Source organism: Coptis chinensis, chromosome 8, assembly GCF_015680905.1.
Source record: "Coptis chinensis isolate HL-2020 chromosome 8, ASM1568090v1, whole genome shotgun sequence".
Classification (NCBI taxonomy): domain Eukaryota; kingdom Viridiplantae; phylum Streptophyta; class Magnoliopsida; order Ranunculales; family Ranunculaceae; genus Coptis; species Coptis chinensis.
The window spans coordinates 54,386,985-54,459,073 of record NC_141463.1 but is presented as its reverse complement, the minus strand read 5'-3'; the positions used below and the strand labels follow the sequence as shown (position 1 = coordinate 54,459,073).

Here is a 72,089-nt window from a genome sequence, read left to right as displayed (position 1 = left end):
GGGTAGTTACCGGTTGCCATTGAAGAGCATAAACAATTTCCAAGAGTTAGAGCAAGCGTTCGTGGACCACTTCATACACCAGAAGAAGCGGGTAGTTAATATCACGACTCTATTCAACGTGAGACAGAGATCCGCGGAATCGGTGAGAGACTTCTTATGTATGTTCAAGGCATAGACACTGAAGGTGGAAAACTTGGATGAGAGAACCGCGGTGATTGCGTTCAAAAGAGGGTTGCGCCCGGGGACTAGAGTACACGAGTCCGTGGCAAAAAATGAGATCGCAACGTTACAAGATTTGTACCCCAGGGTGGAGAAATATATAAGATATTAGGATACTATGCAGAAAAAAGTGAAGAGGTCGGGGAAGGCCGTGTTGTCATTGGAAAAAGGTGAGGATCGCAGAAGATATGAAGCAGCAGACAGAGGAGGCAGTGGATATCGAGGATACCCTTCGCGTCCTGAGAGGGGGAGAAGCGAAGTCAGGAAAGAGTATAGGGAGAGGAAACCTTATCAGGAAACGGAACATACACTGCTGAACCGGTTGTTGAGTGAAATACTGTCGTTGATTTAGAGGATGCAAGGTTTTGAAGGGCCGCGAAACAAACTAGAGGAGATACCAGGTAAGCATTATTGTGCTTACCGTCAGATACAGAACCATGAGACGAATAAATGCTACGCGCTTAAGTGGTTAGTGCAAAGGATGATAGGGAAGGGGTTGCTGAAGGAGTTTACCACAAGGAAAGGGAAAGAGGAGTAGGTACTTGATCAGGGGAGGATACTGGGGACGATCAACGTCATTTTCAGCGGGGAGATATTGAGTCACAATGCCCATCGTGATAGGATAAAACGAATGATGAGCATCCAGCAAGTTCATGAAACAGCCGGACATTCATGGCCAGCCCCATGGTCTGCGGCAGAAAGGGGGAGCATAGTGTTTATTAAAGCGGACCTGAAAGCGGTGGACTCCCCGCATGAGGACGCGTTGGTGATCATAGTGGCAATGGGTAACTACATGGTGAAAAGGGTGCTAGTGGATTGTGGTATCACTGTGGATTTGTTGTTCAGGGGGACAATGGAGGAGATGAAGATCGACAAAAAGCAGTTGAGACCATCACATACCAATTTGTACGGATTCAATGAAAGCATGACTGAGCCTTTGGGAGAACTCTTACTCTCGGTGACAACGGGACCAGTGACGGTGTTTTCTTGATTCAAAGTGGTGGACGCCAATTCATAGTACAATGCCATCTTAGGGAGGCGGTGGATTCATGAGATGAAAGCAATACCATCCAATTACTACCAGGTGATCCGATTTCCCACACCGACGGGGATATACGAGGTTCGCGGTGATCAAGTGATGGCAAGGAATAGTCATCAAGGGACAGTGAAGAGATTGATCCGAGGGGATGAGGGAGAGACATCGAATCCTAGGAAGAGGCAGACATAGCAATTACAGTGTGCCTCTGTGGAGGTGGAGGCGGAGGCGACGGAAGCTCCGAAAACTCTTGATGAGATCGAGATAGTGAATTTGGGGGTAGGGGAAGAAGAGAAGTTTACTTCAGTAGGGACCAGTTTACCCAAGGAGTGGAAAAACAAATTGGTACAGTTCTTTTCTGACAACAAGGAAGTCTTTGCTTGGACCATAGAGGATGGATGTCACAGGATTGGATCCAGATTTTGCATGTCATCATTTGCACATGTGGGAAGATGCGAAGCTAGTAAGACAAAGATTGCGAGGTGTGAGACCAAAGTATGCAGAGGGGATCCGCGAGGAGGTAGCAAGGCTGAAAGAAGCAGGAATAATACGGGAAGTGGAGTTCACGGATTGGTTGTCTAACATAGCCGCGGTACCAAAAAAGAATGGCAAGGTGCGTATGTGTGTCAATTTCACAGATGTCAACTCAGAGTGCCCCAAAGACTGCTATCCCATGTCGCGAGTGGACGAGATAGTGGATCGAACGGCGGTGTTTAAAATATTCTCATTCATGGATGCGTCGATGGGGTATAACTAGGTCGCGATGTATGGGCCGGATCAGGAGAAGACGACATTCATAGTGGAAGGGGGTACATATTGTTTTACCAGGATGCCGTTTGGATTGAAGAATGCTGGGGCCACTTTTCAGAGATTGGGAGAGAAAATGTTCGAGAGCAAGCTCCGGAAGGGAATCGAAATATATATAGATGACATGGTGGAGAAGAGTATATTGGAGGAAGAGCACCTAGAAGGCCTTAGGGAGACATTTAGAGTACTGCGAACACACAACTTAAAGCTCAATCCAGAGAAGTGCGCATTCAGAGTAACCACAGGGAAGTTTCTGGGATACATAGTGAACCATCGAGGAATAGAAGACAATCTTGAACAGATACGAGCGCTGGTAGAGATGCCATCGCCGCAGAATGTCAAAAAAGTGCAACGGCTAGCTGGACGAGTCGCGGCATTGAATCGGTTTATTTCTAAGTCGTCAAATAAGTGTAGACCGCTGTATCGACTATTAAGGAGTACGCCGGACTTCGTCTGGACCGCAGAATGTGAGGAAGCGTTTCAAGAGCTGAAAGGTTATCTGGGCAAGGCGCCTTTACTGTAACGACCGGAATCGGGAGAGAAGTTGTTCTTATACTTGGGGGTTACAGAGTACGTGGTAAGCTCAATCTTAGTTCGAGTGGTAGATAAAGTTGAAAAACCGGTATATTTCCAGAGTAAAACCTTGTTGCGTGCGGAGACTCGGTATAGTAGAGTGGAAAAGTACACGTTAGCATTGGTGTTCTCAACATTGAAGTTGAAACCCTACTTTGACGCACATGCGGTAGTGGTGGTGACAAATTTTCCCCTCAAACAGGCACTGAAAACAAAGAAGTCCGGAAGAATGCTAAAATGGGCAGTGATGCTGAGTTCTTATGAAGTTCAGTATCAAATAAGGATTGCGGAGAAAGCACAGGCAGTGGCTGAGTTTTTGGCAGAGTTCCCAGTGGAGGATCCTACATGGGGAGAGGAGATGGTCATGGAACCTGAGTGTGAAGGGGAGCCAGACTTGCTAGATCCATGGGATAGGTGGAATGGATGGGGAGTATTCGCGGACAGTTCGGCCACGAACATGTGTAGTGGAATAGGCGTAATGGTGGTCACTCCCGATAACGACAGGATTGAATTGTCAATGAAATTGGGATTCACGGCAACCAACAATGAAACAGAATACGAGGCGGTGATAGCAGGGTTAGAGATGGCAGCGGATTTAGGGGTGCACAAACTGACGGTATATTCAGATTCAAATTTGGTGGTGTACTAGGTAAATGGAGGGTTTGTTGCTAGATGTGCGCGAATGTCAAGATATTTGGAAGTTGTACATAATAGAGCGGCGAAGTTTGAAAATATCAGATTCATTCATTTGGGTCGCGGGGAGAACAGACACGCCGACGCCTTGGCTTATGTGGCGGCCGCAATGCCAGGGTCAAAAAAGAGAACCATAAGGGTAAGGAGGCTGGAGAAATCGAGTATAGAGAAGGGGGAGGATATATGCCAGATCGCGGAAGGGGCGGAGGGATGGATGAATCCAATCAAGCATTTTCTATCCGGAGGAGAAGTGGTTGACAAGAAAGAAAGGAGGAGATTGGAGCAGACTTTGTGGAGGTACACGATGATAGAAGGGGAGATGTACCGAAAGAATTTTGATGGACCGCTGTTGAGATGCTTGGGACAGGACTTGGCACAGGAGGTACTGGCGAAATTGCATGCGGGAGACTGTGGGAGTCACTCCGCAGGAAGAACTACGACACATCGGTTATTGACGCAAGGATATTTCTGGCCTCACATGAAAAGGGATGCAGTGGAATTTGCGAAGAAGTGTGAAAAGTGTCAGAGGTTTTCTCAGTTAATATTTGCGCCAGCGGAGCTGCTACACAATGTGTCAAGTTCGTGTCCCTTTGCTATGTGGGCTATGGACATTGTGGGACCCTTGCCTATGGCTAGCAGAAAGAGAAGATTCATGCTAGCCGCTACAGATTATTTTACCAAATGGATAGAGGTAGTGGCCTTGCAGCATGTCAAGGAAGAACAAGTGATCAAATTTCTCTGGGAAAACATCATATGCAAGTTTGGATTGCCGCACTCCATCATCACAGACAATGGGACACAGTTTACGAGGTCAAAAGTACAAGGGTTCTTACAGGCTTATAATGTGAAGCAAGGATTCTCAGCCCCTTACAACCCTGAGGGAAATGGATAAGCCGAGTCATTTAACAAGACCATAATGAACAATCTCAAACGGAAGTTAAAAGATAGAAAAGGGGCCTGGGCCGATGAACTGAGTCATGTGCTCTGGGCTTATTAGACCACACCGCGAACCTTAACGAGAGAGACTCCATTCTCGTTGGCTTACGGCATGGAGGCGGTGATCCCATCAGAGATGGTGGCATCCACGACCCGCACTAAGGTTGTGGAGAGGGGATTGAACTGGGGCATATTGTCCAAGGATTTGAACTTGGCTGAGGAAAGGAGGGACGCGGCGCGAGTCATATTATAGGAGTATCACTGGAGCTTACAAAGACAGTACAACAAAAGGTTGAAGCCATGACAATTCCAAGTAGGAGACCTTATACTCCGCAGAGTGACTCCAAGCACCAAGAAAGTAAGTGAAGGAAAGCTGGGACCAAATTGGGAAGGACCTTACACGGTGGTGGATGTTGGAGGGGTGAGCACATACAAGCTACAAAACATGGAAGGGAAGATGATAGAGAGGACTTGGAATGTAAGAATGTTGAAAAAGTTTTATGTTTAAATGTAATACTGGTCCGGAACAAAGGACTAGGGCTATTTGCACATATATAATATAATGACACTTTTGAGAAGTTAACAAGGTGAATCAAACTTAGGGGCAAAGTGTTGCCCCAGCAGCTCCGCCTCGAGAGAGATAGGGGAGAGCCCTTCACGGAGAGGGTCCGAATCAAACATAGACGTGAGCCAAAAGAATTGCCTTAGTACGCTGCCCTAGAGGGAAGAGATAATGGGGAAACAAAAACCAAATGCAAAGGAAATTATCTCAAACTAGTGTGGAGAGAGAAAGGGCATACATATTCTATGAAAGATTAATATTTGGTTACATGAGAACAGGAGTAGCGAAAAATGCGACAAAAGTATGATAAAAGAAAGAAAATATTCATAGTATCAAATACAAAACAGGCAAACATAGAGAATATCATGGACTTTTTTTTTTTGGTAAGCCTGTTTTAAATGAGATCAGTAACTCTTTGATGCTGGCGGGATTCGAGCCCCAGACCTCTGGTATCATCACCCAAAGGTTTTACCGACTTTGCTAGTCGGCACCTGCTAATTAAATTTGTAATATCATGGACTTAACAAGACACAAAGTTCCTTCGAACAAAAACCACGTCCAATGTTTCATAGTGTGTCTGAGGGGCCGCAGAGGTCAGATCTGTGGAAGTAATCATGGTGTCAGGGATGACGACTTCGGTAGTGGCTTCAGGGTGCTCCTCAGCTCCAGGGGATACCTCGGTATTGGCAACATCTTCAGGGTTCTCTTCCCCAGCCACCTCAGTAGGGGTGGGCGGCTTTTCGGGCAGGAGGCAGCCTTCCTTGATAAGTCACTCTTGTTCTTCCTGAAGCTTCCTGGCCACATGCTTGTCGGCCAGAGCTTTTAAGCGGCTTTGGAGGGTGACCATGTCTGCTGTGTGTTGTTCTAAAAGGGTCGTAGTATTGGTCTGATGCTGCAGAGCGAGAGCGTCCAAGGCAGTCTGATGTTGCTGGAGTAGAGTGTTGTGCTGGTGACTTAAGCGTTCATTGACCTTGTCCATGTATGATTGGTGGTTGACTTCTGCAGTCCTCAGTTTGTCCTGGGCTTGGGTTTTGGCTAGATCCGAAGCCTCTAACTCCTGTTGAGGTTTGGCACAGGTGGCTTTCAGACCATTAGGGCCGCCGGACTCTTTCTCTAGAGAATCCACCTTGGCTCGAGCACTGAAGAGAATGCGGATCATGTAAGAGATGTCGAGGCTCACCTGAGAGAAAGAAGTACAACAGATCAAGAATGAGAGAAAGGGGAACAAGGGCAGGGGTAAGCAATGGTACCTTCTTCCAGTTAGTGTATAGCAAAGTACGGTGTAGATCAAAGGTGCTGCCTTCTGCATAAGCCATATCCTTCGGCAAGTGGGAGCCGTAGAAGAGAGAGGAGGCCACAGCGGGGTTATTGAGAGTCGTGTCAGTGACATTTACTTGATGGTTGCACACCTTAAAAGTGGGGGCGAACACGGCAGGGGCATCATCTTTGTCAGCGGGGAGGGCCGTTTCCTTGCCTGGTCAATGGGCAAGTTCAGTTAGGGCCTCAGAGGCAGTGGACTGGACAATGGGAGCGGGTACCTTAGACACATTGGTCCTCGGTCGCTTACTGGGTGGCCCATCGGTCAGATTGCCCACTGCGGTGGGAGAGATCTCCATTAATTCATCATTGTCTTCATCACTGTCAAACAACTTCATCTTGGAAACATTCATATCTGCAGAGGGAGAGATGGGAGGGGTATAATGGTCTTCCCAGGTGAAAATGGACTTGTAGGAGGGAGAATTTTCTAGAGCACTAGGGAAAGGGGCTTCACTAGATGCGAGGGTAGTGTGTGAATGAGAAGAGCTGCGGCGTGAATGACTGTGGGAGGTATGGTGTCTAGAATGTTTCCGGGAAGGAGGCGAAGCTCGGGGTTTTCTTTCCTTTGGGGGAGGAGGATGATAAAAGGGGGCGGAGAAGCCGGCGAAGTTGTGGAGGGATGGGGCCTCTAATAGAGGTGTGCCTGTGGTGGGATGGAGGTTCAGATGGTTAGCTTGAGCTGAACCAAGAGTGCGGAGTCTGTCGAAAACAGGACAAATAGTCTCTGAGTATTGGCGAGATTTTGAATCGGGCTTCCAACCTGCAAGGAAAGACATCCAAGAAGATGTTAATATTGCGCATTAAATGCAAGAGGAAAGGAGGTTGTAGTGAGACTCACCGCTGGATTAAAAGGCAAGGTGGTTAAGTGTCAACCCGGATGGGTGGTCCGCGAGCAAGAAATCTCCAGATACATATAGTGGATAGTGGTGCCAGTGTTTATCAGAAGTGGTGATGCAGAGTACAAATGATTTCTTTTTAGGACGGACACAAAAGGATTGATACCCCACATTGACGTCCTTGGTGCTTGTCAATATGAAGTAGTGGGAGATAATATCGTGGTATGTCAGTTTGGGATTACCGGATCTATTATAGTAGTTCGCGATATACATCAGTCTCCAGAAATTTTCAATGCCTTGGCATGGAGGGATATTGAAGTGGTTACACACAGTAACCACTTCAATATCCAGTACGGTGAGTGGAAGCCGCAGTCTGGCAACAATCTGGCCTACAGAAACTACCAGATACCCTGGCCGAGGGGAACTAGATGCAGGTAGTGGCTGACTGATGGCACGTGCTCTATAATAATATTATAGGGCATCCCATATGCAGCCCTAATCGCATCCAAATTAGGTCTACGATAGCGGGATGGGGGCGGCAAGGGAGAAATGAATCGTCCAGAGGTGGACGGGGCCGCAGCAACAGCCACAGGAGGTGGAGAGGCCACCTCAGTAGATCGGAAAGAGGAGGAGTTCTCGGAAGCCGTTGTCGACATCGAGATGGGAAGATGAATAGATTTGAAGAAAGAAGAAGACACCAATAGTTGTTATGCAAGGGGAAAGATAGAAAAAAGCGAATCGCAAAGATAAAGGGAAGAGAGACCAAGAAAACACACCTAAATCGGAATCCCAGTATATCAAAGCCGGACCAGAGAAAAATACCGACAGAGCAAGCAGGGCGAAGTGAAGGAGAAGAGGAGGAGTTGCTGGTGAGAGAGGTGTGGGTGTTTGGAGAAAAATGAAATGAAGTGAGGAAAAGAAGAGGAACGAGCGGGATTTTAAGAGAGGGAAGGGTAGAAAGGTAAAATCCTGGGGGTGAGGATACCAAAGAGTCGGCAGCCAATCCAACGGATGGATGGCACGTGGAGGCACAGAGTACGAAGGGTCAGTGAAAAGACGCGCGTGATGATTACTCACTGCAATGCACACATATCAATGGAGGGTCAAAAAAGGGGCGGCTGGGTTCCGCAGTAAGGATGGAACGGCTATTCTCAACCCCGGGCCCATATAGGTCTGCAGAATCGAGAAGGGGCTTTTGTAGTGGTAGGGTTAGCGGTATTGAAGATGAAGGGTGGAGCGACCTGATGCAGGTTATGAGAGGGTGAGCCGAGGAGCAGGGGATCGGCATTGGGATGGCCCCGAGGCAAGATATGCTGATAACTGGGGTGCATAGTATCAGTCCGCGATCATGAGGGTACCTGACAGTAACTCTACACGTGAAGGAAGGAGGAGCGAGGGATGGGAGGACAGTTGGACGGCTGCGATGGGAGACTAGGGAGTATAAAAAGAACAATGGGAGAGAGAGAAAATGGGAGGTCTTTTGGCTAAACCAGATAGACTAGAGGGGAAAGGAGGAAAAGGTGAGAGTGGGCCTTAAGAGCTCCAACAAATATTTAATCGGATAACAAAAACTAAATGCAAATGCATCGAACTAACCTCAAAGAATAATTAACAGGAAATCAGAAAACAGGATGCAAATGTGTTGAACTAGCTTTAAAGAATAATTAACAAAAAATCAGAAATTAGATACAAATGCATTAAACTAACCTTAAAGAAGAAATATTAATGGTAAATTGGAAATTTAATGCAACTGCATTGAACAAAACCTCAAAAAAGAACAATTAAATGGACATAGAAAAATAGATGCCAATGCATTGAACTAAACTCACATAATAATTAACAGAAAATCGGAAAATAGATGCAACTACGTACATTGAACTAACTTCAAAGAAGAATAATTAATTAAAAATCGGAAACTAGATGCATCTGCATTGAGCTAACATCAAAGAATAAAATGGGAAATTAGAAATTAGATGAAAATGCATTGAACTAACCTCAAAGAATAATTAACGAAAAATTGATCAGAGAGTGGATGTAATTGCATTGAACTAATTTAAAAAAAAATAATTAACGGGGAATCAAAAACTGGATGAAAATGCATTGAACTAACCTCAAAGAAGACTGATTAACGGGGAATAAAAAACTAGATGCAACTGCATTAAACTAACTTCAAAGAATAATAATTAACGGGAAATAAGAAAGTGGATGAAAATGCATGGAACTAAACTAAAAAATAATTAACTACGGGTAATCGGAAATTGGATGCAACTGCATTGAATTAACTTCAAAGAAGAATTAACGGGAAATTGTAAACTACTACGTTGACCTAACCTCAAAGAATAATTAACAGAGAATTAGAAAACAGGATGCAAGTGCATTGAATTAACTGTACCTCAAAGAAAAAATAATAATGGGAAATTAAAAACTTGATGCAACTACATTGAACTAAACTCAAAAAATAATTAATAGGAAAATGAAAAGTAGATGCAACCGCATTAAACTAACTTAAGAGAAAACTAATTAACTAAAAAACGAAAATTGGGTGCCAGTGCATTGAGCTAACATCAAAGAATAATTAACGGGAAATGAAAAATAAGATGAAAATGCATTGAACTAACCTCAAATAATAATTAACGGAAAATCAGAAAATTGGATGTAACTACATTATTTAACTAATCTCAAAGAATAATAACTAATGGGAAATAGGGAATTGGGTGCAAATGCATTGAACTAACTTCAAAGAAGAATGATTAACAGGAAATTAAAAACTAGATACAACTGCATTGAACTAACCTAAAAAATATATAATTAACGGGAAATTGAAAAGTATAAGAAAATGCATTGAACTAATAAACTCAAAAAATAATTAGCTACATACAAGTAATAAAAAACTGGATGAAACTGCAAACTAACCTCAAAGAATAATTAATGGAAAATTGATATTTGAATGCAACTGCATTGAACTAATATCAAAGAATAATTAACGGGAAATTGGAAACTAAATGGAAATGCAAAAAAGTGACCGCAAATAATAATTAATGGGAAATCGGAAACTGGATGCAACTGTATGGAACTAACCTCAAAGAATGATTAACTGGAAATCAGAAACTGGATGCAACTGCATTGAAATAACCTCAAAGAATAACTAATGGGAAATCGAAAATTGGATACAAATACATATAACTAATCTCAAAGAATAATTAACATGAAATTGGAAAATGGACGCTACTGAATGGAGTTAACCTCAAAGAATAATTAACAGAAAATTGAAAACTGGATGCAAATGCATCGAACTAACCTCAAAGAATATTTAATAGGAAATAAGAAACTAAATGTAAATGCATAGAACTAACCTTAAAGAATAACTAACGAGTAATTGGGAACTAGATGCAAATGCATTGAACTTATAATCTCAAAAAATAATTAACAAGAAATCAGAAATTGAATGCAAATGCATTGAACTAACCTCAAAGAAGAATAATTAATGGAAAATCGGAAATTAAACTGGATGTAACTACGTACATTGAATTAACCTCATCACGAATAACCTTTAATTAATTAAAACTTGGTGTATATTTAAGCAACTACATACATTAAAACATTAATCGCTTTCTCCCTCGTATTGTAACGACACCTATTCGTAGGACAAGTTTTGAAGCTAGTTATAAACGATAACGTTAGATCACTTAAGTAGTAGGGGGATAGATTTTCAAATTGGGAAAGTTCTTGGTTTAGGGACAGGACATGAATTATTCCAAAGAAAAACTTGTTAGCCTCAAAATAAGGGGTAATTTTCTATGTCAGAAAATGAGCCATTATTGGTAAGGTTGACAGTTTTGGACATGACCTGCTAATTCGATAAGAATACAAGAAAAGAGTCTAGAGGACCAATTTCGGGGAAAAACAACTCTAGACACAGTTTTTTATTGGTAACTCACAAGGACAAATTCCAACATAAAATAACCCATGAACCCACGATTTCAATTTTAGTAACCCTCAAGGACAAAATAAGTTGGCTCGACCTTTTTACTTTTTTTCTTTAAAATACCAGTTTTACCCCTCCGTGTTATTATAGATATAAATCATATAAATTTTTATTTATTTTTTAAATACCAATTTTACCCATCTGTGTTATGTTTATAAAGTAGAGAAATTTGGTGATTGTTTGTACCCAAATAGGTGAACATACCTCATACAATATATTGATGTATGAACAATCATACCCCAAATATGTATGAACAATGAGTGTTCACACTCCAATACGTGTTCTTACTAATCATATATTATACTGAGATATGAATAGTGATTGGGCATAACTCATGTTGAAGTATGAACAGTGATTGTGCATAACTCATGTTGAAGTATGAATTGTTCATACGAATAGTGATTATTTATAGCTTATGTTGAGGTATGAACAATGATTGTTTATACCCCAAATAGGTATGAACAATCAATGTTTAATTAATGTTCATACGAACATTGATCGTTCATAGCTCATGTTTGAGGTATGAATAATGATTGTTCATACTCCAATATGTGTTATTACTGATCATACATTATGCTGAGGTATGAACAATGATTGTTCATAGCTCATGTTGAGGCATGAACAATGATTGTGCACAACTCACCTTGAAGTATGAATAGTGATTTTTCATAGCTCATGAATATGTACGAACAATTAATGTTCATACAAACATTGATTGTTCATAACTTATGTTTTGAGGTATGAATAATGTTGATGTATAACCAATGATTGTTCATACCCCAAATAGGTGTTCTTACTGATTATACATTATGTTGAGATACCTCATGTTGAGGTATTCATACCCAATAGGTATGAACAATAATTGTTTATTTGTTCACACAATATACACCGGGTTGTTTCAGTTGGGCGAGGCTGGGCCGTTTATTATTTCGCGTAAAGGGTATACTTGACCTTTCATCTACCCAAGCCATTTTTTATTTCGTGTCAGGGATATATTTGACATTTCATCTTCCTGAGTCGTTTTTTATTTCGCATCAGGAATATACTTGACCTTTCGTCTACCTCGTCCTTGTAAAGTGATTAAAAAAAATGGTGTTGAGAGTTACTTTTTCAGCAGTTTTGTCCTTGAGACTCACTTTCTGATAAGATATGATATGACAATAACGGATTTATGTTTGCCATAATTGACTTCAAGTTAATAAAGGGTTGATCTGCCAAACCCGTTATATAAATGTGTTGGGTTCAAGTTTGAGAAGTTAACCCATACTAGCCTGTAAGTTGTCTTGTCAGGTGGTGTTGGTTTTATCCCTCACATGAGGAGAGAGAAAAGGAGTTCATTATGTGTGGAAATGTTTGAGCGCGACCCGCGCTCAGATTAGCTTTGACCAAGGCGCTCCCCGCGCCATGCCGTGGAAGACTTCCAGTACCTTCAGCGCGACCCACGCCCAAGTCTATTTTCAGAAGAAAATTGGGACCATGAGATTGCAATAAGAGTTAGAGTTTTTGGCAAAACCTAACACTCATAAAACACACGAAAGGCAGCACAAAAGTCAGAGAAAACCCAATCTTGAAAGCTATCAAGATTGAGAGATAACATTTACAGAGATACAACCCTGTAAAGAGATAAGAGTGATCTAGTAAGGTGAGAGACTGAAAGGAGAGATTGTAATCTTCCTTCCCACTTTATAAAGAACTAGCTCTTGTAAAAGTAGGCACCATTGGCCGAACCACGATATATCTTTGGGTTGTGGTATGCGTTTAATCCTGCTTTACATTATTATCTGTTGTTAATAGTTGTTTAGCGAGTTGGGCATGTTAGTATAGGTTGTAGTTGATATTTAGAATTTGTCTAGAGTTGAATTGTGTTCAAACACAAGTTATCTGTGTAATGGGGGAATCAATTGGTATTGGTATAAACTCCAACAAGTGGTATCAGAGCCTTGGTTAGATTAGCCTAAGGTGTTATCCAAATTTTGGTCGGAAGGTGTTTGACAAAACTCCTGAGAGAAGATTTGAGTTTAAATAACTTGTAGAAATAGACCATTCCATGAACACTCGCATGACGAGTCTAAATAGGAAGAACTATACCATTTGAAAAACCAAGATGGAAGACTTGCTTTATTGCAAGGACTTGGCACAACCCATTGAGAATGGAGGAAAAAGACTGAAAACGGTTGCTGCGACTGAGTGGAGCAAGCTTGACAGAAAAATAATTGGGCACATTCAACAATGGATTGACGACAGTGTCTTTCACCATGTATCCCAAGAGACTACAACTTTTGGCTTGTGGAAGAAACTCGAAGACTTTTATGAGAGGAAGTCGGGCGGAAACAAAGTGCTGGTCGTTAAGAAGTTTGCCGACATGAAGTACCAAGAAGGTTCTTCAATGTCTGAGCATCTTAACGAATTACAGAATACCATCAATCAGATGCATTTGATGAAGATTGATTTGGGAGACAAAGTTGAGGCTTTATTTCTATTAGGCTCTCTACCCGAAAGTTGGGAGACATTAGCAGTCTCTCTACACGGAGCAGCTAAGGATGGAATTGTTACCATGGAGATGGATACCACGTCTTTGTTGAATAAAGAGACTAGAAGGAGTTCAAAAGGAAGCTCCTCTCGCTCAGAGATCCTTGTCATAGAGAAATGGGAGAGAGATAGATACAGAAAACCATCTCGTTCTAGAGGTGATGACAGAAGTAAATCTAGGGGTGAAGTTAGAACTCCTAAGGCAGAGAGGCAATGTTACTATTGTGCCTCTAAGGGCCACTTCAGATATGAGTGCAGAACACTGAAGAGGGATGAGAAGAATAACTGCGTACATGAAGACATGGTGTAAAGGAACGGAAACACAGGCAGAGATACTACCGCTGTCACACCCCGAATTTCGACAGAATTGGAAAAACATTATTTGTTCCCGACTCTTCGATCTTCGAGGTGTAACGCACTCTCAACTTCCAAAAACCCATAAACAGTTTAAATATGTGGATAATTAAAAACCAATACAAATTTTAACTTAAACAAAAGTCCTCTTCATTACAAAAATTTACAAATGAAAATACAAATAACTTTGTCTCAACTGAAACTCTATATCACCTCAAAGGAAAACAAAACTTATCTTGAAATGCGACGCTAACGCAAACCACAAGCAGCAACCAACCTTCTTCAACATGAAACTTGTCAAGACTTATCAACTATGTTCATTTAATGAACACACCCGATAAGCAAACATGCAAATTGGGTCAGCATTATAAAAATGCTGGTGTGAGTAGCTCTAAAATACAACATATAATTATACATATACATACACAATCCATATAGCAGTTAGTTCCTCCATCGAGGCGCCTTAACTTCTAACAACTAATACAACATCCTTAAGTACAATAAGTAAGGCAGGTAGTTCCTCCACTGAGGCGCCTTAACTTCCCATTAACCACACAACAAACTATACGCATCATAAATAAGGCATGTAGTTCCTCCATCGAGGCGTCTTAGGTTCTAACTAAACAAATAACCAACCAAACATATTATATCCGTACCGCATTTCATGCTCAATAACAGAGTGGGTCGTCTCTGCCCAAGTAATTAGTTTGACCCACCATTCTGCAAAACCATATACAAACATCTATCTAAAGATACCTCATTAACCAACACATTACCACAATTATATTAATTAAGGCTTTCTTTGTGTGTCCTTAAAATCACGTCGTATCTATGTCTTACCTAGTTTCCCTGGCTACCACAATTGCTTCCCAACGCCGAACATGTACATCCACATGCCTCCCCTTACATAATGAACCACTCCGTGCGTAACTACCCGGCGGGATGCGCGACACTAGGTAACCCCCACACACGAAAGCCATTATGTAAAAATCGCCACTATTCGGCATAAAATATCGCGACGCCTCGCGTTCTATTTTGCGAACGGAATAATCAAGCCACTATTCGGCTACGATTGCCCAACACATGGGTCAATCAACATCTTATATATACACCCTACACAAGGGCCAATCATATCACATACGCCCACACAGGGCAAATCACATGAGTTGTGGTAGTCAGGTTCTAGGATTTTCGTTACGTAATTTATTCAGGTGTCATACATTTATGACTCATAATAACTCCACTATATCACGTGCAGGTCAAATACATTATTGCACCAAGCCAAATATATGTAGAATTATTTCAATACATCTCATAACAGCTTTCATTCTTTCACGTGCCAATATATTATTGCACTAAGCCACAATCCCGTGGGAAAATATCCACACATACTATACTACCTCATAGTAGCATCTCACATATATAATAATGAAGCGTTTATATCCATTTATTTCTCCAAAAATTGCATATAATATATATATCAACGTCAACGTCAAATCTTAATTAGATAATGACAACCAAATTTATACAAGCTTCCACAGCATTTTAGCATTTGATTTGTCCATACAATTTACAACATAAAATGTAGCACAATTAAACAGTTCACAGTCCACAATCAAAGTCCATGAATCTAAGTCCGTATATAATTTAATACTCATAAAAACATATATATCAAATTCTTATTATCAGAATTCCCTTCTAGTTACGTGCCAATATTTATATGCTTTACACACTACTTACGTCAAATCTTAATTAGATAATGACAAACAAGGTTATACAATGTTCGACAATATTTTATTACTACATTTGTTCATATTCTTAAATATATGAAAAACTGGAAAAAGTCAACATTCCACAGTCAAAGGTCAAAGTCAACGGTCAAAGGTCAACGGTCAAAGGTGAAAGTCAACACATCATGGTCGAAGTCAAACTATCATTTCCATGTTCAACAGGTTCAGGGTCATAGCCATGGTTCATGGCTAGGGCAAAGGTGCATGGCTCAAGGGCTCATGACTAAGGTAATGGTTCGGACCCAACTGGCCAAGCCCAAACCTTAAAACCCGGAAGTCTGAACATTTAAAGACCCAATTAGATCTATTTTAAGTTATATGGACCGGCCCCAAAACTAACTTGAAACTGGTCCAAAGAAAAACAATTAGTTTTAGCCCAAACAACTTAACCTAAACTGGGCCCAAACTAAACCAAAACTGGTCCACAACTTAATCTGGAACTAGCCCAACACACTACTAGATTTCGGCCCAAAACAAAACAAAGAGAACTGGCCCAAAACTTAACTTGGTTCGGCCCAAAGAAAACCAATTAGAAAAGGCCCAAACAAAATAAGGTTTTTGGCCCAACCAATTTAATCCAAAACCAGGCCCAAGCCGACCAACAGGTTTTCTTCCTCACTAGCTACCACCACCGGTGACCCAAATTTCCGGCCACCACCATCTCCCATTTCAACCAACCGAAATCACTCCTAAACACAAACCCTACAACTTTACTAAAAGCCAAAAACTCAATTCTTAAATTTAAAATCCTCAACCAAAACTGGATCTGGAATCTTCATGCCGCCATTAACGCCTATCGAAGCTTCCAACAGCCCCTATTCGACCGCCTTCACCCACTCAAACACACCCCCTCACAACCAAACCTTTGGAGTGTAATCAACACCCAAACCGAACCTCCAGGCTCACAACTGTCGACGCCATTAACGTCTCCTTCCAAGCTCCAACAGCCCACCCAATCATCAAATCAACCATCCACCTTCAATACCCTATACCCAACACTTCATAACAAAAGGAGTTTAAAAACTACAACAAAACAAAGAGGTAAAACTATGCAGGATGATTTCTGTCTCCTGGGCTTTATCTGCCATTAACGACCTCTACAAAGCTCCAACAGTTCCCAATTAACAATCCTGACGTCCAACCCTTAATCAACCAAAAGATTTAATATCTAACAGTTTCCAATCGTATACAAACAGTCCAAATCGTATACAGGGCAACTGTTTGTTTTGGCTCGCCGCCATTAACACCTATCGAACTTTAGCAGTTCAACTAAAATCTAAAACATATCGACAGAACTAAAATTATAAAAACTGGTCGGAAACACTCGACAGTAAATTCGTAAATACTAAACAGACGAAAATCATAGTTTTAGTAGTGGTGAGAGATAAACTCTACTCAATTGTCTTAATGACTCCACCGAATCCTCCTAGTCCAAATCGTCCCGCTCCACCCTCCAGCAAACGAGTTTCTAGCTCTGCCTCTATTTTTATTATTTTTTTATTCTCTTCGAAACCCTATTCTCTAGAACAATGTGATTATATACTTGGGTTTGAAACCCAAGCCCAACACAGACTCGGGACCAGAAACCAGGCCCACATATCCAAATCCAATCCAGCAAATTTTAAATAAATAATTAAATTAATAAATAAATAAATAAATAAATACATATTTTAAATACGGGCGTTACAACCGCACTAGTCGACCTAGTGGGAATTGTGTCAGATTGTGGTGTGTGCTGTCTTAGTACTTCTTGTTAGGATACAGAGTGGGTGATAGATACAGGAGCATCCTATCACGTCACACCGCACAGGGGATTCTTCACTACCTACAGCTATAATGAATATGGTGAAGTGAGGATGGGTAACAGTGGCGTCTTGAAGATTATAGGCATTGGAGATGTTCATGTAGAAACCAATGTTGGCTACACCTTGACACTCAAAGATGTAAGACATGTCCCTGATATACGGTTAAGCCTAATTTCGGCTGGGAAATTAGATGACGATGGCTTTGTAAACTCATTTGGTAACGGGGTATGAAAACTGAGCAGAGGTTCCATTGTAGCAGCCAAAGGGAAGAAAACTTGCTCTCTTTACAAAACACAGGCTAGTTTGTATAAAGCAGAAGTGAATGCGGCAGAAGAAGAAGCTTCCTCCGAATTGTGGTACAAGAGACTGTGTCATATGGGCATAAAAGGGATGGAAGTTCTTGCTAAGCAAAAGGCCTTACCAGACATCAAAGGTACACATTTAAATACATGTACTCATTATTTGGTAGGAAAGCAACACAGGGTGTCTTTCCAAAGATTCCCGTCTCACAGTAAGGATAATGCCCTTGAACTAGTGCACACAGACTTATGTGGTCCTATAAAAGTAAAGTCCTATGGGGGAGCTTCATACTTCGTGACCTTCATTGATGATTCATCAAGAAAGATATGGGCTTATAGTCTGAAGACCAAGGATAAAGTAATTGGCGTGTTTGAGAAATTCCACAGCATGGTGGAAAGAGAGACTGGGAAGTTGTTAAAGTGTATTTGCTCAGATAATGGAGGTGAGTACATTGGGCCGTTTGAAGAGTATTGTCAGAGTCATGAGATTCGTCATGAGCAGATCGTTCCCAAGACATTGCAACAGAATGGAATAGCAGAGAGAATGAACTGTACCATTGTAGAGAGGATGAGATGCATGCTGTCTCACTCTAAGCTACCTAGAACCTACTGGGTAGAAGCAATACGTACAGCCGTGCATGTGATCAACCTATCGCCGTCAAAGCCTCTGAATAGTGATTATCCAGAGAGAGTATGGTCAGGCAGAGATGTTGACTATGGATAGTTGAGGGTATTTGGGTGCAGGGCATTTGTGCATATTCCGAAGGATGAGAGATCCAAGCTTGATGATAAAGCCAAGCAATGCATTTTTCTGGGTTATGGAGATGAAAAGTTTGGTTACAAACTCTATGATCCGATTAACAAGAAGGTAATCCGAAGTCGAGATGTTGTGTTCCTGGAAGACCAAACCATAGCAGACTTTGAGGAGGGTGAGAAGCTACATGCTTTCACCAATGATCTTGTTGATTCAGAACTAGAAGTTCCTATTGTGGAACGTGCAGAAGGCATTGAGAATGCAGAGAACCCTGAGTTTGAAGCTTATTATGAGAATCCTATTGCTCATGATAGGATAGAACCTATTGGTATAGAGAATGCATATGAGATGCATGAACCACCACCAGAGCAAGAAGAAGTGCATCCTCCTGAGGCACCAGCAGATGGGGCAAGGAGGTCAAACAGAGAGAGACTAGCTTCAACCAGGTATCCACCACATACGTACGTGCTACTATCAGATGGTAGAGAATCTATGTACTATCAAGAGGCACTTGAAGGTACAGACAAAGAGAAGTGGTTGAAGGCCATGCATGATGAGATGGATTCTTTGCATAAAAATCACACTTATGAGTTAGTTGAGAAACCACGAAGACGAAAAATTCTCAAGAATAAGTGGATATACAAAGTCAAGCATGAGGAGAACAATCCTCACCCAAGGAACAAAGCTCGCCTTATGGTGAAGGGATTCGGTCAAAGGAAAGGGATTGACTTTGATGAGATTTTCTCTCCTGTAGTGAAGATGACTTCTATTCGGGTGGTATTGAGTATGACCGCAAGTATGAACCTAGGGTTGAGCAGCAAGATGTTAAGACATCTTTTCTTTATGGAGACCTTGAAGAAGATGTCTACATGGACCAGCCAGAGGGGTTTAAGGTCAAAGGCAAAGAGCACCTAGTATGCAAGCTGATAAAGAGCTTGTATGGGTTGAAGGAGGCACCGAGGCAGTGGTACATAAAGTTTGATTCCTTTATGGCGAAGCAAGGATACTAGAATTCTGTTTTTGATCAATGTGTGTTTGTTCAGAGATTTTCAGATGGGGATTTCATAGTGCTATTGATGTATGTGGATGATATGTTAATAGTTGGCCTAAACATCAACAAGATATCCAAAATGAAGAAAGACTTGAGTAAGTCTTTTGAGATGAAAGATTTGGGTCAAGCAAAGCAGATACTTGGGATGCGGATCACTTGTGACAGAAAGAGTGGCAAGTTATAGCTTTCTCAAGAAAGTTACATTGAGAAGGTGTTGAAGAGATTCAACATGGATCAAGCGAAGCCAAGCAGTTGTCTACTTGGTGGCCAGTTCCGCATGACCAAAGAGATATGTCCAAAGGGTGAGCATGAGCAGAGTCAGATGGAAAAGATTCCTTATGCATTCGCAGTGGGCAGCTTGATGTACGCAATGGTGTGTACAAGACCAGATATAACTTTTGTCGTGGGCGTTGTAAGCCGTTTTCTGTCAAATCCGGGTAAGGAACATTGGGAAGGTGTTAAGTGGATATTAAGATATCTCAAGGGCACTGCCAAATCGTGTTTGCGCTTTGGTGGAAGCCCTTACTTGAAGGCTACACTGATGTAGACATGGCAGGTGATGTTGACTCGATGAAGTCCACCTTCAATTATCTGGTTACTTTTGTAGGGGGAGCAGTTTCTTGTAAATCAAAATTGCAAAAGTGTGTTGCCCTTTCCACTACAGAAGCCGAGTATATTGCAGCCACTGAGTGTTGCAAAGAGTTGCTATGGATGAAGAGGTTCTTCGACGAACTAGGGCTAAAGCAGAAACAATTTGTAGTTCTATGTGACAGTCAGAGCGCCATCTATTTGAGCAAGAATCCAAGTTTCCATTCTAGATCCAAGCACATACACGTGTGTTATCATTGAATTAGAGAAGTACTCGAAGACAAACATTTGTGTATCGAGAAGATCCATACTGACAAGAACGGGTCGGATATGATGACCAAAGTTTTACCGAAAGGTAAGTTTGATGTTTGTTGTGCTATTGTCGGAATGACAGTACACTCCTCCTGTTGATTTGGAAATTGCATGGAGGAGCCCCCCACCGCATTGGGGGGGATATTGTCGGGCTTTATCCCTCACATGAGGAAAGAGAAAAGGAGTTCATTACGCGGTGGAAATGTTTGCGAGCGCGACCGACCCGCCGATTAGTTTATGACCAAGGCGCAACCCGCGCTCATGTCGTGGAAGACTTCCAATTACGCCGGTCGACCAGCTTCGACTAGGTCTTGCCGAAGCCGCCCAAGTCTATTTTCGAGAAAAAATTGGGACCGTGAGTTTGCAATAAGAGTTAGAGTTTTTGGCAAAACCTAACACCCATAAAACACACGAGAGGCAGCACAAAAGTCAGAGAAAACTCAATCTTGAGAGCTATCAAGATTGAGAGATAACCTTTATAGAGATACAACCCTATAAAGAGATAAGAGTGATCTAGTAAGGTGAGAGACTGAAAGGAGAGATTGTAATCTTCCTTCCCACTTTATAAAGAACTAGCTCTTGTAGAAGTAGACACCATTGGCCGAACCACGGTATATCTTTGTGTTGTGGTATGCGTTTAATCCTGTTTTACATTATTATCTGTTGTTAATAGTTGTTTAGTGAGTTGGGCATGTTAGTATATGTTGTAGTTGATATTTAGAATTTGTCTGGAGTTGAATTGTGTTCAAATACAAATTATTTGTGTAGTGGGGGAATCAATGGTTAGAGCATTAGTCTAATAATTCAGCTCTCAGCAGCTCAATTCTGATATAACTGTATACGTCAGTAAAAACATAGACAATGGCTAAAGCAGCCTTGAATTATTAAAAATAGAAGGTTGATTATAATGGACTAGGGTGAATTCATTAGTCATTATGGGTATATATGGTACACCTTAAATGATAAGTATTTAGCATGGAACTCATGGACGTACTATTTAGCCAATGACAAAGCAAACCAGAACGGGTATTTTTGAGAGCACGTTTGAAAGCATGGTAAATACTTTTGGTTGATTCAAACTTACGTGAAGACTAGCTGTAATGCTGTATGACTCAGATATATTTATATTATTAAGTTGGGTTTCTACTTTCTAGATACATAGGTTTTGGACGTATGTTGTTGGTTCACGCTTCACTGTCACACAAGTCATAATAGACTTCGTGAAGTATACCGTAAAGTACGACTAATGCAGTAGTAGTACGCCAAAAATGATGGTTGAAAGTGAGAAAGTTTGGGGGGAGTGTTGAAAAATAACTAAACACTGTACTGTAAGACTGTAACAAACTTTATTCCTTATTATTATTATTTTTTATATATATTTTTTCACCTGCCATGTCTGTTTTAAGCTGTGAGAAGATAATGAAACCTATTATTTTCCCATTATTATTATAATACATGCAAAAATGGGTTGGTTGAGTTGTTTTGCTGTTCACTTGTGTTTATCTTCTGCACAACCCATGTTCTAAAAAGTAATAAAGTATACAATACACAAGAGAGGGATAGAGAGAGAGAGCTGTAGTTGTTGTTCATAGTTCACACTTCACCAGCAGAAGCACAGATATTTTACTAAGATAATCTATCTTCAAACACCCCTTCGTGTTTTTTTCATGATTTTTATTAGTTATAGTTTTTTTTTTTTGTTCTTAGGGTGTTTGGAGAAGTAAGTGGATATATCTACTTTTGATATGTACATGCTGGAGTTTTTGTGGTAATTAAAGATAAGCCACTTTTTATCTTGAGTGTTTTTTTTGAGGAAAGTTTTTTTTTTTCCCTTCAGTTTCATCAATTTTTACTATCCAGCATTTGGTTTTCTACTGTCAAATGATAAAAAGAAATGATTTTTTGATCATTAGGAGTGATGGGTATTAGCTTATTTCATTTGTAATTGAGTTTTGAGAGCAGATTACAAGATTTGAGTACTTGTTATTATGGATTTAAAGAGGAGAAGAGATTCACCTGAAGAGGAAAGATTCTCTCCGTTTCCAGATGAAGTGTTGGAAAGTGTGTTAGTGTCTTTGAAGTCTAAAAAGGATAGAAGTTCTGTTTCTCTTGTTTGCAAAGATTGGTATAATGCAGAAAGGTGGAGTAGGACTCATGTTTTTATAGGAAATTGTTACTCAGTTTCACCTGAGATTGTTGTTCATAGATTTCCGAATATTCGAAGTGTTACGTTGAAAGGGAAGCCTAGATTCTCAGATTTTAATCTTGTTCCACCTAATTGGGGTGCTGATATTCATCCATGGTTGGTGGTTTTCGCATCGTCGTATCCATTTCTCGAAGAGCTTCGCCTCAAGAGGATGGTTATTAGTGATGAGAGTTTGGAGTTTTTGGCTCAATCTTTCCCAAACTTTAGAGCACTGTCTCTTGTAAGCTGTGAGGGATTTAGTACTGATGGGCTTGCAGCTGTTGCAACTCATTGCAAGTAAGATTGTATACTTATTACTGATTTGCATTTGGTTTCTCATATTAGACTGCAAGTATGACTTTTATATATATGGTCTTTGGTACTTGTCATTCTTTGATTAATTTGAAGTAGGTCTTTAAGGTTTTATAAAAGGCTGGGATTTCTATGTTGTAGCAATGTAGCGTATCTGATAGATAGCATGTGATTGTGCTGATTTAGATGTAATGGTGATAACAAGATTTGGCATTTAATTCATTTGTATTTCTTCTGAATGAAAGATCTAGTTTTCAGTTGAGATCTTTCAACTTGTATTGCTCAAGGAGTCACTTGTTGGATCAATCAAAAGCTTGATTTGTAAATACAGGATGGAATGGTAACTTGAGCTAGTAACTAGTTGAAATCAATAGGTCCTTTTGGAGGTGGTAAAGTTGAGATGCAATCTATCGCTACTTGTTTCAATTTCTTCTAGAGAATATTCCAAATCCCTTATTTAGCAGCCCTCCCCTTCCCTCAATTGAAAAGTATTGAATAGATTGAAGACAGATGCATGAAGCTTGTAAAAGACCCTTAGTTCTATTATCTTAGGCTTCGGTATGCATATTTCCTTGACCTCTCTCTTAGTCAAATTTGTTATAGTTTTTCTTTTTGTTTCTTGTATTTGTAGGATATCTCATCCTTCGTGCAATAGTTTTTCTTAATTAATATAAATTCTCATTTTTACCGATCAGTTTTGTGTGTTAGGTAATGTAGCTAATACATCGAGAACTTACAGAGCCTTTTGTTTCCATTACAGAAACTTGACAGAGCTGGATATACAGGAGAATGGCATTGATGAGCTTGGAGGCACCTGGTTAAGTTGCTTTCCAGAAAACTTCACTTCTTTGGAAGTTCTGAACTTTGCAAATATGCAGAGTGATGTAAGTTTTGATGCTCTTGAGAAACTTGTAGCAAGGTGCAAGTCGCTGAAGGTCTTGAAAGTAAATAAGAATGTCACCTTGGAACAGCTTCAGTGTGTACTTGTGCGAGCTCCTCAACTTACGCACCTTGGAACTGGGTCGTTGTTGCAAGATCTTACTGGTCAGCAGTACGTACAACTTGAAAAAGCATTCAGTAGCCTCAAGAAATTACACACGCTTTCGGGTTTATGGGATGCCAATTTCCTTTGCCTCCATGCGCTATATCGTGCCTGCACCAACCTGACTTTCTTGAATTTGAGTGATGCTGCTCTGCGAAGTGCAGAACTATCTCAGCTTCTTCCAAATTGCCGAAATCTTCGTCGACTTTGGGTAAGATGCTTTTACTGCTTCAATCTAGTAATCTTTTTCATTACAACTTATATTGTTTCATATGTTTTCAACAAAAGTTAAAATCAAGACAGTAAAGGTGGACATCCAGTCTCCCTTGGCTTTGTCATAGACAAGAAAGACAGGAATGTGAACCCATGATTCAACGATGACATCAAAGTAGTTTTTCTGGAAGCACAATTACATTTCCCAGTCCAGATGAACTTCACCTGAATAGTATAGGGGAAAAAAAAGCTAATTGACTCCTGAGGTAGAGGCGGGGAGCATGATATAATGTCCTTGTACAGATCTATAGAACTCCACTCTATAATTTCTAAAAGTCATCTGATCTTTGATTAAAGCATTGACAGTGCAATGAAAATATCTTGTAGTAGGGTTCCATGCGTTAGTGCCTTCAACTAATCTAGTCTTGATTTTTTCTGAAGAGAGGAAGAAAAAGAAGAATAAGAAAAAGGTTTCCTGTGTTTTTATTGCAACACCGGATTAATTAGGTATGCTAATCCAGTCAGTTAATTTTTGGTCAAATCTCCATGGTTGTTGCTAGATAGTGGTCATAACTCTAGACGCATGCCACGTCTTTAAAAGGTGGGAAGACTTTGTGTGTTCAGGTTGCAGTATATGTATAATCTATTGTCAGGTTGGATGTAGTTTTGTTAATGTGGTCATATACAATTAGAAATTTTTAAAGGAATTCCAAATTTCAGGAATAACATTGCACGTTTTTTGTTCAACTAATACATATCCAACATCTCAGTTGACTTCCTATAATTGAATTGTATCTCTTCAATCAAGTACTGTGTGCAGGCAAACCATGTAAGACAACAAAATTGTTTAATTTATTCAGTAATCTTCTTATATTACAGTGAATCATTTGTCTCAGTTTGTCTAGTGTTCCTCTTGTGCTGGTGTTGCTTATGTTTTTCCACCAATCGATCAAGATGATTTCCTGAAGGATATTTGTTAAGAATCAGACTAGAGTATTGGGAGATTAATGAACTTGTTTTTGTTAAGATGTGATGTCATATTGTCAGTTGGTGATTAGTCTGAGTTTCCTAGCGGTTCAAATTTAATGGGCTGATAATTCGATTTTTTTGATTGATGATCTGGTTCAAATTTTATGAGCTGACCAGTTGATTTTTTTCGATTGATGACCCTCACTTAAAATTACTGGTCGTATTTTTGATTGATTACATATTAAGTAGATTCTCAAGTCATTCAGTTTTGCAGTGTCAAAGTGTTGTTTTGTGATATGTCGTACTGGTGTGGCGGTGTCCAGAACCTAACAAGGGAAAGGCAGTTGTATTGGGGGATTAATAATAGACACCAGTCAGCACTAGTATTAAATCATATTAGTTCCCGTTTTTTTTTATCGGTAAAACTCAATTTTATTCATTATAGATCAGAAGGTTACACATTACAAATTGCACCTAGATCTTAGGTAGCAAGTAGCTACTCGATCATACCCAGTCATACACTTAAGTTACAAGGCTCAGTAAGTATTTCTAAAAGGGTAAGCTCAGCTTGAAAATATTGAGATTATAATGGCTTTGGCATTTCAACTAGGCTGCTTCCAATTTAAACACTGCTGGCTTTTTCGATAAAATACTCGTTATATGACATTGTGGGCCAAATGTATCATGCTGAAGATGAACTGAGTTGACTCGATCTGCCCCTTTATTTTTTTATTTTTTTGTTTGGCAAGCCTGTTTTAAATGAGATCAGTAACTCTTTGATGCTGGCGGGGCTCGAGCCCCAGACCTCTGGTATCATCACCCAAAGGTTTTACCGACTTTGCTAGTCGGCACCTGCCTGCCCCTTTATTTAGTGTGCTAATCAGTCCAAATTCAGAACAAGTGGTGGTATACTGTTATAGTCTTATTTGATAATTGATTGCTGTCTCAGACCCAACTAACTTGAAGCCTTTAAGTACAAAACATGTTTCTGCTGTTCTTCAGATGGCACTGTTCTCCAAAGTCCCAAGGTCTTCTCAAACAAAAAGGAAAAATAAGTTGAGTTTCAACACAGAGATGGTAGGAACAAAATACACCATACCCTATTGTCATATACAATAATTAGTGGTTTGAGTCAAAGTGCTACACTGATTAACGAGAGACTGGTTCAGTGAAGTCATTTATATGTGTGCAGCATGCAATTTTTAAACCTATTTTTTGACACAGGTAATAGACACTGTGGAAGACAAAGGGCTTGAGGCTGTTGGTTCTAGCTGTCAGTTGCTTGAGGAGCTCCGCGTCTTCCCAGCAGACCCCTATGATCAATATGTTGCCCTTGGGGGTGGTCGTGGAGTGACCGAGGCAGGATTTATTGCTGTATCTCGTGGCTGCCGTAGCCTTTGCTATGTCCTATACTTCTGCAGGCAGATGAGTAATCTTGCTGTTGCTACAGTGGTGCAAAACTGCCCTGGCTTTACACACTTCCGACTCTGCATTATGAATCCATGCCAGCCTGACTACCTGACAAATGAGCCCATGGATGAGGCATTTGGGGCAGTAGTCAAGACCTGCACCAAACTACAGAGGCTTGCTGTCTCAGGTCTGCTGACGGATTTGACATTTGAGTATATAGGGAAATATGCAAAGAACCTGGAGACCCTCTCAGTTGCATTTGCTGGTAGCAGTGACCGCGGGATGCAATGTGTGCTAGAGGGATGCCCAAAGTTGCGGAAGCTTGAGATAAGGGATTCCCCATTTGGGAATACAGCATTGTTGTCAGGTCTTGAGAGGTACGAGTCAATGAGATCACTGTGGATGTCAGCCTGCAATGTGACAATGAATGGGTGCAGGCGCCTAGCAAAGGAGATGCCAAGGTTGAACGTGGAGGTGATCAAGGACGAAGAAAATGACGGCAGTTATGCAGAGAAGGTTTATGTTTACCGCTCTGTTGCTGGGCCGAGAAGAGATGCCCCACCTTTTGTGCTCACCCTTTGAGAATATTCCAAACTCTAGGTAACTCTCTTTATTTCTCTCCCTGTGGTCTTGTCCCGGTATGAGTTCTGGATTTCATATCACATACAAATATTCTCTTTCATGTCTTCAGTTCCTTTTTTCATTTAAGCAAGCAATTATAAGCCGTCATGTACATTCAGATATGTTGTCACAAATGTATTTCTTTACTTGTTTGTTATGTTTCTTTCCTTTTTCTCCTGGTAGTAGGTTAACATTGCAAATCAGCTTATGACTTCATGAAGATGCCAAAGTATTAGCCTTGCATGCTTTGTTAAACGCTCATACCATTTCAAATGAAGTGGAATATTAGATCACTTAAAACGTTAAGGCAATGTTTGGATTACGGAAATAGGATTCCATGTAAAGTTAGTAGAGAAGGGCCGGAGCAAGGATGGAGAGAAAAGAGGGGGGAGATCACCATCTGAACTAGAAGTTTTAAGAACTGGAAGAAAATGGGGAGATTACTACCCTGATCATGAAGAACTAGTAAACAAATGAAGAAGTGGAGCAATTTCAACAGAGATGGTGATTTCCTTTTGATCTCCGTCTTTTCTTCACTCTTTCACCAACTATTTTCCCTTTTCATTAATTTAATCATATTACCCACTGAATCCTGACTCCACAATCCTAAGACAGCTACAACTTTGGTAGGTAAATTGTTTGATGTGCATACCCGTACTTTGAGGAAGTTGTGGGGCTTAATCGTATGTGGTTATGTCTCCTCTATGCAGATGGAGTTGAAATTGTTTAGTCGTTGTGGTTGAGTCGTTCACTGCCACAACTATGTTTTGATTTGGTCTAAGAATTATTATACTTGAAATATGTTTGGATACATTTGGTGGTTAAGCAAGGGCCCAGAGATATAGACTGAAACAGGGCGCCCAACTAAATGCCAATCAAGAATTTGAGCGATCTGCTCCCAAGGAGTCTTCAGGCTGAAACTGAATCTGTAACCAGTCTGTATCTTACCCAAAACCAAGCTCGATGTCCCAGACCCTTGGTGTTTGAAAAACTTTGAGCTTTGGGACTTTGGGTTGCTTCCCCCGCTGAGTGGCGTGGCAACTTTGAGCATCTGATTAAACTTTAAGCTTTGTTTATGAAGGATAATGTACTAGTATATAGGTGTCCAATATTTTCAAATCAAAAGTTTATTGGGTTAGGAAAAAGGAAACAAGATAGAAGTACTTGTAACCTGAGTCCCTGTCCAATGCCAAGTGTCTGGACTGGATTTAGTGTTCGACACAAGTCTGATGATTGAAAGCAGAATGGACTGAAAATCTGTGTATACATGCCCGAGACCAATTTGGCCTGGCCCTCGAAAGCCGATTATCACCCAGCTGGTCGTGCATTCAGTCTTGTGGACTTTCAGATTATGTGTGGGTGGATTTTAAACTTTGGGGCCTTTTAAGTGAGCACTCAAAGAGTCAAAGATCCGTCGGTTTGTCATATTATTACATATAAAATATGTTTGTATTGTCTTTCTAAATGACCTTTTTTAAAATGACAAACTACTTTTGTTGTTGATAGATGACCTGTATTATGATATGATTTTTATTTTTAATATATATTCTATTACAGCCTTTTCAATTCTACTATTAGGGCAGGAAATGGAGCGGGTTCGGATTGGATTCTCACTCAAAACTCATTATCATATCTGGATCCATCCGGATTCGGGTCGGATTTCGGATATCCATATCCACTAAAAACACACAAAAAAATATTATTTTAATGATTTTCATATATAAATATAAAATATAAATTATTTTTAAGCATCAAAATATGAATCTTATTAAAATAGTTCGGATTTTCAGATATTCGGGTCGGATAATTTAGATTTGGATATGGTCTATTCGGATAAAAATGAATTCGGATTCGGGTTGATCCGTACCATTCCCAGCCCTATCTACTATGTTACCAACTGCTTAGATGCTGAGCCATGCCAGAGAAGGGATAAAAGGACACCTTCAAAGAAATGAAGGATTGTGAAGCATGGAATATTTCTCTTCATTATGTTTCCCTATTTTACACAGCGAAAGTGTGAAGGACAAAAACTCAAGCCTTTACTTCCTCCAATGACAAAATCCTGTTGGCCTCGGCCTCGGGAACCGCAGTACCCCTGAAGAGTAAAATTGCAAGGCTGCCAATGCAGAAGTGGATGAAACTGCCCTGACAATGGGTCACAAATGAACCAAAGTCTGTTCCTACAATACATTGCCACCCTGGTCCATATAACCTGTCAAAATCCTGCATGGTACAAAACCCGCTAAGTAAAAAGTCAGGCGAGTTTTCTTCTTATGTTCTTCCGCAGCAAGAGTGCAATGGCTAGTATACACTTATGTTTGTGTTCAGCGTGTTACCTTCTTAATGAAACAAGCTATGTCAATGGAGTCTGCTACATCAAAGACATCAAGGGCCTGTGCAGCAAGGCCAACTGCATCCTTCTGCATGGTTTGTAGCATGTCTGTCTCGCCGATGACTGCCTTCCCTTCTAACATGACTTGAGTTGGTTCCAAGAGAATTGAGAAGCTGTTCTCAAGAATTGTTGGTGGTACGGTATTAGTAGAATGAAGCCACTGTGCAACTCTAAGTTGTGTGAGGAATATGTGAAGATGCTTCCGGGGTTATATTGAGGCAAGGGCAAGAAGGTGGGTCTCAGTCATTTGTATCTATGACTGTCGAAAGTTGTGGTTACCAAATATCAACTGATGATGTGGAATTGAGCCTTATTAGCTACCTGGTGGAGATGAAACGTCATGGGACTATTTGTATGCACAGGTATGGCACCTATCTTGTCTATCAGGGTGCAATTTAGGTCTATGGCTCTGAACTAGTTTGATCATAAAAAAGGACAAATGACGGGTACCCACTTTATCTCAATGACACATGGTTCATGCGTTGTGGTTGTATTTTTGCGCCTGCCACATTTTGGCCAGCCCTCGTTGTAAGGTGGACGATGAAATGTCGTATTGTGCATGTAATTGTGTCTTTTACTGTGATGGTCTTATCATTTGGTTTAGAGGGAAGGACCAGCCCACGTTTGCTAACCATGTAACGTAACCAACTCGTCAACTGCCAGACTGGGATTATGTGGTGTAGAAAATTGAAACCCACCCCAATCGTCTTTTTTTATTTGAACGAAGTATGAGTGACTTCCATAAGTTTGATTTGAATAATTTAGCTAACAAAAGTGGGAGCTCTACCAGAGCAGGCCCACAAATTTTAAAAGTGTGGACGTGTGGACGGTGTGGTCCTACTAGTGGTCTTTCTGTATTGCCCTATGAATCCAGCAAGTTCTTTAGCATCGAGGAATCGTTGTAAGAGTGTTTTTTTTGTTAAGAGTTGGCTGGTGCTTCATCCAGTGTTATTTTCTTTCTATTGCAAGTACAAGTTTATGCATGCATAATCTTATCATATTCAACGACTTATCATGTAAGAAAGAAAGTACTCCTACTGCATCATTTTCGTACCCCAAGAAAAGCTTGAGGCAAGGAGACACCATCTCTCCACACACACACAACAAATAAAACTTGTTTGTTTCATGGAGAAATGTAGATTTGTCATCAAGAAGCAATCTGTGTGGAAAGAATTTTATTTGTGAATAAAACTTAGAAGCCCTGCGGTAGGCCACTTCAAATAGGAAGTTTGGGCTCCCGATTTTGAGCTGGCCAGTGGACTCTTCTGGCTCACAGCACAAGTGTAGAAATAAAACATTTTCGCTCTCTTCTTTCTCTCATCGCCTTACTAGAAATACAAAAAAAAAAAAAAAAAAAAATTAGGAGTTTAATTTTCAGGGAGCGACTATAGAGGACAAATGGGCCCAAAGAGAAACTCTAGAGGACATGTTATTTTTATAATCACTCACAAGGACCGGGTGGATGAAAGTTCAAGTTTACCCTTGACGCGAAATAAGAACGGCTCGGGTAGATGAAATGTCAAGTATACCCCTGAAGAAAAAAAATAAACGGCCTGACCCAACTGAAATAACCCGGTTATAAACAATCATTGTTCATACCTATCCATGTATGAACAATAGTTATGAACATTGATTGTTCATACCCCAAATTATGAACATTAGCTATGAACAATGAGTGTTCATACCTATTTGAGCTATGATTAAGCATTGTTCATATCTATCCATATATGAACATTGATCTAGTTATGAACATTGATTATTCATATCTACCCACAACATTAGTTATGAATATGCTATGAAAAACATTGATTTGTTCATATCTACCCATACTGAACATTAGTTATGAACAAAACATATATTAACAATAAATGTTCACACTCAAAACAGATATGAACATTGATTGTTCATACCTTCTTCCGTGTTCATACAAAAAAAAAAACATAAACCCAAAACAGATGTGAACATTGATTGTTCATACTCAAAACATATATGAACAATAAATGTTCATACCCAAAACAGACATGAACATTGTGAACATTGATTGTTCATGCCCAAAACATATATGAGCAATAAATGTTCATACCTAAAACATATATGAACATTGATTGTTCAAACCTATTTAAAAAAACCATGAACCCAAAACAGATATGAATATTGATTGTTCATACCCAAAACATATATGAACATTGATTGTTCATACCCAAAACAGATATGAAAAATACGTGTTCATACCAACAAAGAAACATGAACCCAAAGTAGATATAAACAATAAATGTTTATTTTCAAAATAGATATGAACAATACATATTCATACTTAAAGTAGGTATGAATAATACGTGTTTAACAGTAAAAAATGAACAATCATTGTTTGATTAACATTAAAAATTTAGAGGATCTTGGTGGAATCGAACCACCATCACCTTTTGATATCACTTTTACCCAAATTTGAATAAGTTATTCACATTAGCTATGAACATTGATTGTTCATACCCCCAATTATGAATATTAGCTATGGACAATGAGTGTTCATACCTATTGGAGCTATAAACACTATTTTGTTTGATAATTAGTCTGGTGCCGCCATCTCTAGCTTTGTTTGATAATTAGCCATTGATATTATCGTATAAAAAAGGTTATTCTTCGCAAGGAGGTGTTATTATCATCTAAAAAGGGTCTGGTTGGTTGGAGAAGAAGGAGTTTTGGCCTTTTGGGTTTTCTCTCTCGTAGTTTTGTTTTATTCATATAAAGGTAAAAGGGGAAATAAAATAAAAAATTAAAAACCGGGCCAACTTATTTTGTCCTTAAGGGTTATCAAAGACCATCCTACCTATATTAATATCCGTTTCTCCCAAGATGCTCATAGTGAGCCACATCAACAAAGTTTTTAAAATAGTCCCTATTTGAAAAATAATTATTTGCCTTCTTACCAAACTAACCCTGAATTTGGCCTGCTCTCTAATTTAATATAAATTAAAATTGTCCTTTCATGTGTTATGCTAAAACAAAAAACAAAGCTACGCATTATTTCATTATTTCAAATGTACGCATGGGATAAAAAAAAACAAATTCTAAAAAATAATATATTAGTTAATTGATATGTATTAGTTATTGGATATGGATATGGATATGGATATGGATATGGATATGTATTAGTTAATAGATATGGATATGGATTACTTATTGGATATGGATATGTTAAACTTCCAAGTGCTTCCCTTAAATATAAGCCCAAACATGATGGGTTTAAGAATAACAGGCCCGGCCACAGGTCGGGCTGCATGGCTATTTAATACTGAGTAGTGGAGAATGCTCCCAGTGACCCACGTTAGCCCCCTTTTTTTTTTCCTATGAGACACACATCAGATTTTACAATAATTCGGAAAAAAAAAAAAAAAAATCTTTTTGCCCTGTTTTTTGCCCTATTTTTTTTGGCGATTTCTATTGTTCGTATCCAAAATAGATAAAAAACAAAAACCCTCTTTCCATACTCTCTTTTAATCTTTTCTTCTTCGATCTTCTTCAATGGACTCTCTAAACACTCCTCCGCCTCCTCTTCGAGTTCTAAATTTTACAATTTTAACCTACACATATAAAACCCCACACAATTTTCTCCCCACTCATTATCTTCTCCTCTTTTTTTTCCTTCCAAAAAAAAAAAAGCCCCAGCCACCATGGCCGAAACTCCACCTCCCCCCCAACCCACACCATCTCCCCAATCCGAAACTGTCAGTGTGAAAAACGTGTTTCCATCGAAACCGTAACCGATCTCCCCGATATAATATGCTTCGAATGTAAAAACGGTTTTGTTGAATTAATTCCAGTACCACCTCCATCTCCACCTCCACCATCAACAAATCCAGTACCTTCTTTCAGTAGCCAATTTCTTCAAATCCTTTGTTTAATTGCTGAGGCAGCCCGTGATGACGAAAACCCACCTCCCCCTCCTCCTAAACTAAATGGGTGGGGTACTAATAATAATAATGATGATTGATAATGAGGATGAGGAAGGTGATGAGATTGACTTTGGGAATACCGAAGGTGGGGGAGATCCATCTGAGATTGGTAATGAAAATGAAAATGAAGAAGAAGAAGAGGAAGAAGAAGAAGAAGAAGAGGACAATATACGTAGGAGACGTAGTCGCGATCTTCTTCGACTATGGATCAGGGATTTTGCCACACGGGCTACGAGTGGGCGTAATTGGATACTCGATTGGTCAGAGATCTTGATGGGATTAGAAGACCATATGATGCAGTTTCGTGTCGAGATACCTGAATGGGATGGGTATGTTGGAAATCGAGGATTATGTGGATCTTTGGATATGAGCGATTCTTTGTAGAATTTAAGTGAGCTTGATGGAGCTAGAAAAGGAGCTCCACCCGCGCCCAAGTCGGCGGATTTAAGGCGTTAAAGAATGTGGTGATTGCATTTGAGGAAGAGGGGTTGATGTGTGCTATATGTAAAGAAGGTGTGCCAGTTGGGGAGAAGGCGAAGAAAATGCCGTGTGGGCATGGGTATCATGGAGATTGTATTGATACTTGGTTGGGATCGAGGAATACTTGCCCTGTTTGTAGGTTTGAGTTGCCTCACGATGATCCGAGTATGAAGAGCAAAAGGAAGAAGAGGTCATCGAGTAGTTCTTCTGCAGTTGGTGGGTCTTTGAATTCTTGAAGAAATAACTCAGTTTTCCAATTATTTGGAAATGTGTGGTAAGTTTCAGACTTTGTTATTGATTATATAAAAAAAATGTTCCTGTGGAAAATGTGGAACATCTGTTCGACTTCGAATTTCCTTTGAATGTAAATAATTTTAGTTCTCTTCATCTACACCACCTCATTTTTCAGAAGGTGTAGTAGTTATAGGCTTGATAGGAAAAAACGAAGAAGAAGTAACTCAATTAACGAACAGAGTCCTTGATGATAATGTATTTGGGTCAGGGGAATTAGATAAATGGTTTAGTATTGAGGAAGGAGATGGGGTGAAGGATTGGTTTAAGTTTAGGAAAATTAGTTATTTTTATGAAGAAGAAAAAGGATTAGTCTTTTTACTATTTGTGCCTATGTGGAATTTGTGTATGGATGAGGAGGAGGAGAAGTTGGATTTAGTTGTGGATGAATGAGTGTGGGGATTTACAAGGCATGCTTCTTATGTTCTCTGTAAGTTATTTATTTATTTAATTAATTGTTCTTTAGTTTTTTATACATGGAATATAATTGGAAATGTTTGTCAATTTGGTTTTGATGCAATACATTGAAATATGTAGGCTCGGAAAAATATATTGTACAATTAATATGATGATTGAGAGAGTGAGACTACGCCTAGGATCGAGAGAGTGAGAGTATGAGTAAAACTTGAATCCTTCGCAATTAGAGGTCGTTGTTTGTTACTGCTTATATATGGTTTTTTGTGGTGTATGATGAGATAGATAGATGCCTAGACGAAGTTATGCAAAGTTTATAGTTGAAGTATGAGGGTTTATAGGCACTTTGGAGTCTGGACGATTCATACGTGATTATTTATATTCTATAAAGTAGATAATGAGCCCTTGCTAATTACTTCAAAATTTTGGAGTAAATATTTTCTGAGATGAGAAAAGTTTCTTGCATGCAGGTACAAAAAATGTTCACATGAATTAAGTCTGTACATTTTATATTATTATCTTTTTTTTCAATTACATGTTTAATTGCTATTTTGTAAATTCGGTCAAGGTAAGCAATATTTGTTACAGTTGAAAGTTGAAACTAGAAAAAAAATCAGTTGAAAGTAGAAAGCTACTAAAATATGTAAAGTCTTGGCTCATTTTAGAAACAGATATGATAAAGAGGATTATGCAAGATAGATTTAAGGCCAAAATACAGATGGTAAGTTAGAAAATGTTCCACCCCGGCCTACAGTAAAGATTTTCTCATCATAATTTTGTGGAAGCATGTATGTGGCCATACTCTCCCTCCATGTTGCAGGACATGAATGAATACTTAAATAATATATATAAGTGATGTACGAACCAACTGGAATAGCATAGACCTACGCTGAGTATGTACTTTTTAGTCACTCTTTTGTTGGGTTCCAAAACTAAAATGATATGTTGATGTCTGAAGTCTGGATAATGATAGGCTGCTTCATCTATTTTTGTCATGCTTTCTAACAATGACCTCCTTTTATTTTGCAGTGTCCTTTGTGAAGATGAAAAACAAGCGGTTGCTGTGAAGAGTCAATTGCAACAGCTTGCCAGACCTATGTACAGCAACTTGCCTGTCCATGGTGCTCTTATTGTGTCAACCATCCTTAGTAGTCTGGACTTAAAGAGCCTGTGGCTGAAGGAAGTAGAGGGAGAGGTTTTGACATGTCTGTAAGTACCCAACCAACACGTATTTTATTTTTTTTCTTGAATTTATATTGTTTTTTTTTATTCATTTTTGGGTTTAGACTATTTTATGAATGATTTTTATTTGTTAATGGACATTTTATTCATGTTTTGTTGAATTTGAGTGATTTTATTGTAGGAATGCAAGTGTTTTATTTATTAATTTAAGTTGAATTATTTATTCCATATGCTGAAACAACGGAATTACATATGCCGAAACGACTGAATTAAGGAGACTCTTGGAATCTCTAACCAAGAGCTATGAAGAAGGTAAACCGATTGATATAAGTGGCCTGGTTATGACAATGACTAACAATATTATCTGCAGAATTGTCATGAGCACAAGATGTTCAGATAGTTGTGATGAGGCTAAGGAGATTAAGAAATTCGTTAAAGAGACTTTGAAGCTAGGAGGACTACTGAGTGTAGGAGACGTGTTGGGTCCTTTATCGAAGTTTGATTTGTTCGGACATGGGAAGAAGCTAAAGGTGGTGATGGGATTGTTTGATAAGCTGCTGGAAGGGATCATGAGGGAACATGAAGAGAAGAGATGTCATGATAAAAGAGGAGGGGATCTGATGGATGTTTTACTAGAAATTCTGAGAGATGAGAATTCGAGGTCAAATTGACTAGAAACGACATCAAGTCTTTCATCCTTGCGAGTGATCTTTTGTGTTTCCATTTCACCAAGTAGTGGGTTTTTGCAGAAAAGACACTACTGCTGCATCTTCTTCTTGTATGTAGTCTTTGTCGTATACATACCGAAGTCCCCGAACCAATGGCTAGAAGCAAATCGCTTAATTTTTTTTAAGATGAGACCATTACATGGCTATAGTGAGTTTTTCTATATTCCGCGCAGACCAATACTAGAAAATAAATCGACCCGAGATAGCCCGTTAAACCTTGAAGTTTATTGGCACCTTCACTAAAAACAGAATCAAATGGATGAGACATGAAAGACAAACACTAGGACTAGCATCATTCATAACTTAGCAGTTTTTGTTGAATTGCCACCCTATTTTGTTACGTTTTTCACTATTACGACTTGAACATCCTTACATTCGAATCTAATTGGCTATTAGTCGATTACTATATCCTTTTCGGGAGCTTCTCGAAGTAGAAGTCTGGGACTTCGACTTCTACTTCAATCCAATGGGCATTGGCAGAACTTATAAATCATCCAAACAAATTCAAGAAACTTCGAGAGGAAATTGATGTAGTCGTCCGGGAAAAGTAGGCTTCTTCAAGAATCTGATGTAACGGCTCTCCCTTACTTGCAAGCGGTTGTAAAAGAAACACTAAGGTTACACCCTCCGGCACCCTTTATAATGGACGGCGGTGTGATGAGGACTGCAACATTAAAAAGGCTTCAACATAAGGAAGGGTACTAGGACAATTATTATGTGTTTCTTTGTTATAACGTGCCTATGAGCCAATTTCTTGAGAACAAAATGTCCAAATCCTTCGGACCCGGCAACTCTGTGGAAATGGATCCTAGAAGCTATCTCTCCTTCGATAGCCACTATTATCAAGCTCTTACACAAAAACGGGGCCTCTTTCGGTCGAAGACACTTCTTACCAACATTGGTTCGGCCAAGCTAGCTAGACAACTCTGAGAATGGCAATGCATTCATGGTACGGTTTGCCAAATCCATGTTGAAGATGGGAGCAATAGAAGTACTCACTTTGGAAATGTAGGGGAAATAAGGAAGAAATGTCGTGTAGTAAACCCAAAAAAATATCGGATAAACTGATATGTCGTATTTCTTTGTGCAACCAAAAAGTGTAGAATGTAATATATGTCGTGCTTGACCTACACGTTTATACCGAAAGGTTCTCAAATGAAAGTTTAGGGCATAAGCGAAGGAGATAAAAGGACAGGGTTTTCATTAACTAGGGTGATTAATATCTCAGTAATTTCTATTATGATGTTAGTTGGTTAGGTTCACTCTTAAATAGAAAGTGAAACTGATGATGAATTTCAAGATGAGATGAAGCTTAGGAACTCTAAAACTTCTGAAATTGGAGCAAAAGATATTCACAACTGATTTGCCGAACTCAATACTTAACGCCCCAAAACTATCTAAACGTTGTCTTGCAGCACCTATATTTTATCCACAACAACTGATGGGGCTGAGCTTTATACTTGCACCCCATAATTATCTAGACATTATCTTGCAGCACCTATGTCATCAGAGAGGCTTATTTTGCAGTGAAATCTTAACACGAGCTAGCACAAAAATGAACAGAGCTATTATATAGGATCTAGGAATAGGATCCTGTTTTATCTTGATGAAACTAGGAATTTGATTTTGTTTCACACTCTTTATTCAAATAAGTAGATAACCTAATAAATTACTACAAATGTTAAGATTAAATTAAATACACACAAATTAAATAACGTTATCTTACTTGCATAGAAATTCAACTCAAATGTCCAAGGATAAATTTAAGAAGTCTTATACAATTAAAACTCTAAAGCTAACTCAGTTCTTACACAATTACAAATCCTATACAATTAAAAGTTTAAAGGTAACACAACACTAACAAAAGCTGTAAGCAAACTATTTTTCTGCCGCTCAAGATCCTTTTTAGGTGTCACATATCTTACGGTAAACAAATTGCCTCAGTAAGTAGTAAACTCCCCAACGCCCCTTAGCACCTCCAAGAGTTTTAACACCCTAAGCACGGTTGTCAATATAAATAATTCCCCAAACACCTGCAACTTAATCATAGCATTGATTATATCCTAAGGCTTCCAATATAATATTTATACTAACACCATAAACCCCATCAGCAAGAAGGGCACTGGAAGCCAACCCAAACGTAAAACAAACCAGCATCAAAATCGACAAAGCAACATAACAAGCAATCACTCTCGGCGTAACAAAGTAATCTACTGGGTCAGTACCAAGAACTCTCAATGTATCAGTCTGCTCCAAAACCTACATTGTTCCCAACTCCGATGCAAATGCACTTCCTATCGCCAAAAGGAGTCTTTGTCCAAGAAGACAATTTCTAAATCATTATCAGCTGCAGTGAATAAGAGCAACAGCTATAAGAAGAGCTAAAGCTTTAGCCAAAGAGAGGAAGAGTTGTTCAACTTCCACTATTTGAGGCTGCCCCTGAGTTTCTTAATAAACTCTTAGACTTGAAAGGAGGAATAAGATCTACTAAATTTAGAAGATATATACAGACATACAACTCCATGTTTCAATTTACTTCTGCGGGAGGGAAGATAGATAAGACTATCAATGATGGAGGAGGTCCTTGTGTTTTCAGAATTAGTGGGCAAAATCATCATAAAATTGGGTCTCTTCTTCCATTCGAAAATAAGCCTCCTCAATTTGCCCAGTTATATGTATACGATACTCAAAATGAATTGAAGAATAGGATGCAAATATTCAATGAATATAATGAACTTCTTGATCCTGCAATTGTTGATGGATTGATCAAAATGTTTGATCAACACAATAAAGTTGTACATTCTTTTAGGATGGCTAGAGATAGATTTAAAGAAGATGAAATGATTGATGTCTGCCTAAGACTTATTAATTCTCGGCAAAGTGATGGAAGACAATACAATCTGCCAACTGGCAATGAAGTTGCAGCTTTAATTGAAGGGGATGAATTTAATGTTAATGATTTTAGGGACATAATTGTTGAAACTAGAGGAGGTTTGAAGAGAATAAATGAATTGCATCCTAAATTCATGGCTTTGCCATATCCTTTAATGTTTTCCCGTGGTGAAGATGGCTATAGACCTGGGATTCCTTATAGAAGATTTCCTAATAGTGAGGAAAATGAAAGAGTTTTTAATATAGATGATCATAAACGAGATACGGTTAGTATGAGACAATATTGGGCTTTTAGACTACAAAGAAGGACACTAGAAAGTCGATTACTCTGGATAGGTGGACGTTTACGTCAAACAGTCATTGTTGATGGTATACATGTATAGAATATCAAAGAATGTGTTGGTATCAGACACACCAAGAAGAAATTAGGGCTGATTTATACAGCAATGTGATGGATGCAGTGGTCGCAGGTATATAAGTAATATTAGTTAATTTTTATATTTTATTCCCATTAGCTTATGATTTGTTTTAATCTATCAATAACCCATTTTAAAATAAACACAGGTTATACTACAGCAGCATCAATTGGTAAACGTTTGATCCTTCCATCAACATTTACAGGAGGCCCTAGATACATGATACAGACCTACCAAGATGCTATTGCCATATGTAGATGGGCAGGACCACACGATCTTTTATTATTGTGACTTGCAATCCAAATTGGAATGAAATTCTTAGTTATCTACAAAAAGACCACGGACTATTGCCTAATAATGTTCCTGATGTTGTGTGTCGAGTATTCAAAATGAAGTTGGAGTGCATCATGAAAAGATTGCATTATGGAAATCATTTCGGCAGAGTCATTGCAAGTTATAATTACATACCTTTTTTTTATAGAATAGATAATGTCGGTAAGACTATAAATTGGCGTAGAGGAAAAAACGCAAAATGTGAAACAATAGTTAATAATTTATTCATAAATGTGGAATTCATGTTTGCTATTAACTGTAAAATGTAAATTTACCTTTATAATTATTTAAAGACTGCTACTAAATAAATTTTTCTTTTTTGTGTGCAGTATTGTATGTTATTGAATTTAAAAAACGAGGACTGCCACATGCTCACATTTTATTGTTTTTACATCTGGAAGATAAAACTAAAAGTGCTTTAGATATAGACAAGATGATATCAGCTGAATTGCCAGACAAAGCCAGTGAACCTCTACTGTATGATATTGTAGTCCAAACAATGATTCATGATCCATGTGGTGAGAAGAAAAAGGGTTCTCCATGTATGGACACTAAGAAGAAGAAATGTATAAGGACATTTCCAAAGGATTTTTGCAGTGAAACGACATTTGATGAGAAAGGTTTTGCAGTTTATCGAAGGCGAGATAATAAAAGAACTGCAATGGTGGGCCGTCAAAATCCGGTTGAAATGGACAATCAGTGGGTTGTTCCTTACAACCCTGAACTTACCAAAGAATTTCAGTGTCACATCAATGTTGAACATTGTAACCGTTCACGGATGATTAAGTACTTATTCAAGTACATTTCAAAAGGGCAAGATCAAGCTACAGGTATTGTTGAAGAAAATAATGTCTATGGCAAAGATAACCATAAGCGGCTCGTACATCAAGTTGATGAGATTAAGCACTATCTAGACTTCAGATATGTATCTGCATCAGAAGCAAGTTGGAGGATTTATGAATTTGACATCAATCTGAGAGATCCTACGTTGAAAGAATGAGTTTCCATCTTGAAAATCAGTGAGAATATTGTTTTTCGTGCAAATGGGGATCCAAATTTGAAATTGTTGCAAGTGAAAAAAGACAAAAACTATGTTCACCGAAGTGGATGCGTATTAATGAAAAAGACCGAAGTGGAAGACATCTTACATATGTTGACTTCCCTTTACAATTTGTGTGGGGAGAAATGCAAAGGTCTCTCAATACATTACAATTTCCAAAAAAATTTATATTTGAAATTACATATAAAATTTATATTTATTCATAACATACATGTTTGTTAATTTTTTCGGGAATGGAAAAAAAGAAGCCAAGGATTGAAGATTGGAAGAATATTCTATGCTCACCAACACAAGGGGAAAGATACTATATCGTATGCTTCTAAACATTGTAAAGGGAGCTAGAAATTTTGAAGAAATCGAAGCTGTTAATGGTACTCTCTATGATGATTACAAGTCACTTTGTCGCGGCGCTTGGTCTTTTACAAGATGACAATGAGTGACATCTTGCCATTAAAGAAGCAGCTGAATGGTCTTCCAGTCCGTCATTACGCCAGTTATTTGTAACACTCTTAGTGTTTTGTGAGTTATCCAATGCTATTGATATGTGGAACTGCCATTGGGAGTTACTATCTGATGATATCTTAAGGGCTAATCCAAATTTATCTGAATCGGAACTGGAAAGGAAAACACTTCTTGAAGTTGAAATTCTAATGAACGAGAATGGGTGGAGTCTAAAAGATTATAAGTTTGATATCCCAGAAGCAGATGAAGTTGAGAACATAATGATACAAGAGGAACTAAATTATAATTGCAATTTACTTTCCTCACAGTACTTATAGCTTCATGGTGGATTGAATGTCGAACAAAAAACTGTTTTGATAATCTTGTCATTTATATTTGTTGAAAGTAATCTTTGGAAGTCTCTTCTTTGTATATGGAAGTGGAGGAACAGGAAAAACTTATCTATGGAATACAATAATTGCAAAGTTGCGCTCTGAAAGAAAAATAGTTCTACCTGTAGCATCATCAGGCATAGCATCTCTTTTATTACCAGGTGGTCGAACTGCCCACTTGAGGTTCAAAATTCCCATTCGATCAGATGAATCTACAACTTGCAATGTTACACTAAAGATGCACTTGGCAAAACTCATTCAGAAAATAGATTTGGTCATATGGGACGAAGCACCAATGAGTAAGAAAAATGACTTTGAGTCTGTTGACAAGACATTTAGAGACATAATGTCTGTGATTGATAAAAGCTTGAAAGATAAACCATTTGGTGGGAAAAACAGTTGTTTTTTGGGAGGTGACTTGAGTGCAGGCGCTTCCGATTATAGAAAAAGGCTCAAGAGAAGCTATTGTATCAGCTCCGATAAACAGATCCTACTTATGGCGTCACTTCAAGGTTTTTCGTCTTTCCATAAACATGTATTTGAGTAGAATTGATTATACATCACCAAGTATCAATCCGATGTAGAATTTAACAATTGGATATTAGCTATTGGTGAAGGAAAACTGCCCAGTCAATCATTATGCGAAGGGGAAGAACCATCATGGATTGAAATACGTGAAGATCTAATTATTCGTTCAGAAGGAGATGGGATAGAAGAGATTGTAAATACTGTTTATACAGAACTTTCAAGGAACTACAAAGATGTAGAATACTTGAGAAGTCGATGCATTCGACACCTACTTAATGCTTCGCAGATGAGTTAAACAAAATACGTTCTCTCATTAATTCAGGTGAAATACATGAATACTTGAGTGCAGACACATTAAGTGCGGCATCTGATAAAATCGCAGATCAAGACATTTTGTATCCTAAAGAGTTCCTTAACACTCTTCAAATATCAGGGATTGCAAATCATCAAATTCAACTAAAAGAGGGAGCTCCTATCATGCTTATTAGAAACATAAACCAGAGTAAGGGACTTTGCAATGGTACTCGGATGAAAGTGACAAAAATAATAGATTATGTCCTAAAAGCAGAAATCATTACTGGAGTACAAAGTGGAGATGAACACACCATTCCTCGGATTGTGATGAAGTCAGAAAATAAAAATTGGCCTTTTGTCTTACGCCGAACGTAGTATCCAATAAAGCTTTGTTATTGTATGACAATAAACAAAAGCCAAGGGCAAACTCTAAGCAGCGTTGGAGTATATCTCAAAAATTTAGTATTCTCGCATGGGCAATTATATGTTGCAGTGTCACGTGTGACTTCACGCTCTGGCTTGAAGATTATATTAAACGACAGAGAAGACAAATTGCATCAGCATACCAAAAATATTGTCTTCCAAGAAGTCTTCAACAATCTTCCTTGACATTCTCTACTCATCACTGTCATTGTAAGTTTTTTTTTATTTACCTTTCTCTATTACGTTGTTACTGTTTCTCATTTGTTGCATATTATTTTTTGGAAACTCCTTTCACCAGTTGTAGCTGTTCACATTTTCTCCGTTGATTCCTCTCCTCTCAACTTCTCGACAATAGCTATGGTTTCTGACACTCCAGATTTTCAATTGATGTGGATAGGTAGGTTTCCACGATTCCCTTAATCAAACCACGGTAATCTATAGTTATAATAGTGTCCTTTTTATTATTCCTGTCTCATTTTCAATTATCTGCTTTATTTAAATTTTTGTATCGAGTCGTTTCGAATGTTCCTATGACACATTTCTTTAACATACTTTTACACCTCTGTTGGTAAACTAATATTATTTCATCTTTATTGAACAATATTCTTTCTTCTAATATATATATTCACTTCCAAGTAAAAATTAGGCCACCTCATTTGAGGCAATCAGGTGTTTGTTTTGACTTTATTTCCTATCTCTCTACAGTAAAACAAGAAGGTGGAAGCACTACATCAACTACAATCCAGGAGACGGAGAAGGAATTGCTGCTGCTGTTAGTTGCGGTGGTGGAGAAAGTAGGAGAAGATATAGCGGAGTAAGACAAATCCCCTGGGAAAAATGGGTAGCAGAAATAACAACAGCTACAGAGTTCTGATATAACTAGAGACTATATTCAGTATTCCCAGTTTCAGCAACCGATTCGAAATATCATATGAGATGAGATAAGAAAGCGTCATGATTATACCTCTTTCGGTGGGAGGAGTGTTTTCATAGGAGTACTGAACCATATATACATTTAACCGTAGGAACATCATATGGTGGAGAATGTTGCTATGGTAGATGGTGGTGCTTTCTGAGTGGCACTTTTTGTGTTGCTATCTGTTCTTCTGTTTCTTGGTTTGATATGTATTTTCTGTTTGGGGTTCTCTTAGATGGGAGTGGGGTGTTCTATAGTTTGGTCTTTAGACTATTAGCTTCTAGCTAATTGATGTATCTGTTTGCATCATATCAATAGATTAGAAAAAATTGGATATTATCAATTTATTAAGTTTTATTGGTCAAAAAGATATATATCATTTCTGTTTTATTTTCTCCTCATTATGTTGACAATTGCTAAACTCCATATCCTACTTACAGCAACTACCCAAAAGTCCAGAATATACAAGAAGCTTACCACATTCAACTTACAGACCACACTCACCCCACAATACGATAGCCCTTCTACTTACAGTTCATATAACAAGTACTTGCTGTCACACCAGAAATACGCTTTCACAGTTTTACCACATTGTACTTATAGTTGCCATATAACAAGTACAAGATGCTTGTAGCATTTTCCTGACGCTTGAACCAAAAATAGGATCAACGCAAGAATGAGGAACCCATTGACGTGTTAACAAAAAGGCTAGAGTTGTCTGATTGTATCTTACATCTTCCTCCTGTCACCACTGTGGTGAGTCCAAATACATTCCACTAAACCATAAGTGGAACACTATATACGCCCATTTGTCGAACCAGATGTAATTAATCACGCTGCCAGGCAAAATTACTATCATTTTTTGTGGCATTTCTTGACTCCCAGGAACTGTTCTTTGCCTTAGTTAATTGGTTTTGTGGCATTTGTTTGCTGCTCCATTTCCTCTGCCATATCCACTTGCCGCAGGAGAATCATGTAGAGACTGAATCCTCCTACGCAAGTCGGGAGTTCTATTCCATTGTGATTCCAGAGTCTTTCCTCTACCTCTCCCCCACTTACCAATTTCCAATACATTATTCGCTGCTCCAATTCCTCTATGAGAGATGTTGTGAGTAGAGTGAATTGCTTCTATATTTCCTCTTCCCCTGCCTCTCCAAGCAACACCTGTATCTTTCTTGATTTTTTGAGCTGGCGATAGCGGTGAAGAAGTCCCGAAAAGCCTATCTGCGCCTTGGTGTCAGCCGACGGTGGAATGTTACAAAAACTCAAATATTCAGAGGAAACTCACTGAATACAATCGTATTAAAAATCTTTACTGGCTATCTCTATGCTCACCAAAGAACTGGAAGAGATGAGGCAAAAGGTTAAGTTGAATTAGTTAATGGATTTTATGTTTGGTCCCTTTTACATTTTAGGTTTGAAAGAAAAAAAATGTTGTCTTATCTGATTTGCAGAAATATTTCTGCAGTAACCTTGGGATCAAGAAAATGAGAAGAATGCATCCGTGCTTGCTCAATCTAGGGTATACGCCACTTTTTGAAGGCTTATGCTGCTTAAAAGAATGAGAAATGCTGCCAATTGAAACCCATTCCTCCACCACCAGAGGGCGAAGTCAAGCTTGCTAGGGAGGGAGAGGGGTATGTTTCCCTTGCTTTGATCCATTAACCCTATGTCAACGTCTCTTTGAATGCATTTCTAAATTAACCTTTGTTGTTTTGCGGATAGCAACATTGTAGGATCATAATAAAGCATTACATAACCTTACCAATTTGAAGAAGCAGGATTCATGTGAACTTGGCAAACTGCAAATGTTCATTGGATGACCTTTACATTAAAACGAAGAGGGAGTTACTTATATAGATTGAGATCTGACAGGTATTTAGTGATTACGATTGCTCTTTCTTCAAGATATTTAGAAGTTAGAATTGCTAATTTTCAAGTTTGAGTAGAATTATCATGGGAGTGCTAGTCTAGGCTGTTCAAACACGGTACCAAGGGGGACCACCTCATTGCGACGAGAGATGGCGGCAGTTTTTTAGTAAAAAAGTTGTAGGCTGTTTTAAAGGCGTGACCAAGGCGGTGCCAACGCGCCCAAGACACAACTTAGGAAACCTAGATCCTCGGCTCACCCTAGCAAGAAAACTGATATTTCTCTGTTCGTCAACCGGGAATAACTTGAGATCCCGGGCAAAATGCAATTTCAAAAGGTTGCAAAGGCCTAGAAGCTTGGTTAAGAATTTGATGAGGCTGTTTTTTCTTTGGTGGTGGGGTTGTGTTATTTAAGCAATGTTTAGGAGATGAATGTAAGTTGGTAATACTAATTTTCTTTGTTTGGCCTCGAGTTGAGGGGTGGACCTAATAGTTATTCTTTCCTGTTATTGTACTTTTGATTTTTAGTAGTTTATGTGAGATGTAATTTATGTGTTTTTTCTCGACAACATTCTTGCTACTTGAGTAGTTGTCAACTCAAGCTGCGTTAAGATAGGATTGCATTCCACACGGTGGTGATGAAGTCAACTATGCTCCAATGATTTGACAATCCCACATGACTTGATGCATAAGCAGGACATATACCTTCACATAAGCACTTCCAAGTTTATGGAAAAGTGATTAAGTTACCCATTTTGCTTCTTTATGGTAGTCCCTTTTTAATGTCCACCTTTTTTTTTAGTTCCCACTTTTGATTTTCGTTTAAATTATTCTAATATATTGTATGACTTTTCAGTCTTTAATCACCACAGGACCAATTTCATTTACAAAATCTTCTCTATTCACATACTCTACTCTGAAGAAAATTTCATTTTTTTTGGGATTTAGTAATATGTAATTTATTTTAATCAATTTCTTTAAGTTGGCCCACTTTAAATTCATTCTTAAAGATATATGTCTGCATAAATATTAAGCATCAATATGACTATCACAGGTACAAATGCTATAGAAATATAAAGTTTATCTTAACTCACATACCTTTCTATGAATACATACCTTTGTGTAGGTTATATCCTACTTTTTCACATCAGTGTTAAGAAACAACCTTATCTTGCTTCATTGGTGGTTCATATTCTTATGTTGAGTAGTTATTACCCTACATAACAGAGATAGTTACAAATATGATTCAAATGACACATCAAACAATGGAATTTAGAAACACTTTTGGTCACCAAATGAAAAAGTTCTATATGGAGAGTTCAAGATTGCAGATTAAGAAGCATTGCAGGATCAGAAAAATAAAAATGGATTCTCCATAGAATTTTGATTTGACTTGCCAAAAACATAACAAGAACAGGACCGACTTTAAGCTTATAAAGAAGACCGGCTGTGCTTATCTGCGGACAAAAAAATCTAGACAAAGAAGACCAGGAAGTAGTAAAGAGAAAGTAAAGGTAAAAAAAATTTGAGTTTACCACCACACTAGCTAAAATAGGCCGAGAGAACCCAACACCAAGCATCTCGGTTATTTGATGCTTCGGTAGCTCTTTTATCAAGAAAAGCACCGCACCGGACTGCAATTCCAACCCCGCACTCGACCATGAGCTGAGAAAAACAAGTCACCATTCAATTTTAGCTACAATACAAGCCTCAAGAAATTATAGGAAAGTAAAGCATCAAACCTATGTTACTCACCCAAAGAAGACTAAATGCCATTAGAGACATAAATGTGATGTAATTTTTCCTCCCAACGCAATTATTCAACCTTTCGCACAAATCTGAGGGATTTTGCATTTTTCATCAAATTTCAACAAGAAAATGATATACATCGGATAGGTGGTAGAGAGAGGCAAGCATAAGAGGTTTTGCCAAATAATAGTCTGATAATTGTATACCATCTCTTAAACACTGAATACCAGAGCATGGATGATAAGCACCCAAAACTGTAATATTAAACCCCGAGAGACATAACATTTTGGTCGATTATGTGTTTAATAATCATGTAATAATTATATTTTCGTACTTTTGCAGGTTTCCGCAATTAAAATGAATATAGTGATAAAACATGCATCGAAGTACAGGAATACGGGAATATTTGGAGTTTCCCACTCGACCCGTGAAGCCGAAGTTTCCAAAAGAACATAACCAGTGCGGAACGGGCCCACATATGAAGAAGCAGCAAACTTCCGAAGCTCAAATCGGATAAATCTAGGTGCCGACGTTGGCTAGTGAAGCTGCCAAATACAAGAATACGGGAATATTTGGAATTCCCACTCAATCCCCGTGAAGCCCAACAAAGCTTGACTAGAGCCGAAGTTTCCAAAAGAACAGAACCAGTGCAGGACGGGCCCACATATAAAGAAGCAGGAAACTTCCGATGCTCAAATCGGATAAATCTAGGTGCCGATGTTGGCTAGTGAAGCTGCCAAGTACAAGAATACGGGAATATTGGAATTCCCGCTCAATCCCCGTAAAGCCCAACAAAGCCTGACTAGAGCCGAAGTTTCCAAAAGAACGAGAACCGATTGCAAGGCGCCCACATATAAAGAGGCGGGAAGCTTCGAAGCTCAAATCGGATAAATCTAGGTGCCGACGTTGGCTAAAGAGAAGAAGCTGCCATAGCGACCGGCGAATTTAACTCTAGCGCGCAAGGACAAAAAGTCGTAAAAAATGCCAAAAATCGGTAATTTGGACACACTAAGTGGACACACACTCTGCGGGCCCGAAGGCATGATGAGTCAAAGATAGGCAGGTGGCAAGTTTCTTCTTCAATTTGATACCACCCGGCAAGAGAGAAAGACGCCAATTCAAACCGGTGGTTTGAATTGAAATGAGCTACAAAGGCTAAACTTAAAATCTGCCAAAAAGACAAAACTTTAATACGTTTAAAACAAAACTTTGATTCTCAAAGTTTTGAACTTTTCAATTAGCTAAAAACCAAACCTGATTCGATACCAAATGAATTCACGTGAAGGGACATCCGCCTATATATATGGGGGGTTCGCCTTCATTAGAAGGTCTTCAGCATATTAATGCTTTAGCTACGTTTAGTTTTTTCTTTCAAGATCTTTACCTTCCGCCATTTTTATTTCAAAAAGCCTTAATACAAGAAGTTATTTTACCCTTAATAATGATCATTTCATTTTTCTTGTTAAATTTCTGTCCGCATTTATTTACTTAATGTATACAACAAGTTTTATTATTCCTGCTATGATGATGAGCTAATCCCTCGTGGGGAGGGTTATCTTTGCTTTCGTGTGAAAATCGGATTGACTCGTTAATATTCTAGAATCACTACTTAGGAATTAGGCATAGAATTAACATCCGTCCCAAAATGATCGAGATCGTACAAAGTTAGAGTGATGCTCGATGTCAGAATAGCTTCGCTACGACCAAAATGTTCTAGCGACTCTCCAGTGTCGATAAACTCTCCAATTCGGCGTCAAACCGATGTGAACTTGTGCGAGCGGAGATAATATACGAGAGATGCGGTATTATTAAAACTCCTTATGCTAGTGAAATGCGACCTAGAGATGTGGGCATGCACTAGGGATCAATACTTCGGCGCCGTCTCCAAAACGAGGCGAACTAGAGATGTAGTGATTTGGTAATAAAAACTGTTGAAAAATGATTCTTGCATGAGCATGATTAACTCTCTCCCTGTTTCTCTACATTTTGTTTACCTATATTTAATCACCGTAGTAATTTACATTATCGTTAATTTAATTAAAACCAACTAAAAAGAAACCTAAAATCCTACTCACTTAAAGTTGTAATTCCAGTTGTGAACCTATCCGAGCCCTAAGGTTTGGACGATCCCTTACTCGACCTATCCTACCAATCCCACGTGAGTAAGGTAACTTGACTAAAACGTACGACTATACGGACGTTGGAATTTGGACTTTGGACTTTGGACTGTGGACTTCGGACTTTGGACTGTGGACCTCGGACTTAAGAAATAAGTAACTGAAAACCGATAAACGTGTGTAAAGAGCGTTTTATCAAATGGCGCCGCTGCACGCCGAAGGACTCTGGACTTAACGTAATAACTGGAATACATCCATAAAAACCCCTCCCTTACCTCCTCATCTTTTTAATTTTCATTTCTGTTACAATACTAACTCTCTACCGTATATTTTTTCTACTAACAAATATCTGTGAGCCAAGTTTTGTTTATTTTCATTAGCGATCCTAAGTAATTCGTAGGAATTTGAAGTACTAAATAGACAAAAGAGTCTCGGACGAGACTGAATTAGTAAGCACGCGAAACTAACCTGGAGTATCAACACTCCGGTTTTCAGGTACCGGCCACTTTCCTTTTCAGTACTTTTTTGGGCTCTTTGGTCCTGTTTTTCTAGTAAGCATAAGCTTGGGAGTAGTCGACCGCTATACGAGGAATCGCGGGATGCCAGGTTTCAAACTCTTAAACTCCTCAAACTTTGTCGAGGATATTATTTGCTATAACCTGTTTTACCTCGTATATTTGTATGTTGGAATGAGAACTCTGTGCATGTAAAGGTGGTTCATCATCACATATTCACGTAACACAATTAATATGATTCGTATATATTTTGATATATGCGTAGCACCAAACCACTTGCTTAGAATATTTTTGTATGTGTATGTTACATCAATTCACATACGCGGTATTCAATTGCATGAGTTCGTTCTTGACATTCCCCTAACTCACGTATAACTTACACATAGTTGCACGTATAGGTAATATAGATTTGCATGGGTAGACTTTCTGCGTAAACTAGTATATGTTAGTTAGTTTCTATTTTGGCATCTATCGTTTTTAATTGCATATTTCGTAATCAAGTCTCCATAATACACTAATCACGTAAATTAAAATAAAAAAAAAAAATTTAAAAAATTAAAAATTAAAAAAAAATCATAGTAATTAAAAATTTCATCTAAATCATCTTAATAACACCCCGTATAATACACCATCATAAATCATCATCCTATTCCATCAGTGCCTAGGAAACTTGAAAAAAATTGAGGTTGCCTAATTAAGGAACGTGCTAGCACGAACAACCTCCCTCAATTCTCTTAGGTAACCTGGCTGCTGGAATATTCACACGTTATCCTAGCTTCCCCGCCGAAGTTAGCAATGTATTTCGGGAAGGCGGTTTCAACTTCCTCCTTCCTAACTTCTAAAAACTCCGGTCATTATTCGTTCCTTATGAGCACTAAATTAAAATTCATATTTGTATGAGACTACGGTCCGTAAACATAAGGAATTAGAACTTACATATCATCGCCGAAAATACAAGAAACAACTGTTTATGTTATCTCCTAGGCATAGTTCCTCCTCCGTGAATCAACCTCGTCAAACATCTCTCGTTTCCATTATCCCCTTTAATTATGGTGAAGAAAATCTCACGGTCGAGAAACCCCTTCGATTTCTATATCGCCTTTACAGGAAGGACACGCTTCTCGCATTAAACTCGATCGCGATTGTAGGTGATTTTCAGATTCCGCCAAACATTTTCGGTTTGTTACCCGTTTACCATGGTTTAGACCATGAAAACCATATACATCATCTTCGCCGGATGCAACAAGTAGTCACCACTTTTCGCCATCCGACCGTTACTAACTAACAAGTCTTGCTTAGGTTGTTTCCCTTCACCTTAGCCGATAAAGCTTCGGTTTGGCTCGCCGGACAAGCGCCGAATCCATTGACACATGGGCCAAACTTGTTCAAGCATTCATGATAAAGTTTTATACTCAGAAGAAAACTACAGAAATGCTTCAAAAGATTCAATTCTTTTCGCCAAAGACCCCGTGAATCCTTTTCGGAAGCGTGGAGCAGATTTACTGATCTACTTCTCGAATGTCCCCATCATCAACTCGACACCGCTGTATTAGTCCGTTCATTCTTTAATGGTCTCTCTGACCATCAAAAGGAAACATTAGATATCATGAACGGCGGTTGTTTCATGGACAAGGGCCATGAAGCATACACTTTTCTTGAGAAACAGCCTCACGGCACCCATTGGGGAAACACTGATTCTTCTAGATCTTCTAAAGACACTCCTACCAAAGTTACGTCTATGTTCGAGGTCAAAACCGATCCGGAATTAAAAACTCTAATCGAATCCTTAAACAAAAAGGTCGATGCTCTTTCGGTACAAGTAAATGAACAAAAACCCAAACAGGTCATGGCCGCCAACGCTTCCCCATGCCCTCTTTGCTTAAGTCCCGAAAGCGCCGATTCTTATTGTCCTTTGGTATACGAAAGTGTCCTCCCTAACCTCTCAAGAGGTTTGTGCTTTCCACATCCCTAATGCACCTTGGCGACAACATCCGAATTTAGCTTGGGCACCCCCTGTCCAACAACAAGCTCCTTCAGGTGGCAACAACGCGTCTCTATCGACCACCCGCGAACTACAATTCCTATCGTCAAGGAAATCCTCCACAATTTCAGCAAGGGCAAAGTAATTTTCCCAACAACGCAAATATGGGATACCAAAACAACCGAAACCTTGTTCCCGCTAACCAAGGATATGGCTACCAAAATCAACCCGTGAATAATAACCGTGAACTAGTTCCGCTGCTCCCTTTAGTACAATCCATACCGATAAAATAAAACTTTCCCCGACATACATGAATCAACATAATCAAATCCTAGCTTCTATCCAACAGTCTCTTCACTGTTAGCTCGGGATAAAAGTCAAAAGCGTGTTCCCCGCCAAGCAGGTTCCAAACCCTAAGCCTACAAACACTGCCTTTGAACTCAACAATGCACCAGGACCTAATAATCCAAGCCAGGGTGAGGTAAATGCCATTACGACTCTTCGTTCTGGCCGAACCATCGACAATAATATACATATGCCAGACGAGGAATCAACGGAAGCCACGACCAACATCCTTCCAACTCCTACCTCGCAACCTATAACGGACGAAGTTGTACCTTCAAAATCTATACCTACATCCCTAGGAAAAGATACCACTGATCCTTATACGCGATTCCGTCCAAAAGCTCCGTTCCCTGCCCGTTTGGTAAAGAACAAACATGACGAACATTTTGATGAGATCCGTGAAACCTTCAAAAATTTGACCATAAACTTACCTTTCCTAGACGCTTAAAGCATTTGCCCAAGCATGCCAAGTTTTTGAAGGACATGTGCACCACCAAACGACGCATTTAATGTACCTCAACAAGCGTTCCTCATCGAAAGCGGTTTCTTCGATTACCACTACCAATGGTGTGGTAAAGTACAAGGACCGTGTCTAATTAACCGTATCATGCACGTTGGGCGACAAGTATACCGCCATCGCTTTTAGACCTAGGTGCGGTGTTAACCTACTTCCTACTACTAATTTAAGCGGTTAGGTCTTCATGAATTGAAACCTACCAATATGACTCTGCAACTCGCGGATCGCTTCCATCAAGTACCCAAAAGGCATAGTAGAGAACGTTATAGTAAAGGTCCAAGATTTTACTATCCGGTTGATTTTGTCATTCTAGATAATGAAGTAGCGTGACTCCATCCCTATCATCTTGGGACGCCCTTTCCTTGCAACCGCCAACGCTTCTTATAAATTGTCGGGACGGTTCAATGACATTGTCTTTTTCGAACCTTTTTGTCGAACTCAACGTGTTCAAATTAATGAAACAGTTTCCGATCCTATAATGGAGGGCTTAGATTAGCTTGGTTGATAGTCCGAACATGATTATTTCGCAAACTCTTTTCCCCGCACGAGATACACCAATTTCTTTCTTTTGATAATCCGGAGTTTGACGATGACTCGTCGCATAAGGGATGTCCATGCATTATTAGAGTCGCATTACCACTATTTGACCCTAATGCTTCAAGTGCAAACTAATTCGTAAGGACCGGATTCGCTTCTTTTCCATTGAAGAGATGATCCCTCACTTAATCCTTGATCCCCAATCCTCCAACTCCGGATTTAAAACCTCTACCCCCGATTTGAAGACGCACATCTCGATTCCGATGGTAGTCACCCTATAATAATCTCTCGCTCACTTGACTACGCACGAAGAGACACGTTTGATTCATGTCATTCGCGGAACACCGCCCGCTTATCGGATGGTCCTTAGATGATATCAAAGGAATAGACCCTAGCATATGCACGATCGTGATACATCTTGATGCGGCACAAAGACATCACGAGAACCACAACGCCCGCTTTAATCCCGCTATGAAGGAAGTAGTGAGAGAGGAAGTTCTACGTTTACTTGATGCGGGTATCATATACCCTATCTCGATAGTGACTGGGTTAGTCCCGTCCACGTTGTTCCCAAAAAGTCCGCATTCAAGTTGTGCAAAATGAAAATGGTGAATGCATCTCCACTCGCGCATTCCTTTGAAATGGAGAATTTGCATTGACTATCGCAAACTTAATGCCGTAACCCGTAAAGATCATTTTCCTCTCCCATTCATTGACCCGGATGCTAGAACGTTTAGCGGTCATGCTTTACTACTGCTTTTTTCTTGATGGCTATTCGGATACTTCCAAATTGTCATCGATCCCACCGATCAAGAAAAGACAACTTTCACGTGTCCCTTTGGAACCTTTGCTTACGCATCTAATGCCTTTTGGTCTTTGTAATGCCCCGTGCACTTTCCAACGCCGCATGCTTCACATTTTAGTGATATGGTGGAACGTTATATGGAAGTCTTCATGGACGACTTTTTCCATTTACGGAAATTCCTTTAACGATCGTTTATCCAACCTTTCCAAAGTCTTAACGCGTTGCGAGGAGAAAAATCTGGTACTCAATTGGGAGAAGTGTCATTTCATGGTTACCAAAGGACTTGTTCTAGGTCATATTGTTTCAAAAAAGACGGGATAGAGGTTGATAAAGCTAAAATTGTTAAAATTTCTTCGCTACCCTTCCCACGCAGCCGGGATATCCGTGCCTTTTAGGCCACTGGTTTTACAGAGATTCATTCAGATTTTCTAAAGTTGCTTTCGACCTTTAACCAATCTCCCCGCTTAAGGATGCAAGATTCGACTTCAATTTCAATTGCAAACAAGCTTTTGATACACTAAAACCGCCTCGACTACCGCTCCTATCATTCAACCCCCGATTGGTCTCAACCATTCGAATCGATGTGTGACGCTTAGCGACTTTGCTATTGGTGCCGTCTTAGGCTAACGAGGTAACGACAAACCCGTTGTCATTTATTACGCTTAGTAAAACTCTTTAACGACGCCAACGTAATTATACCACAACCGGAGAAAGAGTTCCTAGCTGTTGTCTATGCTTTGGATAAGTTTTACTTCTACCTAGTTGGAACATCGACCATAGTATATATATCGACCATGCCGCAATTCGGTACTTACTTTTCGCTAAAAAGGACGAAAACAACGATTGTTACTACTGGATCCTTTCTTACAAGAATTCACCCCGAAATCAAAGACAAGAAAGGAACCGAAAATGTCGAAATGACCATTTATCAAGACCGGTTGGTGACATCGATAGTGATTCCGAAGCTATCGGTGACTCCTTCCCGCATAATAATACTTGTACTCTATTTTCTCATCTCCATGGTACGCGGATATCGTTAACTACCTAGTTACCGAGGAAGTCCCTCCTTTGGTCACGCCCCGATCATAAAAAGTTCTTATCCATCAGAAAATATTATTCGGGATGAACCCTACCTCTTTAAGTATTGTTCGAATTAACTCATTCGTCGTTGCATTCCCGATGGGAACACACCGACGCTTTTATCCTTTGCCATGAACAATCTTATGGAGGTCATTTCAAAGTGGAAAGAAAAACCGCGCCAAGGTGTTACAATGTGGTTTTACTAGCCTACCCTTTTTCGTGATGCACACCTAACATTGCGTAGCTTGCATTCGTTGTCAACACCTAGGTCTAATTACCAAACGAAATATGATGCCCCTAAATCCTATATTGATTGTGGGAAATTTTGATGTTTGGGGCATTGATTTTATGGGACCCTTCCCTATTTCTCAAGGTTTTCTATACATTTTAGTCGCTGTAGACTATGTGTCCAAATGGATTGAGGCACTCGCGATGTCGCCGAATGACCATAAAGACTGCCGTGAGATTTGTAAAAGAAAACATTTTCTCGTTTTTGGTGTTCCCAAAGCTATCATCGATGATGGGGGGTACACATTTTGTAACAAAATTTTGGGTTTTAATGAAGAAATATGGAGTTACTCACAAGGTTGTTACTCCATACCAACCCACAAACGAAAGTGGCCAAGTGGAAGTCTCCAACAAGAGAGATAAAGTCTATTTTGGAAAAACTGCCAACCCATCAAGAAAGGATCGGTCTCTCCGCTTTATCGGATGCCTTGTGGGCATACCGAAGCATTTAAGACACCTATAGGGATGTCTCCTTACCGCATTGTTTTTGGAAAACCTTGTCATCCGCCGTTGAACTTGAGCATCGCGGCCTTTTGGGCCATCAAAAGCCTCAATTACAATATCATCGAGGTGAGAAGCTTTAAAACCGCAATTAAATGAGCCGGAGGAGATTCGAGTGATGCTTATGATATCTCAAATCCTACAAAGGCTAATATGAAAAGAGTGCACGACAATCACATTTTGGCGTAAGGATTTTAAAATTGGCCAAAAAGTTTTATTGCATAACCCGCATTACACATCTTTCCCCGTAAATTGAAAACACGATGGTCCGGTCCTTTCATTGTGTCACCGTGAAACATTGGGGCAATCTCTTTGCTTAATCCAAAAGATAACAGTTGAATTTCAAGTCAATGGACAACGCCTAAAACATTACCATGAATTACGCTCACCAGATGTTGAACAGACTCTTCTTCAGAATCCTATTTACACTGACTAGATGTTTTGTTTGGCGTACTCGATCTTGTTTCTATAGAGGGTACGCCATTTTGGTAGCCGGGCCATCTTCTATCTTATGATCTCCAAAGTTCTTTGAAGTGTGTGGTTGCAAGCGCCGGAACCTTAGTCCACGAAAACTCTTTTACAGAACGGAGTATAAATGTATTCTATAACACGAGCAAACGTGCTTTTCGGTAAACGATGGGTACCTAAAATTTCAACTCCTTCATTCTCTTCCCTTTTCTACTCTCTACCTCGCGAACTTCAGCTAATTATTTGGTGTAAGTCTCACTCATCACGATTAGGAAATGGTCGTAGTTCTTTTGCTCGTAAACGACGCGGCGGATGGAGGGATGGCTGGTGTATGCATTGCCAAACACCTTCCGTCTAGGCCCGACTTCCTATCCGATACTAGCCAGCTTTTAAGGTATACTTTTGTCTAACACCACCGCGCAGATAATCTTCGCCGCCACCGCTTCTCCCCTGGGATTCGCCTTGAGTGATGGGATTCGGCTCTTGAGGATCCGACGTTAAAAGACTCACCTTGTACATATGTTTATTTTGTTACCTTTTCCCTTTGCATTAAGTTTTGCACAAGGGATTCGTGGTCAAAACCTCAGATGTTGCATACTTGGAACACAAACGGGCAATAGATTCCACCGCACCAACCCTAGAATTGGTTATTTTGAGTCCCTTGGGGCGGTTTGAGGATAGCCGATGTAAAAGGGCAATTTTATTAGATCAGAAGCGCCGCGACGGTCCAGATGGTACCGCCCCGCCTCTAACCCCATAATACATAGAGGTGAAGCCACACCGGCTTGGATTGGGTTCGCCCAGAGCCAACATGACAGCTTGTCTATGATTTAAGATAGTGACTCGACATCCAAAGTGTTTATCATGTATATCTCCCTTTGTATGTAAATAAAACCCTACACTTTAAAAAAAAAAAAAAAAAAAAAAAAAAAAAAATTGTGGCTTTCAAGAATGACTCATATAATTGATAGAATTTTTCGCGGCCGATCGTTTCGATATCTCATTCGGTCCAATTCGAGTCCAAACAAGTCATGGGTACGATTTAGATTTTAGGTTTAAATCAGGCTTTAGGCTTGATTTGGGCTTCGAGAAAATTTTTGGCCCAACCCAAATATCGATTTCTCGGTCCATTTAAACCCAAAATACCCGATCACACGCCACAAATCCACATTTCGTCTTCCTTCCTAAAACCGGATCTTGCCCCTCTCGAATCGGTCTCGCACGACGACAGCCCACACTAAAACCAGTGTCTCGCTACAGACCCCTCACAGCCCGATCAAGATTTCCTTCCACGATCATCCCAATTCTTCCCTCATCAATAATCAATAGCCATCCTCCCTCTTAGATCAGCAATGGCTGGAAATAGACGGATTTGTGGAAAAATTTTTTGGAAATTTGTTTGAAAACGGATGTTTGCTCCATTCTTTGATCACCTAAATTCACTCTAGAGGATGGGAGAGTTTGTTATATACCAATGGGAGGGCTTTATTCTAAGGATTTGGTGATGAAATTCTACGACAATGGAAGCTTTAATGGCTTACCATTTTGATCACCGCCGGGGGTGCGCCACTTAAGTCACACCGTGTTGCTTCTCCGGGATCACGGGCATTCCATCGGGTCAACCCGGATCGACTTCAAGAAGCAGTCCGCGGTACCCACGGACTTACGACCTAATGCTCGACATGCTTATCGAGGGAGAGTACAACATCGACGGAAAATGCAGACAGATTTCGGGCGACGGAACCAGCTAGCGTTGACTCAATGGTCGGATCGAACGCCATTGGCACCTCAAGCCTTCCGACATCAACAAGACCTTCCTCCACCTTCTCCGATCCTTCAGAGCGAAAAGGGTAACTTCGTGATCGTTACCTTTCTTTTTGATATTATCACACATGCCACTCTTAGGTCAGCCCCCTTGCCGCTCTAGTAACGCAAGTCATGATTAATCTGGGCTTTTCACTTCGCGCCCCCACTACTCCCTATACCACAATATGAGAATATGCTGGTCTTTAAGAAATGCATACAAGACCTTTGGGAACCCACAAAGACCTAGGGCTGCCGAAAGCACGCTTAGCGTAGGATCCTCTCACCCACCATACTTTGATGAGAGACGCCATGAGTAAGATCACCCAACCCATAGAGGCCCTACGCGGCAAAGGAATGCTGGTCCGAGAGACATGTACACTCGCCCGGTATCGATGAGACGCACTTTGGGCGAAGTTAAGGACCGATATGACCACTCGCCACGAAGTCGATAATGCATAAAGATGGGTGAATTCCAGCAGGAAATGAGAGCCTCCATGACTACATTTTCAGACAAGATGCTTACTCGCCCGGAACCGGCCGCCGAATGTTCATGGCGAGCCAAAGATCGATTTGTGCTCAGTGATGGATACTCTTGGTGATATCCAGAGCAGTTAGCCTCCATGGGAGCTCAGATCGCACGACGCCGCAGGACTCCCCGGTTCTTCTTCTGCAGCCCCCGAGGACTCTACTACTACAAAGACTGTGAGGATCATCAAGAGCTAGTTTTATTTTTCCGGTCTTGTATAATATTATATCAGACATTTTATTTACGTGTTTTCACTTTAATAGTAGATGGTTCCTAAATAGTTTTGTATTAGCTATATCTAATATGTATATAGGTAGGAACATATATTGCTAATAATAAATTATATACATATATATAAATATATTTCATATGTCATACTTAAACAACAAAATTTTAACGTAACTAACACGTTCAGAAACCGATAATGAAAACGCATCAAAAAACGGTCAGAAAACGGTCATGAACCACATCTAAAAAACGGTCATGAACCACAACTAAAAAACGGTCGAAAACGGTCATGACCACATCTAGAAAACGGTCAGAAAATGGCAATTTTCTTTCTATAAATAAGTTCAACTCTTCCTCCATATTCACTCATTTCTTATTCTTCCCTCTACACTTCTTATTCTAAAAAACGTTTTTAGATCACTCCAAGTTCAAGATTCATGGATGCACTAGAAAAGTTTTTGAGCAGCAGCAGACTTTGAATATGCTACTCAAGTTTTCATGCTCGGTTGTTTTATTATAGTCATGTTGTTAATGTGGCATATAATTCTATCTAATATTTAGGTTTGTAGTTAAGTCATCGTATCATTATGTTGTGTTTCCATACCATTGTACGTTCTTACATCCTATTGTGATAGTATATCTACATTTTCCTTGTCCTTCTTCTACTAAAAAAAAAAAAAAAAAAACAAACAAAGGGGCACTACTTGTCACATGCCCCATTCTTCTCATCCACACTTCATCCACTTTTGCGCATATCTTAGAAGATACACGTGGAGGCATATCTAGACAATGCAAAGAAGAGGAAGTTGAGTGAAGTCTGGAAAGCTATGATAGATTGGCGGGATGCGAAGGAATGGCATTTCTACAGGGACGAGGCAAGGAAGGACTATCCCCCAGTTCAAGGTTGGGGCAATGTGAGTTGATGCTTGTACATATTTGTTTTATGTTTTGATGTGAAATAAATAAGTGACCTAACAGTGTGCTACTTCTAACAGTGTGCTTCTACTTTTATGATGTATAATATATAGTGTGGTACAATAAATTTCTGTGGAAGATGTCAGCTTTATTTTTGCTCAAAGCCTCTCAGGTATACTCTTTCTTCCTCTTAACACTTTGAGGACACAGTGTCCGACTGTTTGGGGGTGGTGAGAACCTTTTGCAAAAATTAGGCATGCATAGTTGTATATAGTTACTTAATGTCTAAATAAAAGTATTTAGTGACAAATTCTCGTTTCTCTTTCTATGATGAAAAATATTTAGAAATCTCACCATAGCATCAAAATTAGGACTTGTTCTTAGAAACTTAATTTAATACGTATGCAATAGTTTTTACATCTTTTCATGAGCATTCATGCACCGACTATCATGAAATGTACACAAAGAATAAGTTTTCGGGACCCACGGTTAGACAACTTAGTTTCCATATCCTGTAAGAATCTAACCAAAAGCCTCAAAATGTGTGATATATGAGTAATGACACAGAGGAGTAGTTCTTCCGAATAGAGAAGTTCACACGTCTACTTACTTGATCACTACCCAAATCCTAGGCGAGAATTTAGGCCTTCTTTGGATTGATATAGCCAAAAATTCGGACCTGTAAATTTTTTTACCGCTAGTCGCCCACTGAACCTTTCATTAATCCTTTCTACTTCACCAATAAAAATCATTATCCATCTAGTAACCACAAATAAATAAGCCTACCTAGATGATGAGTATGAGAAATAGGATGAAGTGCAGAAAAATGAAGAGAAAAACCTTGTCACAAATCAAAATCAGTTACCTGTTTCAGAAGAGAAGAAAAAGAAAATACAAATATGTTTCCAAAAATCAAAAGAAATATCAAGATTAGAATTTCCCCCAAAGATCAAATCAAAAGGGAATACAAAAGCTTGAAAAATCCAAGTATGGAAACCATGTTAGAAGCAGGAAAAAAAAAAAAAAAAAAAAAAAAAAAAAGATTTCTCTAGTATAAATATCTCGAAGACCTTATTCTCTCATACTTATTATTTTTGAATTTTCCATTCCAGTTTCTTTTACACTACCACCTAAGCCCCATAACACCTAATAAAGACCTCTAGCTCAATTAGGGATAGGATAGTGTGATAATAAGTAGTAGTTGTGACTTCTAACTTCGCTCCTCCCGACCGCTCATTGAGTATGTGAGGAACGCGGTGCCCACCGCATTAATCGGAGATAACAAAACTTGAGTGGAAAAATAAGAGAGAAATTGTGTTTCGACACATACCTGCGGAGAACCTACTTAAGGACGTTATCCAAAGGATCCGTAAAACGCCCCCGCCAGACATTTCATTATTAGATCACTACATGCATGCTCATACACGTAGATGTTTCGATTATTGTATGTATATTAACTTGAATTTCGAAAAGAATAAAAATCCTTGTTTCCCTTTGCTAGTGAGATGTCTAGATACCGAGATTAATTAAAGAAACAAGCCATTTGTTATCGAAGTCGTTGTAGAAGATATAAATGAAGTTTGTGAGTATCTTCTCCGAAAACTCTCACGAGGTTATAACTCGGCCCACTAGGGAATTCCTAGTGGTTCAAGGCCTTGTTGCATACGGTCAATGCAACCGCACTCTCGCGAAATGAGATTTAGCTTAGGACAACACATTTTGATCACTTATCGCTTTATAATGTCTTCTTCTTTGCTTGAGGACAAGCAAAGTGTCTTTGTTTAGGGGTGGTGTGATAAGCACCCAAAACTGTAATATTAAACCCCGAGAGACATAGCATTTTGGTCGATTATGTGTTTAATAATCATGTAATAATTATATTTTCGTGACTTTTGCGTGTTTCCGCAATTAAAATGAATATAGTGATAAAACATGCATCAAAGTACGTGAATACGGGAATATTTGGAGTTTTCCTTTCGACCCCGTGAAGTCGAAGTTTCCAAAAGAACGTAAACCGCTTGGAACGGGCCCACATATGAAGGTTAAAGAAACTTCCAAGCTCAAATCGGATAAATCTAGGTGCCGACGTTGGCTAGTGAAGCCGCCAAGTACAAGAATACTGGGGAATATTTGGAATTCCCACTCAATCCCCGTGAAGCCCAACAAGCCCCCCGACTAGAGCCGAAGTTTCAAAAAAGAACGAGAACCAGCGCGGGACGGGCCCACATATAAAGAAGCGTAAAACTTCCGATGCTCAAATCGATAAATCTAGGTGCCGACGTTGGCAGTGAAGCGCAAAAGTACAAGAATCTGGGAATATTGGAATTCCCGCCAATCCCCGTGAAAGCCCAACAAAGCCCGACTAGAGCCGAAGTTTCCAAAAGAACGTAACGGTGCAAAAGACGGGCCCACATAAAAGAGGGGGAAGCTTCAAGCTCAAATCGGATAAATCTAGGTGCCGACGCGTTGGCTAGCTGAAGCCGCCATACGACCTAATTTTAACTCGCAAAAAGGACAAAAGTCGTAAAATGCCAAAATCACGCCACGCCATGGACACACTAAGTGGACACACTCATGGGCCCAGAAGGCATGATGAGTCAAGATATAGGCAGGTGGCAAGTTTCTTCTTCAATTTGATACCACCGGCAAGAGAGAAGATATACGCACCAATTCAAACCGGTGGTTTGAATTGAAATGAAAGCTACAAGATCTAAACTTAAAATCTACAAAAAGACAAAACTTTAATACGTTTAAAACAAAACTTTGATTCTCAAAGTTTTGAACTTTTCAATTAGCTAAAACCAAACCCGATTCGATACCAAATGAATTCAATTGAAGGGACATCCTTATATATATATGGGGGTTCGCCATTCATTAGAAGGTCTTCAAAGATATTAATGCTTTAGCTACGTTTAGTTTTCTTTCTTCAGTACTTACCTTCCGCCATTTTTATTTCAGCAGCTTAATACAGTAAGTTATTTTACCCTTAATAACAGTCATTTCTTTTCTTGTTAAATTTCGTCCCGCATTTATTTACTTAATGTATACAAAGAAGTTTTATTATTCCTCGCTATGATGATGAGCTAATCCCCTCGGGGGGAGGGTCTTTGCTTTCGTGTGAAATCCGGATTGACTCGTTAATATTCTAGAATCACTACTTAGGAATTAGGCATAGAATTAACATCCGTCCCAAAATGATCGAGATCGCATAAAGTTAGAGTGCCGATGCTCTCGAATCGCTACGAATCTAAAATGTCTCGCTAGCACTCTCCTGGTGTCGATAGCTCTCCAATTCGGCCCGGTGATGTGAACTTGTGCGAGAGCGGAGATAATATACCAGAGATGAGGTATTATTAAAACTCCTTATGCTAGTGAAATGCGACCTAGAGATGTGGGCATGCACTAGGGATCAATATTTCGACGCCGTCTCCTAAACGGAGACTAACTAGAGATGTAGTGATTTGGTAATAAAAACTGTTGAAAAATGATTCTTGCATGAGCATGATTAACTCTCTCCCCTGTTTCTCTATATTTTGTTTACCTATATTTAATCACCGTAGTAATTTACATTATCGTTAATTTAATTAAAACCAACTAAAAAGAAACCTAAAATCCTACTCACTTAAAGTTGTAATTCCAGTTGTGAACCTATCCGAGCCCTAAGGTTTGGGACGATCCCTTACTCGACCTATCCTACCAATCCCGTGAGTAAGGTAACTTGACTAAAACGCATCGACTATCACGGACGTTGGAATTTGGACTTTGGACTTTGGACTGTGGACTTCGGACTTTGGACTTTGGACTGTGGACCTCGGACTTAAGAAATAAGTAACTAAAAACCGATAAACGTGTGTAAAGAGCGTTTTATCAATGGACCAGATAAAGAGAGTCAAACTCCACCCCCACCGCCTCAGTTAACTTAACTGCTTGAGCACCTTGATAATTTCCACCAAGTTATTTTTTTTTGTGGTAAATATCCAAGTGCATTATCTCAACATTTTAACATTGTTCACTTTAGAGATTACTTCTCAGATCTTATTAACCGGTCGAGTCAACTTAATGCCATACATAATATGTGTCGGTGTGAGTGTTTGTGTAACCATCTTATTCATTGATTTTGACCAAGGAGATCTTAATTTGAGTCAGAAGCATTGGTTTTCACCCTACAGGGAGAAAGTTCCGAGAATTAAGGTGATTACATACCCGACAATGATGATCAAATTCATCAACACATTTGTCACAACTTCTGCAATGTTTCTTTGAACTTGCGACCTACAAAAATAACGGTTACTACCATGTATAAATATATCAATATGGTGTCTACAACCCGAACCGGGCAATCTCCAAAATTGACCAACTCTTACGATAAGTTTATAAAGATCAAACACATCGATCAATGGTAAGTATCCTCACCAAATTAGCTTTTGACTCATTTTGAGAGGTCCCCAACTAAGGCAATGAAAGGATTCAAGAAAACGAGTCACGTGACCCCTCAACTTATAGTGGTGAAGGTAAATTAGTTTTTCTCATATCCCTATCCCCTTCCCCATGTATAAGTTCAAACCACAAGACCTTCAAGAATGACTCCTAAACTCTTGCTAGTGGGAGATCGGCCATGGCCAAAACATTTACTCTGAAGTTGCTTCAATCATGAAGAAACGTGGTTAAAATGTTATGAGCCCACATTGTTTTGTTAACCGTGATTTAGTAAATAATCTCCCACGTAAATAAGAAGTACAAAAGATGGCAAACAAGGTTATCATGGGAAACGGATCTCAAGATCACCTATCCCCTAGCTTTTGAACCCGTTATCCTCACAAAGCTAACATTATCGTAAACTTAGATATATAAGGAAGCTATCATGGAGCACCACATTGTGTGTGTTTGGTATTGAGGAGGTTGAACAGTAATAAACTTACGGCGAGAAAAACCGAAAGATGCTTTGCACGCTTATTTTTTTCTCTTATTTTTTTATCCATAAAAAGAATTGAATTGATATATGTCTAAAAATAGTGCATCAACACCTAAGGAATTAGTAACTAGGACCGGACCGGCATACGCATTACTCTTATACGGAAGAACGACCCCCCACCCACAAACCAGAAAGCAACAAAGGAATAACAAGCAAAAGATAGATAGCTTCAAACATTTTTCCTATTTTTAGGAATTGATACATACTAATAATAACAAAAGCACTATTACATTGGAGAGCTGAAGAAGAGCAGCAGTTTGTGAAACCAACTACAATTCTCACCGCCCAATCGCACAACAAGTAGCACTAAACTAAGTATGCACGGGAACCTCACATTTGGTGATCCATGTCGGGATTTACATAAAAAAACCAAAAACTACTTCACTGCCTTGGAGATTGACTGCATGCGAATGCTTTGCCACCTGATCCACAATTAAACTGGCCTCCCTCCATGTTCCAGTTAAGCTGCAATTCTTTAGTCCTTCTGTGCATCTATGCCATCTTTGCCTTCGTTCACCTTGGCACATTTGAACCACCAAATTCATGAAATGATGCGGTAAAATCCAATCCCACACATAACTTCTTCCAATTTGTATGCAGAGTATACTCCACACTTTCCGATATAGCTAGACATTCAGCTATGAAGTTAGTCCCATGACCTACATGTCTGCACACAATAGCTCGAAACTCAATCATAAAAAACAGCTGAAAAATTCTTCTAATATGCCCAAAACCTAGCTGCCGCCACCGCAACTAGAACCTAATCCAATATCCAGAGTGAGATTAGTACAAAATGAAATATGAATTCTTCTTTTCGTTCTATGAAGATCAGGATGATAGCTTTTAATAGTTAGAGTCTGAAGAGCAGTCAGATGACGCAGTCCGTTTGGTAGGATTCTCAAACTCTTACAGGAGGAAATCTTCATATAAGAAACTTTTATGAGACTCCTTATCCAGTCTCAGGTATAGACTCAAGGCAGCAACCATTTCCATAGCAGCAGATACAACCAAATGGGTAAAAGGAACAGCGGAGGCTGTTGACACATAGAGAGGACGAAGCTCTTCAGTTGTGAGAGCAAAGAAACACACTCTTCACATGCAACCCGTACCATCCTTGCAGAGGCATGTCCTATACTGTGCAGGGTGAAGCCAACACTCAAAAACTCCATGAGCATATTCACATAAATCACCCTCCTGCACACTCCCTTCCAGAACTCTGGCAACTGCACGCTCCCTTCTGGAACTCTGGCAAGGAACACAACTATAGTGAAACTTCCTTGGGTATCTTCTTCTACAATTTGGTCATGAGAATATTCCCTTGAACAAGGTCTTCAAGAAAAACTTAATAACTAAACCATGTGATGGCTCTGCCTTGGGTTTATTTATCATTCTTTACAAAAGTATTACGCCTATCAGTTTTCAAAGGTCACACAAAAGTATACTGTAGAGTTTTATCTGAAGTCATCTGATTTTGATCAGGGTTATCCAATTGGAAGTCAGTCTAGAGCAAACTTTGAGGACCGTGTATGGAAAGATTACATGAATATGCTTGGTCACTACTGTTATGTTGAACTCCAAAGGCGTTAGCATGACACTATTATGAGGTGCTTTCTTCATTCATAAGTAATGCAGATTATACTCTTTTCCCTTACAAAGATGAACCACCTTTTGTACATCGACCCATGTCCTAATTACAATTCAAATCTATCATTAAAAAGAGACCTAACATAAATACAATTCCAAATTCAAGACTTACTTAAACAAACAAACTACTATTACCAAAAAAGATACCTTACTAAGTTGGATTCCTAAGATTACATCGACATGTCCTAATTACAACTCAAATCTAACGAAGTTATCATTAACAAAAGACCTAACATAAATACAATTCCAAATTCAATAGAAGTTTACCAGTAATAGAGTTTCTTAAACAAACAAACTACTATTAGGACGATATATAACACATCAAGAAAACCTGAAAATTTTCCATCGACCTTTTCTCTTTTCCAAGATCAATTTTAAAGGTATTTGATTAGTTTTTAAAAATTAAATCATTTTCTTATTTTATGTTCTTTACTATAACTTTTATGAAATTGGTTACAGGTTAAGATTATGACAATTGAATATCATTCATTGAAAACAATCAACAAAGCAGATACTCCATGGAAAATTCAAGTTAGAGTTACCAGAAAGTGGAATGACCTATTCTTCAATGATCTTGCACTTAAAAGCAACGACATTTTATTAATGGACCAATAGGTTTTATTTAACACATATATATTATTATAAATTGTTCATCATATATTATTATAAATTGTTCACTTATATATTATTCATTGTATAGGGTCATGAAATTCAAGCTACATATTCATTAAAATTAACAAAGAAGTTTGAAAAATTCATTCAAGATGACAATGTCATAATCGTCGAAAACTTCAAAGTGAAAGAGCCGTCAGAAAAATTCCGTACTGCAACACATGAGTTCAAGATTGAATTTGATGATAAAACAATATTGAAATTAGCAAGCAATCAGGACGTTGAAATTCCAAAGGACCTTTTCTTCTTCACATCCTTCACAAATATTCATTCAAAAAAAAAAATAACATTGTTCTGATAGGTAATACATTCATTGGAAATTTGTATGCTTACTAACATATGGTGTACATGTATACTTAATAATCTTTTACATGCAATAGATGTGATAGGTGTGCTTATAAAAGTCAAGGAAATTGAAACGCGTCGGGTTACCAGATCCTGGCAAATTGAAAGACAAAGACGAGACATTATACTTGCAGATACAAGGTATGTAAGAAACATGTTACAAAATTTATATATTTAAATAAGTCAATAATAGTATTTTATCCTACTTTTTAACTGCAGCAAATCTACCATGAGAATAACTTTATGGGGTAACACCATGGACCAAATTCCAGCTGATTTCATTAGATCACCCCATAAAAATTATGTCTTAATTGTTACATCAACTTCATTCCAAAATTTTAGAGGTACATATCTCTTACTCAACCAAATTCAAATAGTGATATAAATATTGTAAATAAATAAAAATATTACTGTATGATTACAGGTGATTATCTCCAATTAACATTTGCTACAAAGGTGTATATAAATAAGAATATTCCTGAAGCTGCATCTTATTTGGAAAGGTAATATAAAACTACTTTTCAGTCAATTATTAATTTATGTCTGTTCCTCCATTTCAACATATATTTTTATTTAAAAAAAAATATGCAGAGCACAGCAGATCAAAGCAAATGCACTCGAAAACGAACAAGACACCAGCAAACAGCAAGTAAGCAACACAACAGAAGAATACCGAAGTTTAGCTGACATATTATTTCAAGAAAATGAGGTAACAACTAATGTTTATTAATATGATTTGCTATCAAATTTCAAAATATACATCTTTATTATCTAAGTTTATCTTAAATTTATTGTTCTATAACATGGTAAATCATACATGTGCAATTCAGAGGTTTCGAAAGTTTTCAATAATGAAAGAATGCCATGTTACTATAAAGGTTGCCCAAGTTGTAAAAATAAGCTTGAAAAAATCAATTCAAGATATTGGTGCAAAAAGTGCAAAAACCATTCAGAATCTAAGCTCAGGTATCAATAAGGATAATTTTTACAAATATATCATATAAATGATATGCAATCTTACATGTTTTTCTTTAATATGGAATGTACAGATACAAGTTAAACTTTGAAATCTCCGATGGCTTAAATTATGCAAGCACAATAGCATTTGGGAAGATTGCAGAAGTAATGATCAAGCATACTGAAAAAGAAATTGCTGCCATCGAAGATAAGGTACAATGGCAAATGAAAAATCTACTATTTTTACAATTATATATTGTTGACTTTCAAATTTGCAACAGGACAATGGAAACGAATTGGTCAATCAGATTTTACAGAGTATAGTTGGAAAAGAATATTGCTTTCGCATTAAAGAATCTACAAATAACAGTAACTATAGTAGAAAAACGTACAATATTTTGTACGTCTCTACCATGAACACCAATGAAGAAGTAAGTATACTTAAATTTAAAGTGATATTTCAATTTTATAAATTTACATATTACTACTTCCAAACAAATTTTCAGATATTGCAGCAGACTATACAATCAACAGCAAAGGAATCACAAATGGAAGAGTTTATACAAAATGTACAATTAAAAATACATATATATGTAATTCTATACATTTAAAATTCAATTCATAATATCAAATTTTAATCATTTTGTTTCTTAATACCAGGAAGCAAGTATAGAGAAATGTATTATAGTTATATCAACACCAAGTGATCTAACAGAAAAGGTATATTTCTTTCTTCACAATAATAAATACACATTAAAAAACATTTTTGTAATACTAAGGTACTGCTACTATTCATCTATACAGGAAGTACATCCAAAATCAAAAAGAATCGCAGCAACACCAATCTTTCAAATGAATCTCCAAAAGCCAAAAAAAAAACTTGCAAAAGTTTGCATTTCAAGGTAACTTTTCAATTTCCCATCATTAAAAAAAAACCATTATTGGTGATGTACATTGTTTATAGATGATACTAGATACTAATGTTAATTCCTTTTTCAATACAGGACAATGACTCTGAAGCATGATGCATTGGTTACGAAACTGCTGTGGAAATTACCCGGTTCTTAATAAATGGAAACTGTGGTTTTTAATATTAAAATTGCAAAGTCTACTTTCATTGTTTTCAATAGTTGGTTGGTTAACATTTTATCTATATAATTAAAAATTCAATGGTCTTTCATCTTAGCATAAAAATGAAACCACTAGGTATTAGCAGTTGCGTGTATTGATTTTACATTATATTGTTCACGTCATAGACTAGGCGACGTAATAAAATATTGATTGTGGACTGTGTTTTTCATACAAGGCCGTTGGGGGCTGTTTTTAGCTAAATAAGGATTTGTGAGTTTGACACATAGAATGAGTGTCTGGAATTGTTGTGGCAGTAGTTATATGAGATGGTGTTACTTGATGGGATGAGATTGATTTTGTAGGACAGGAGTTGTATGTTCATTTTGAGAAGTACTTATTGCCTAAGTACTAAGAAGTTGTGAAGATTAGATATGTTGTTGATTATGAATATGAGATTATGATTGGGAGTGCGGAATGACATTAGAATGTGTGTCATGGAATCTGTCAGAATAATAAAGTTAAGAAGGTGTCAGAAAAGTATTCTGAGTTTCAGTGATAGGAGTTTGTGAAGTATTTGAAGTCTGAGGAATGTTGTTTTAATGTGAAAAAGTATGAGAAAAAGTGTTAGAGTTGAATGATGGTGGAAACAGAGGTATAGAAGTATTAGGTGTCGAAAACATGTCAGAGATAGGTGTTGTATGATGGTTGTTTGTTTGAGACTTTAATAGAAAATCTTTCTCATCAAATATGACATACCTAAAGATATAAACTCTTCCTATTGTGATGTCTAAGCATGTCCATTAAAGAATGTACTATAACCAATAAAGTTGCAGGGCTTACTTACTAAACTCAAGTTTGTTCTTTGTATAGGGTTTCAACTTTCAACCATATATAGATAGTAAATGCATCCAAAAACTTTTAAGAATGGATAGTCAGGTTTTTGTGCATTCAATCTCTAACTAGGATGTCTTTATAGTTTATACCCTAAAAGACTAAAAAAATAGTTAATTAACATAGTTACAACTCCTTGATATGCCACTTTCATGGCTTAGAGTAGGTGTAATATGTTATGGAACAGTGATTGTATGTGACCAATTTGTGTACAGATAAAAGTTAATGAGCTATATGTGAAACATGTAAAACATTTTTTCACAGTTGTGTTGTTGAGGATGATGGTGCAGAATGCAGGAAAGCATTTTCAAAGGGACTTGAGGAAGTAATTGATTGGGGGTGGGAAGATTCAACGAGAAGGAAGGGAAAGTGATCTTTGAGAGAAATAGGAGAACCGATAAGCTGGTAGATGATGGGTCCTATAGTGTTGTCTTTGGGTTAGAAATGGAAGTGTGTAGTACGGAAAGAAGGGGCAAGATGGTGGAGGTGGAAGACGCAGGAAAAGAATAAACTAAAGGAGGTGGAAGTAACGACACAATCCACATTCTTTGTGGAAAAGGCGTTGATTACACACATTTCCACAAAAGTGCAAGGATGGGGTTGGGTTGTTGATTGGATAGCTAAGACACTTATCTTTGACATTGCACCTTAACTGAGACCTTACGCTATAACTAAGGTTTAAGGCCATTTTTTCTCATCAATGACCAGAGTTAGAGAGAAACAATATGGACGAACAATACAGTTCATACCCAGATGGCTGCGATAGTCTACTTGGTGAATAATTCAAGATAAAAAAGATATAGGTTCATAAAAAAGCACCAAGGGACCACCTCACTCAGACTCGGCAAATATTGATCGAGATACAACTCCCCACTAATCTTCAGAATTCTATTACAGTATTACGAAAAGAATCTCATAAACCTTCTGAGTATCCATATTCAGATAAAATTTAGCGAA

At 38.8% G+C, this 72,089-nt stretch overlaps 5 protein-coding genes and 1 pseudogene across 5 annotated transcripts; 5 read left to right on the top strand and 1 right to left on the bottom strand.

Annotated features, from left to right (window-relative positions):
• The first annotated feature begins 1,649 nt into the window (after window positions 1-1,649).
• LOC147481972 (uncharacterized) lies at window positions 1,650-2,012 on the top strand. Its single transcript, XM_086579144.1, has one exon. The coding sequence runs from the start codon at window positions 1,650-1,652 to the stop codon at window positions 2,010-2,012; it is 363 nt and encodes a 120-aa protein (XP_086435270.1).
• A 19,834-nt stretch (window positions 2,013-21,846) lies between these two features.
• Window positions 21,847-27,361, top strand: LOC147481971 (transport inhibitor response 1-like protein Os04g0395600). The gene is made up of 3 exons (XM_086576367.1): window positions 21,847-22,928; window positions 23,704-24,196; window positions 26,392-27,361. Exons 1-3 carry the CDS (start codon window positions 22,435-22,437, stop codon window positions 27,157-27,159), a joined length of 1,755 nt encoding a protein of 584 aa, XP_086432493.1. The 5' UTR covers window positions 21,847-22,434; the 3' UTR covers window positions 27,160-27,361.
• Window positions 26,436-29,845, bottom strand: LOC147481970 (Dynein light chain type 1 family protein). Its single transcript, XM_086576368.1, has 2 exons — window positions 29,535-29,845; window positions 26,436-29,421 (listed from the first exon to the last, which is right to left on the bottom strand). The coding sequence occupies exons 1-2, from the start codon at window positions 29,670-29,672 to the stop codon at window positions 29,230-29,232; spliced, it is 330 nt and encodes a 109-aa protein (XP_086432494.1). The 5' UTR covers window positions 29,673-29,845; the 3' UTR covers window positions 26,436-29,229.
• A 3,398-nt stretch (window positions 29,846-33,243) lies between these two features.
• LOC147481969 (E3 ubiquitin-protein ligase CIP8-like) lies at window positions 33,244-34,259 on the top strand (annotated as a pseudogene).
• A 4,901-nt stretch (window positions 34,260-39,160) lies between these two features.
• LOC147481968 (uncharacterized) lies at window positions 39,161-41,279 on the top strand. Its single transcript, XM_086579143.1, has 4 exons — window positions 39,161-39,796; window positions 39,940-40,000; window positions 40,095-40,199; window positions 40,609-41,279. Exons 1-4 carry the CDS (start codon window positions 39,161-39,163, stop codon window positions 41,277-41,279), a joined length of 1,473 nt encoding a protein of 490 aa, XP_086435269.1.
• Window positions 41,280-41,881: 602 nt separating this feature from the next.
• LOC147481967 (uncharacterized) lies at window positions 41,882-42,995 on the top strand. Its single transcript, XM_086579142.1, has 3 exons — window positions 41,882-42,108; window positions 42,200-42,684; window positions 42,778-42,995. The coding sequence occupies exons 1-3, from the start codon at window positions 41,882-41,884 to the stop codon at window positions 42,993-42,995; spliced, it is 930 nt and encodes a 309-aa protein (XP_086435268.1).
• The last annotated feature ends 29,094 nt before the right edge of the window (window positions 42,996-72,089 follow it).

Excerpts from the sequence above, each read along its gene's own strand:
- LOC147481972 (XM_086579144.1), top strand. The coding sequence starts at position 1,650 with ATGGATGTCACAGGATTGGATCCAGATTTTGCATGTCATCATTTGCAC.
- LOC147481971 (XM_086576367.1), top strand. The coding sequence starts at position 22,435 with ATGGATTTAAAGAGGAGAAGAGATTCACCTGAAGAGGAAAGATTCTCT. Across the intron at positions 22,929-23,703 it reads GCTGTTGCAACTCATTGCAA|AAACTTGACAGAGCTGGATA; the intron begins GTAAGATTGTAT and ends TTTCCATTACAG. Across the intron at positions 24,197-26,391 it reads GAAATCTTCGTCGACTTTGG|GTAATAGACACTGTGGAAGA; the intron begins GTAAGATGCTTT and ends TTTTTGACACAG.
- LOC147481970 (XM_086576368.1), bottom strand. The coding sequence starts at position 29,672 with ATGTTAGAAGGGAAGGCAGTCATCGGCGAGACAGACATGCTACAAACC. Across the intron at positions 29,422-29,534 it reads TAGCTTGTTTCATTAAGAAG|GATTTTGACAGGTTATATGG; the intron begins GTAACACGCTGA and ends TGTACCATGCAG.
- LOC147481968 (XM_086579143.1), top strand. The coding sequence starts at position 39,161 with ATGTTTCAATTTACTTCTGCGGGAGGGAAGATAGATAAGACTATCAAT. Across the intron at positions 39,797-39,939 it reads ATGATCATAAACGAGATACG|ACACACCAAGAAGAAATTAG; the intron begins GTTAGTATGAGA and ends TGTTGGTATCAG. Across the intron at positions 40,200-40,608 it reads CCAAGATGCTATTGCCATAT|TATTGTATGTTATTGAATTT; the intron begins GTAGATGGGCAG and ends TTTTGTGTGCAG.
- LOC147481967 (XM_086579142.1), top strand. The coding sequence starts at position 41,882 with ATGTGGAACTGCCATTGGGAGTTACTATCTGATGATATCTTAAGGGCT. Across the intron at positions 42,109-42,199 it reads TGCAATTTACTTTCCTCACA|TCTCTTCTTTGTATATGGAA; the intron begins GTACTTATAGCT and ends AATCTTTGGAAG. Across the intron at positions 42,685-42,777 it reads ACTTATGGCGTCACTTCAAG|CTATTGGTGAAGGAAAACTG; the intron begins GTTTTTCGTCTT and ends ATTGGATATTAG.